We start from the raw sequence: 72,089 nt of genomic DNA, 5'->3' as shown, positions 1-72,089 counted from the left end.
TCAAAATGTTATTTTCATTTTTTTGTGTGTTTTCCCCTCTTTTAATTAAGTGTTTTTTTCATCATTTATTCTCTACAAAAAACCTTACATAAAAGGAAAAAAAAATGTTCGAAAGAATGACAAGAATATTTGTGAAGTATTTCTTTAAACTTATTATGATTAAAATTAAAAAAAAATATTCTGGCAAATTTAGAAAATTTGTAGAATCGAATTCAATCTTATTTCAAAGTCTTTTGAATTTCTTTAAAAAATTTTGTTCTGGAAAATCTAGAAGAAATAATGATTTGTCTTTGTTAGAAATATAGCTTGGTCCAATTTGTTATATATTCTAACAAACTGCAGATTGGATTTTAACCTATTTAAAACATGTCATCAAAATTCTAAAATTTATCTTAATCAGGAAAAACTACTAATGATGTTCCATACATTTTTTTTTTTTTTTTTTTTCAAAAAGATTCAAAATAGCTAGTTTTTCTATTAATTTTTTTCGGTTGAATTTTGAATTTTAAAGAGTCAAAATTGAAGATAAACTATGTTTCAAAATGTAATTTTCATTTTTTTTGTGTGTTTTCCCCTCTTTTAATTAAGTGTTTTTTTCATCATTTATTCTCTACAAAAAACCTTACGTAAAAGGAATTTTTTTTTTTTCGAAAGAATGACAAGAATATTTGTGAAATATTTCTTCAAATTTATTATGAATAAAATTCAAAAAAACTATTCTGGCAAATCTAGAAAATTTGTAGAATCGAATTCAAATCTTATTTCAAAGTCTTTTGAATTTCTTTTAAAATGTTTGTTCTGGAAAATCTAGAAGAAATAATGCTTTGTCTTTGTTAGAAATATAGCTTGGTCCAATTTGTTATATATTCTAACAAAGTGCAGATTGGATTTTAACCTATTTAAAACATGTCATCAAAATTCTAAAATTAATCTTAATCAAGAAAAATTACCAATGATGTTCCATAAATTATTTTTTTCAAAAAGATTCAAAATAGTTAGTTTTTCTATTAATTTTTTTCGGTTCGGTTGAATTTTGAATTTTAAAGAGTCGAAATTGAAGATAAACTATGTTTCAAAATGTAATTTTCATTTTTTTTGTGTGTTTTCCCCTCTTTTAATTAGGTGTTTTTTTCATCATTTATTCTCTACAAAAAACCTTACGTAAAAGGAAAAAAAATGTTCGAAAGAATGACAAGAATATTTGTGAAATATTTTTTCAAACTTATGATTAAAATTCAAAAAAAATATTCTGGCAAATCTAGAAAATTTGTAGAATCGAATTCAAATCTTATTTGAAAGTCTTTTGAATTTCTTTTAAAGTTTTTGTTCTGGAAAATCTAGAAGAAATAATGATTTGTCTTTGTTAGAAATATAGCTTGGTCCAATTTGTTATATATTCTAACAAAGTGCAGATTGGATTTTAACCTATTTAAAACATGTCATCAAAATTCTAAAATTGATCTTAATCAGGAAAAAGTACTAATGATGTTCCATAAATTATTTTTTTATTTTTTTCAAAAAGATTCAAAATAGTTAGTTTTTCTATTAATTTTTTTCGGTTGAATTTTGAATTTTAAAGAGTCAAAATTGAAGATAAACTATGTTTCAAAATGTAATTTTCATTTTTTTTGTGTTTTTCCCTCTTTTAATTAAGTGTTTTTTTCATCATTTATTCTCTACAAAAAACCTTACGTAAAAGGAAAACAATTTTTTCGAAAGAATGACAAGAATATTTGTGAAATATTTCTTCAAATTTATTATGAATAAAATTAAAAAAAAACTATTCTGGCAAATCTAGAAAATTTGTAGAATCAAATTCAAATCTTATTTCAAAGTCTTTTGAATTTCTTTTAAAATGTTTGTTCTGCAAAATCTAGAAGAAATAAAGATTTGTCTTTGTTAGAAATATAGTTTGGTCCAATTTGTTATATAATCTAACAAAGTGCAGATTGGATTTTAACCTATTTAAAACATGTCATCAAAATTATCAAATTAATCTTAATCAAGAAAAATGACCAATGATTTTCCATAAATTATTTTTTTCAAAAAGATTCAAAATAGCTAGTTTTTCTATTAATTTTTTTCGGTTCGGTTGAATTTTGAATTATAAAGAGTCGAAATTGAAGATAAACTATGTTTCAAAATGTAATTTTCATTTTTTTTGTGTTTTCCCCTCTTTTAATTAAGTGTTTTTTTCATCATTTATTCTCTACAAAAAACCTTCCGTAAAAGGAAAAAAAAATGTTTCAAAAGAATGACAAGAATATTTGTGAAATATTTTTTCAAACTTATGATTAAAATAAAAAAAAAAACTATTCTGGCAAATCTAGAAAATTTGTAGAATCAAATTCAAATCTTATTTCAAAGTATTTTGAATATTTTTTAAAATTTTTGTTCTGGAAAATCTAGAAGAAATAATGATTGGTCTTTGTTAGAAATATAGCTTGGTCCAATTTGTTATATATTCTAACAAAGTGCAGATTGGATTTTAACCTATTTAAAACATGTCATCAAAATTCTAAAATGTATCTTAACCAGGAAAAATTACTAATGATGTTCCATAAATTATTTTTTTAATTTCTTCAAAACGATTCGAATTAGCTAGTTTTTTTCTTCATTTTTTTTGGTTGCATTTTGAATTTTAAAGAGTCGAAATTGAAGATAAAATATGTTTCAAAATGTAATTTTAATTTTTTTTGTGTTTTCCCCTCTTTTAATTAAGTGTTTTTTTCATCATTTATTCTCTACAAAAAAACTTACGTAAAAGAAAAAAAAATGTACCAAAGAATGACAAGAATATTTGTGAAATATTTCTTCAAACTTATGATTAAAATAAAAAAAAACTATTCTGGCAAATCTAGAAAATTTGTAGAATCAAATTCAAATCTTATTTCAAAGTCTTTTGAATTCCTTTTAAAAATTTTGTTCTGGAAAATCTAGAAGAAATAAAGATTTGTCTTTGTTAGAAATATAGTTTGGTCCAATTTGTTATATATTCTAACAAAGTGCAGATTGGATTTTAACCTATTTAAAACATGTCATCAAAATTATCAAATGTATCTTAATCAAGAAAAACTACTAATGATGTTCCATAAATTATTGTTTAATTTTTTTCAAAAAGATTCAAAATAGGTAGTTTTTCTATTAATTTTTTTCGGTTGAATTTTGAATTTTAAAGAGTCAAAATTGAAGATAAACTATGTTTCAAAATGTAATTTAAATTTTTTCTGTGTTTTCCCCTCTTTTAATTAGGTGTTTTTTTCATCATTTATTCTCTACAAAAAAACTTACGTAAAAGAAAAAAAAATGTACCAAAGAATGACAAGAATATTTGTGAAATATTTCTTCAAACTTATGATTAAAATAAAAAAAAAATATTCTGGCAAATCTAGAAAATTTGTAGAATTGAATTCAAATCTTATTTCAAAGTCTTTTGAATTTCTTTTAAAATGTTTGTTCTGGAAAATCTAGAAGAAATAATGATTTGTCTTTGTTAGAAATATAGCTTGCTCCAATTTGTTATATATTCTAACAAAATGCAGATTCGATTTTAACCTATTTAAAACATGTCATCAAAATTATCAAATTAATCTTAACCAGGAAAAATTACTAATAATGTTCCATAAATTCTTTTTTTAATTTCTTCAAAACGATTCGAATTAGCTAGTTTTTTTCTTCATTTTTTTTGGTTGAATTTTGAATTTTAAAGAGTCAAAATTGAAGATAAACTATGTTTCAAAATGTAATTTTCATTTTTTTTGTGTTTTCCCCTCTTTTAATTAAGTGTTTTTTTCATCATTTATTCTCTACAAAAAAACCTTCCGTAAAAGGAAAAAAATTTATTTCAAAAGAATGACAAGAATATTTGTGAAATATTTTTTCAAACTTATGATTAAAATAAAAAAAAAACTATTCTGGCAAATCTAGAAAATTTGTAGAATCAAATTCAAATCTTATTTCAAAGTCTTTTGAATTTCTTTTAAAATGTTTGTTCTGCAAAATCTAGAAGAAATAAAGATTTGTCTTTGTTAGAAATATAGTTTGGTCCAATTTGTTATATATTCTAACAAAGTGCAGATTGGATTTTAACCTATTTAAAACATGTCATCAAAATTATCAAATTAATCTTAATCAAGAAAAATTACTAATGATGTTCCATAAATTATTTTTTTCAAAAAGATTCAAAATAGCTAGTTTTTCTATTAATTTTTTTCGGTTCGGTTGAATTTTGAATTATAAAGAGTCGAAATTGAAGATAAACTATGTTTCAAAATGTAATTTTCATTTTTTTTGTGTTTTCCCCTCTTTTAATTAAGTGTTTTTTTCATCATTTATTCTCTACAAAAAACCTTCCGTAAAAGGAAAAAAAAATGTTTCAAAAGAATGACAAGAATATTTGTGAAATATTTTTTCAAACTTATGATTAAAATTAAAAAAAAAACTATTCTGGCAAATCTAGAAAATTTGTAGAATCAAATTCAAATCTTATTTCAAAGTATTTTGAATATTTTTTAAAATTTTTGTTCTGGAAAATCTAGAAGAAATAATGATTGGTCTTTGTTAGAAATATAGCTTGGTCCAATTTGTTATATATTCTAACAAAGTGCAGATTGGATTTTAACCTATTTAAAACATGTCATCAAAATTCTAAAATTGATCTTAATCAGGAAAAATTACTAATGATGTTCCCTAAATTATTTTTTTATTTTTTTCAAAAAGATTCAAAATAACTAGTTTTTCTATTAATTTTTTTCGGTTGAATTTGGAATTTTAAAGAGTCAAAATTGAAGATAAACTATTTTTCAAAATGTAATTTTAATTTTTTGTGTGTTTTCCCCTCTTTTAATTAAGTGTTTTTTTCATCATTTATTCTCTACAAAAAAACTTACGTAAAAGAAAAAAAAAATGTACCAAAGAATGACAAGAATATTTGTGAAATATTTCTTCAAACTTATGATTAAAATAAAAAAAAAAATATTCTGGCAAATCTAGAAAATTTGTAGAATCGAATTCAAATCTTATTTCAAAGTCTTTTGAATTTCTTTTAAAATGTTTGTTCTGGAAAATCTAGAAGAAATAATGATTTGTCTTTGTTAGAAATATAGCTTGGTCCAATTTGTTATATATTCTAACAAAGTGCAGATTGGATTTTAACCTATTTAAAACATGTCATCAAAATTATCAAATTTATCTTAATCAGGAAAAACTACTAATGATGTTCCATAAATTATTTTTTTATTTTTTTCAAAAAGACTCAAAATAGGTAGTTTTTCTATTAATTTTTTTCGGTTGCATTTTGAATTTTAAAGAGTCAAAATTGAAGATAAACTATGTTTCAAAATGTAATTTTCATTTTTTTTGTGTTTTCCCCTCTTTTAATTAAGTGTTTTTTTCATCATTTATTCTCTACAAAAAACCTTACGTAAAAGGAAAAAAAAATGTTCGAAAGAATGACAAGAATATTTATGAAATATTTCTTCAAGCTTATGATTAAAATTCAAAAACATTTTTCTGGCAAATCTAGAAAATCTGTAGAATCAAATTCAAATCTTATTTCAAAGTCGTTTGAATTTCTTTTAACATTTTTGTTCTGGAAAATCTAGAAGAAATAATGATTTGTCTTTGTTAGAAATATAGTTTGGTCCAATTTGTTATATATTCTAACAAAGTGCAGATTGGATTTTAACCTATTTAAAACATGTCATCAAAATTCTAAAATGTATCTTAACCAGGAAAAATTACTAATGATGTTCCATAATTTCTTTTTTTAATTTCTTCAAAACGATTCGAATTAGCTAGTTTTTTTCTTCATTTTTTTTGGTTGAATTTTGAATTTTAAAGAGTCAAAATTGAAGATAAACTATGTTTCAAAATGTTATTTTAATTTTTTTGTGTTTTCCCCTCTTTTAATTAAGTGTTTTTTTCATCATTTATTCTCTACAAAAAAACTTACGTAAAAGGAAAAAAAATGTACGAAAGAATGACAAGAATATTTGTGAAATATCTCTTCAAACTTATGATTAAAATTAAAAAAAAATATTCTGGCAAATCTAGAAAATTTGTAGAATCAAATTCAAATCTTATTTCAAAGTCGTTTGAATTCCTTTTAAAATTTTTGTTCTGGAAAATCTAGAAGAAATAATGATTTGTCTTTGTTAGAAATATAGCTTGGTCCAATTTGTTATATATTCTAACAAAGTGCAGATTGGATTTTAACCTATTTAAAACATGTCATCAAAATTCTAAAATTAATCTTAATCAGGAAAAATTACTAATGATGTTCCATAAATTATTTTTTTCAAAAAGATTCAAAATAGCTAGTTTTTCTATTAATTTTTTTCGGTTGAATTTTGAATTTTAAAGAGTCGAAATTGAAGATTATTTTAATTTTTTTTGTGTTTTTTCCTCTTTTAAACCGTTCAATTAAGTGTTATTTTCATCATTTATTCTCTACAAAAAACCTTCTGTAAAAAGAAAAAAAAATGTAGGACGGAATGACAGACAGAAATAACATTTTTTTATATACATAGATTTATTTATTAAAGGTAAATTGAGCAAATTGGCTATTTCTGGCAATGTATTTAAGTGTGTATCAAACTGGTAGCCCTTGGCATTAATCAGTACCCAAGAAGTAGCTCTTAGTTTCAAAAAGGTTGGTGACCCCTGTTACGTTCCAGATGGCTCGAAGTCTAGGGATCATAGAGGAACACAACATAAAAGTGTAAATTAAAGACACTGAAGCCAAGAATTGAAAACCAAAACTAGTGTATTGAAAAGAGACCAGGTGGTGGGGCGGGTACAACAAGGACACAATGCTAGCCTAGCTCGGGACTACTGGTGCTGTCAAAGAAATGAACAAAACATACCAAAATACACCTCTAGAAAAGAAAGGTAAGCTGACTAACTAAAGCTATTTAATTAGCATAAACCAAAAACCTACCTAACTACTCTAACCAAAGAGGGGGTCCAAAACCTAGAAGGGTGACAGTCACCACTAAGCCTGGTGTCTCTATACACAAACATTTATCCTAGGTGTGTAATGTTTAGAGGCCTCTGTCTAACCTTTCCTAAGACTAGGCTGCAGATACTCACAAAGGTGGGGTCCGAGAAAAACTGAAGAGAAAAAAAGGGGTGGATGAGACCCGCCCGGAGTTCCTTAAGGCTCTGGATGCTGTGGGGCTGTCTTGGTTGACAAGACTCTGCAGCATCGCGTGGACATCGGGGGCGGTACCTCTGGATTGGCAGACCGGGGTGGTGGTTCCTCTCTTTAAGAAGGGGGACCGGAGGGTGTGTTCCAACTATCGTGGGATCACACTCCTCAGCCTTCCCGGTAAGGTCTATTCAGGTGTACTGGAGAGGAGGCTACGTCGGATAGTCGAACCTCGGATTCAGGAGGAACAGTGTGGTTTTCGTCCTGGTCGTGAAACTGTGGACCAGCTCTATACTCTCGGCAGGGTTCTTGAGGGTGCATGGGAGTTTGCCCAACCAGTCTACATGTGCTTTGTGGACTTGGAGAAGGCATTCGACCGTGTCCCTCGGGAAGTCCTGTGGGGAGTGCTCAGAGAGTATGGGGTATCGGACTGTCTTATTGTGGCGGTCCGTTCCCTGTATGATCAGTGCCAGAGCTTGGTCCGCATTGCCGGCAGTAAGTCGAACACATTTCCAGTGAGGGTTGGACTCCGCCAAGGCTGTCCTTTGTCACCGATTCTGTTCATAACTTTTATGGACAGAATTTCTAGGCGCAGTCAAGGCATTGAGGGGTTCCGGTTTGGTGGCCGCAGGATTAGGTCTCTGCTTTTTGCAGACGATGTGGTCCTGATGGCTTTATCTGGCCGGGATCTTCAGCTCTCACTGGATCGGTTTGCGGCCGGAATGAGAATCAGCACCTCCAAATCCGAGTCCATGGTTCTCGCCCGGAAAAGGGTGGAGTGCCATCTCCGGGTTGGGGAGGAGACCCTGCCCCAAGTGGAGGAGTTCAAGTACCTAGGAGTCTTGTTCACGAGTGAGGGAAGAGTGGATCGTGAGATCGACAGGCGGATCGGTGCGGCGTCTTCAGTAATGCAGACGTTGTATCGATCCGTTGTGGTGAAGAAGGAGCTGAGCCGGAAGGCAAAGCTCTCAATTTACCGGTCGATCTACGTTCCCATCCTCACCTATGGTCATGAGCTTTGGGTCATGACCGAAAGGATAAGATCACGGGTACAAGCGGCCCAAATGAGTTTCCTTCTCTCCCTTAGAGATAGGGTGAGAAGCTCTGCCATCCGGGAGGAACTCAAAGTAAAGCCGCTGCTCCTCCACATGGAGAGGAGCCAGATGAGGTGGTTCGGGCATCTGGTCAGGATGCCACCCGAATGCCTCCCTAGGGAGGTGTTTAGGGCACGTCCAACCGGTAGGAGGCCACGGGGAAGACCCAGGACACGTTGGGAAGACTATGTCTCCCGGCTGGCCTGGGAACGCCTCGGGATCCCCCGGGAAGAGCTAGACGAAGTGGCTGGGGAGAGGGAAGTCTGGGTTTCCCTGCTTAGGCTGCTGCCCCCGCGACCCGACCTCGGATAAGCGGAAGAAGATGGATGGATGGATGGATGGAGAAAAAAAGTGTCGCCAAAGACAAAGTAGGGTCTCTCAGAACTCCAGACAGCATGTCAGAAAAAGAATTCCCCTGTCCAGTGTTGAGCAGGTGATTTAAAGCAGGATGAATGGTGGACCGGGATTGGCTGCTTGATCACCAGGTGAAATGAGGAACAGCTGGGAACAGAAACCGGTTGATTGGCAGCAGAGGTCGTGGTTGAGTGTGACCTGTTCAAACTAACGAAGAAGAAACACCAACAACAAACCACCGCTACGTGGAACGGAACAACCCCTCATCTGTTGGTCTTGGTCCGCCTTTCTTATGGTTATTAGCCACCATTTTCCAGACTTCAAGCTCCAAAACAAAAGGTCATTATTTGTATCCCCTTTCAGTTCAAAATAAGTGACAAACATCTGTTTAAGTGGCCCTCACACGGTTTTTGTTAACCGCGCATCCTGTCGCCAGTATCCCCAACTCGGCGACTTTCTGTTATTACGGAATTGCCGCCTCGGTTTGGGCTTGATTCCATCAGTCATCGGTACAAGTGAGTAAGTAAGGAAACCCGCAGGCAATCAAAGAGTCCAGATTGAACGGGATGGAGCGGAGGCGAAAATGAGTCAGACAGATGGACCGAGAAGTAATTGAGTCCACACGGCATTTGTCTGTGACCCTCCTGTAACATTCATCCGTCTTTTCACTTCACGCCACTTTTGTCAGCTCCAGATAAATCTTCGCCGAATGCTCCTTTTTCCCCCACCCGCCCTTGCGTCTCACACCCGTGCTGGAACCCCTTCGGACGCCCTTAGGGTCGGCGTCACCTTGTCAGCGCTGACAAGGACCCCCAAAAGGCCTCCCGTGTAGTCGGCTCCCCCAGCGGATCGCCATTGTGTCGCCGACGCCGGTCAGTCCGGACCGACGAGTTCAAACAGGCAATTTATGTCTCGCGCGGCACGGACACAAGCTGCGGTGTTTGTGTTGCCCGTGGATAATTAAAGCTGCTGGCAGACGTTTCGCAGAAGCGCCCAAAAAAAATCGATCTGCTGCACAATACCTTTCTGTGGAGGACGACAAATATGAAATGGATTAAGCAGAGGGAAGAACAAAAACCATAGACTCCCTTCAAACTTTGTTGCGGATTGTTCATTTCCCGGCTAACCAGGTTCAAAGGTGCGGTCAATCTATCGACTGCAGCTCTCCCGTCCAAAGGCAAAACCCAGTAACTCCATTTTGGTCAAAAATGAGCACTTAAGATGTGACTTTAAGGTTTTACTACTTACGTATAAAATACTACACGGTCTAGCTCCGTCCTATCTTGCCGATTGTATTGTACCATATGTCCCGGCAAGAAATCTGCCTTCAAAAGACTCCGGCTTATTAGTGATTCCTAGAGCCCAAAAAAAGTCTGCGGGCTATAGAGCGTTTTCCGTTCGGGCTCCAGTACTCTGGAATGCCCTCCCGGTAACAGTTCGAGATGCCACCTCAGTAGAAGCATTTAAGTCTCACCTTAAAACTCATTTGTATACTCTAGCCTTTAAATAGACCCCCTTTTTAGACCAGTTGATCTGCCGTTTCTTTTCTTTTTCTTCTATGTCCCACTCTCCCTTGTGGAGGGGGTCCGGTCCGATCCGGTGGCCATGTACTGCTTGCCTGTGTATCGTCTGGGAACATCCGCCTCCGCTTGGGATGGTTTCCTGCTGGCTCCGCTGTGAACGGGCCTCTCGCTGCTGTGTCGGATCCGCTTTGGACTGGAGTCTCGCGGCTGTGTTGGATCCATTATGGACCTGTCTCCCATGGAAAATGTGTGGTGCATTATGAAGCGTAAAATACGACAGCGGAGAACCCGGACAGTTGAACGACTGAAGGCTTATTAGTGATTCCCAAAGCCCAAAAAAAGTCTGCGGGCTATAGAGCGTTTTCCGTTCGGGCTCCAGTACTCTGGAATGCCCTCCCGGTAACAGTTCGAGATGCCACCTCAGTAGAAGCATTTAAGTCTCACCTTAAAACTCATCTGTATACTCTAGCCTTTAAATAGATCCCCTTTTTAGACCAGTTGATCTGCCGTTTCTTTTCTTTTTCTCCTATGTCCCACTCTCCCTTGTGGAGGGGGTCCGGTCCGATCCGGTGGCCATGTACTGCTTGCCTGTGTATCGGCTGGGGACATCTCTGCGCTGCTGATCCGCCTCCGCTTGGGATGGTTTCCTGCTGGCTCCGCTGTGAACGGGACTCTCGCTGCTGTGTTGGATCCGCTTTAGACTGGACTCTCACGACTGTGTTGGATCCATTGTGGATTGAACTTTCACAGTATCATGTTAGACCCGCTCGACATCCATTGCTTTCCTCCTCTCCAAGGTTCTCATAGTCACCATTGTCACCGACGTCCCACTGGGTGTGAGTTTTCCTTGCCCTTATGTGGGCCTACCGAGGATGTCGTGGTGGTTTGTGCAGCCCTTTGAGACACTAGTGATTTAGGGCTATATAAGTAAACATTGATTGATTGATTGACTGATAATAATTTTGGAGTTCCTAGGTCAGGGGTCGGGAACCTTTTTGGCCGAGAGAGCCATGAAAGCCAAATATTTCAAAATGTATTTCCGTGAGAGCCATATCATATTTTTTTAACACCGAATACAACTAAATGCGTGCATTTTTAAGTAAGACCAACATTTTTAGAGTATAATAAGTCTCTTATTCTTTTTAATAACATTGCTATTCTGAAGCTAACCAATAATAAATCAAATGTCATGTCTGTTGATCATGTTTTTGTTTGGCCATGTGCTGTTTGTCCTTTGGACTCTTTAAGTTCCTGTTTTTTTCCACTCCCTTGTCTGGTTTCCTTGGTTACTCATTTTGTCCACCTGTCTCTGGTGGACAAAATGGCAGGTGAACAGGCATTTTTTAAGCTTGTCTTTGTTTTTTTTAAATATTGTTTTTAACATGGCTGTGCATCACTTTGGAAACCTTATTGTTGTTTAAATGTGCTATATAAATAAAGTGGTTTGGTTTGGATTGGATTGGGCTTCACGGTGGCAGAGGGGTTACTGCGTCCGCCTCACAATACGAAGCTCCTGCAGTCCTGGGTTCAAATCCAGGCTTGGGATCTTTCTGTGTGGAGTTTGCATGTTCTCCCCGTGAATGCGTGGGTTCCCTCCGGGTACTCCGGCTTCCTCCCACTTCCAAAGACATGCACCTGGGGATAGGTTGATTGGCAACACTAAATTGGCCCTAGTGTGTGAATGTTGTCTGTCTATCTGTGTTGGCCCTGCGATGAGGTGGCGACTTGTCCAAGGTGTACCCTGCCTTCCGCCCGATTGTAGCTGAGATAGGCGCCAGCGCCCCCCGCCACCCTGAAAGGGAATAAGCCGTAGAAAATGAATGGATGGAGGGATGGATTGGATTGGGTTATAAAGGGAAGGTGATTATATGTAGCAGGTGTGCGGGACCGTGAGTAGCAGGTGAACTAATGAGTGACCGTGGTGACAGAACAAACAGGAAATGAGAGGTAGAATGACGGAGTGATACAACAATGGAAACAATAATATGAGAATATCCGAGTACGGATCTTAACAGGCAAGGCTTTTTTATCAGCGACCTAAAGTTGCAAACTTTATCATGGATGTTCTCTACTAAATCCTTTCAGCAAAAATATGTCAATACCTCAAAATGATCAAGTATGACACATAGAATGGACCTGCTATCCCCGTTTGAATAAGAACATCTCATTTCAGTAGGCCAGGGGTCGGGAACCTTTTTGACTGAAAGAGCCAAGAAGCCAAATATTTAAAAATGTATTTACTTAAGAGCCATATAATATTTTTTTTAACACTGAACACAATTAATTAAACGCGTGCATTTTTAAGTAAGACCAACATTTGTAGAGTATAATAGGTCTCTTATTCTTTGTAATAACATTGTTATTCTGAAGCTAAATGTGGAGGGGGCGTGGCCTGCAGCGAAGCGGGGTGTTGCCAGGATCGGCCTTGAAATCAGCGACAGGTGCGTAGACGGCCCACCTGGGCCTTGTTATCTAATCACCTGTCGCTCTGTTATAAGCAGCAGCCAGGAGGAGAGACGGGGTTAGGGCTGGGGCTGGAGCCAGAGCGCGAGCGAGAACGAAAGAGAAAAAGACAATTGCAGGAAAGCAAGGGAGAGACTAATTGAAAAATAAAACAATAGTGTAATTCCGGAAAAGGGCTCTCATGTCAGTGCTTGGTGGTCTGAAGAACCCCCAGGAGGGCAAGCCCAACACTAACCAATAATAAATAAATAACTTCTTACCTTTAACGCAACTTCTTGAACAGGTGCAGTAGAAAACGGATGGATGGATTAAAAATGCATGAGAATGTTTTATATTTTGGGAATATACATTGTAGGAATTTTAAAGAATTTATTTGTAAATTATGGTGGAAAATAAGTATCTGGTCACTTCAAACAAGGAAGATCTCTGTAACTTCTTCTTTAAGAAGCTCTTCTGTCCTCCACTCGTTACTTGTATTAATGGCACCTGTTTGAACTGGTTATCTGTATAAAAGACACCTGTCCATATCCTCAAACAGTCAGACTCCAAACTCCACTATGGCCAAGGCCAGGGGTCGGGAACCTTTTTGGCCGAGAGAGCCAAATATTTTAAAATGTATTTCCCTAAGAGCCATATAATATTTTTTTTAACACTGAACACAACTAAACACGTGCGTTTTTAAGTAAGACCAACATTTCCAGAGTATAATTGGTCTCTTATTCTTTGTAATAACATTGTTATTCTGAAGCTAACTGTGGAGGGGGCGTGGCCTGCGGGCCTGCAGCTAAGCAGGATGTTGCCAGGACCGGCCTCGAAATCAGCGACAGGTGCGTAGAGGGCCCACCTGGGCCTTTTTATCTAATCACCTGTCGCTCTGTTATAAGCAGCAGCCAGGAGGAGAGACAGGGTTGGGGCTGGAGCCAGAGCGCGAGTGAGGACGAAAGAGAAAAAGACAATTGCTGGAAAGCAACTGAGAGAAAAATAAAATAAAACAATATTGTAACCCTAAAACAGCCTCTTGGTGGTCACACTAACCAATAATAAATAAATGACTTCTTACCATTAATGCAACTTCTTGAACATAAAAAAGCATTATATTTTGAAAGTTATTTTTTTGCCAGCACCGGCCTCGAAATCAGCGACAGGTGCGTAGAGGGCCCACCTGGGCCTTGTTATCTAATCACCCGTCGCTCTGTTATAAGCAGCAGCCAGGAGGAGAGACAGGGTTGGGGCTGGAGCCAGAGCGCGAGTGAGGACGAAAGAGAAAAAGACAATTGCTGGAAAGCCACTGAGAGAAAAATAAAATAAAACAATATTGTAACCCTAAAACAGCCTCTTGGTGGTCACACTAACCAATAATAAATAAATTACTTCTTACCATTAATGCAACTTCTTGAACATAAAAAAGCATTATATTTTGGAATTATTCATTACTTATCGTGTCAGCTCAGATTTATCCGAGAGCCAGATGCAGTCATCAAAAGAGCCACATCTGGCTCTAGAACCATAGGTTCCCTACCCCCTGCCGTAGCACAACAGAAACACAATAAAAGAAATACCCAGGACCCCTTGCAGCACTACCACCACCAAACCCCGCCCTCCCCAATTTTTATTTAAATTTCATTTGATATGCCTTTGATATTTTTTAATCATTATTATTATTATTTGAAACTGGATTTTGCATGTCACTATAAAGTTATATAAGCCTTGATTGTTCAATATTCAATGCAAAACTTGTTTGGGTCCCTATTAAAAGGTTAATTTGTTCAACCTTGGCCCGCGGCTTTGTTCAGTTTTAAATGTTGGCCCACTCTGTGTTTGTGTTTGACTCCCCTGCACTAGACAAAACAAACAGAAAGCGATAGTATGTAAATTAGGGACATAAACTAAATAGGAATGGCATGGAAGCTAACAAGTAACAAAAGTAGTCTTTACCACAATGCAGCGTGGGAGCAGACAAGAGTCCAAGAACGGATGTCAAACCAAGGCGGTCTTAAATAGACGACGTAATCAACAAATCAGGTGCGCGGCGACAAAACAAGAGACAGGTGACACTAACGAGTTACCATGACGACAGAAACAAAACAGGAAGTGCCAAAGGGAACCAAAGACGGCAAATATAACACAGGGTAATGACGAAACAGAACAAAACCCAGAATAGGTTCCCTACCCCTGCAGTAGGCCTTTAACAAAAAAAAGTAGTGTCCCGTTCCACTAAAACTGCAGCGTCTAGTAATGAATAAGAAGCGGACTCTGTAAGGTTACCAAAGTTGGCCATCAGGCACGCTACTCATTCCTCTTTTGGTGAGGTCTATTAAAATGCGAGCCGGGCCAGCACAGGTCATGCTTTAATACCGTTCCTCGCATTTGAATGCTGTGCAGCGTCGACGGCAAATGTGCACGATGATGATAAAGCCCTCCGACAATGCAGGAATGTCTCATTAAGGGGCCCTTTCGCTCTCTACCGATGTACCCCGCAGGACCAACTACTTCGCCGTTCCCTCCCAGCAGAAAGACAACGCCTGTTTCTGAGTAACTCTGGCGGTCAGTGACCTGCTCCTGAAAACGCTCCACATCATTATCATCATCATCATCATCATCATTGTGGGCTTTCTAACCCATGCTGTGTAGACCCAGCGCGTAATCATTCAGTGTGCAATCAAGCCATCCGTCTCGCCGCCGTACCTGTGGGCGCCGTAATAGGTACACCTGCACAATGCACTTTAATAAATAAGATTTGATTGACATCGCCGATTTCCACAGTCTTGATGATCACTGTGGAAGAATGCGTGGTAAAGCTCCGACGGGGACGTCGTGATGCAGGTTGGGAGAGTGCAACCTGAGGGTTCCTGGTTCAATCCCCAACCTCGTTCTGTCGTCGAGCAATATAATAAATAAATGTGTTGTACTTGTATAGCGCTTTTCTACCTTCAAGGTACTCAAAGCGCTTTGACACAACTTCCACATTTACCCATTCACACACACATTCACACACTGATGGAGGGAGCTGCCATGCAAGGAACCAACTAGCACCCATCAGGAGCAAGGGTGAAGTGTCTTGCTCAGGACACAACGGACGTGACGAGGTTGGTGCTAGGTGGGATTTGAACCAGGGACCCTCGGGTTGCGCACGGCCACTCTCCCACTGCGCCACACTTCACCCTTGCTCCTGATGGGTCGTGGTTAGCGCTTTGCACGGCAGCTCCCGCCATGAATGGGTGAATGTGGAAGTAGTGTCAAAAGTGCTTTGAGTACCTTGAAGGGAGAAAAGCGCTACACAAATGTGACCCATTTATTTATTTCTTCTATTAAATGCCCTCAGAATCACTTTGTATTCCTGCAGCAACGTGATTCAATTAAAAACTGAGTGGGACTTGTGCAGGTGTACCTAATTTTGTGTCTAACATATCATGTAAAGTTCACTTGAAATACATTTTTTAATATGAGGTGGCGACTTGTCCAGGGTGTACCCTGCCTTCCGCCCGATTGTAGCCGAGATAGGCGCCAGCGCCCCCCGCGACCCCGAAAGGGAATAAGCGGTAGAAAATGGATGGATGGATGGAACTAGGGGTTGTAACGGTACACAAAAATTTCGGTTCGGTTCATTTTCGGTACAGTAAGAAAAAAACAAAATATACATTTTTTGGATGATTTATTCAACAAATTTGCTAAATCATCCACCAAAAATATTTTTCTTAGTGGAATATTTTAATGTGAAGTAATGGGAAACTTGGATAGGTCAATAATTCTTAATAACATTGATTTTGATTCAATATTATGTTTTGAGCAATGACAGTTTGAAAGGAAAAAAAAACAGCTTTGTTTTATTAGTAAACCTTGCAACTTTTTCCATATTAAATTTAGCCTTTAAGCTTTTTTATTACACTTTTGTTTATGTTTTTGTTTATCTTTTTTAGAATGTGTCCTGTGGGCCTTTAAAACATTAGCTGTGGGCCACAAATGGCACCCCTGCTATATATTAGTGAATTATATTTATATAGCGCTTTTCTCTAGTGACTCAAAGCGCTTTACATAGTGAAACCCAATATCTAAGTTACATATTTAAAGCAGTGTGGGTGGCACTGGGAGCAGGTGGGTAAAGTGTCTTGCCCAAGGACACAACGGCAGTGACTAGGATGGCGGAAGCGGGAATCGAACCTGCAACCCTCAAGTTGCTGGCACGGCCACTCTACCAACCGAGCTATATATAATAAAAAATTAAATCTGATTAATGCGCGTTTATCATAACTCTCTCGCTCTCTCTGCCTCTGCCCCGCCCTCACGAATGTTAACACTGCGTGCACCACTTTTTTTTTTTTTTTTTCTAACCCCTTCTTAACCTTGAAGGTACATTGAAAATACACGCAACCCTAACTCAAAATGCCGGACATTCGAGGCATTTAAGAAACTCCACCCGGACAGCCCTGCAAAAGAGGACATTTTCGGTGAAAATAGGAGGTATGGTCAGTCTTGTCAACCTTGATCATAGCCCGGTTGGTAGAGCAGCCGTGCCAGCAACTTGAGGGTTGAAGGTTCGATTCCCGCTTCCGTCATCCTAGTCACTGCCGTTGTGTCCTTGGGCAAGACACTTTACCCACCTGCTCCCAGTGCCACCCACACTGCTTTAAATGTAACTTAGATATTGGGTTTCACTATGCAAAGCGCTTTGATTCACTAGAGAAAAAGCGCTATATAAATATAATTCACTTCACTTCATATCGTTGCTAGTATGACTTGTGTTGTTGTTTTTTTGATTGATTGATACTTTTATTAGTAGATTGCACAGTACAGTACATATTCCGTACAATTGACCACTAAATGGTAACACCCCAATAAGTTTTTCAACTTGTTTAAGTCGTGGTCCACGTAAATCCATTCAACGTGCAGTGCGCTACTTAAAATGTCCGTGTGGAACCGAACCGAAACCCCCGTACCGAAACGGTTTGATACAAATACACGTACCGTTACACCCTTATAAATAACACATATTACAGGAAAAAGAGTAAAGAGTAGTTAGAAAATTATGGCAAAAAAGATGAGAACCCAAAATCCCTATTGACTCAGAATTGTTAAAAAATACGAGAATAAAGTAACAATTTTAATGGGTGAATGGTGAAATACTACATTACCGATTTAATCTTATAAATGTACGATTTTAATTCTGAAAATATTATATTTCATAAAATTTATAGAATTTTAAAAAAGTATTTAAAGTATTAAAAATTATGGGTAAAATGTGAGAGGACTCCCTGATCCCTGTATGTGTGCCCTGGATCAGGGTCGCTGTGGTGGTGGCGATGATCAGCCACATGTGCTTTTACATGACTTTTATTGTGTGTGTGGGTTTCACGGTGGGAGAGGGGTTAGTGCGTCTGCCTCACAATACGAAGGTCCTGAGTAGTCAGGGTTCAATCCCGGGCTCGGGATCTTCCTGTGTGGAGTTTGCATGTTCTCCCCGTGACTGCGTGGGTTCCCTCCGGGTACTCCGGCTTCCTTTCACTTCCAAAGACATGCACCTGGGGATAGGTTGATTGGCAACACTAAATGGTCCCTAGTGTGTGAATGTTGTCTGTCTATCTGTGTTGGCCCTGCGATGAGGTGGCGACTTGTCCAGGGTGTACCCCGCCCTCCGCCTGATTGTAGCTGAGATAGGCACCAGCGCCCCCCGCGACCTCAAAGGGAATAACCGGTAGGAAATGGATGGATGGATAAAATTAATACATCCATCCATCCATTTTCTACCGCTTATTCACTTTCGGGGTCGCGGGGGGGGGGGCTGGCTCCTATCTCAGCTACAATCGGGCGGAAGGCGGGGTACACCCTGGATAAGTCGGCCCGATTGTAGCTGAGATAGGCACCAGCCCCCCCCGCGACCTCAAAGGGAATAACCGGTAGAAAATGGATGGATGGATAAAATTAATACATCCATCCATCCATTTTCTACCGCTTATTCCCTTTCAGGGTCGCGGGGGGGGGCTGGCGCCTATCTCAGCTACAATCGGGCGGAAGGCGGCGTACACCCTGGACAAGTCTGAAAATTAATACAATTAAAAAAATATATTTTAAAGTATTAAAAATTATGGATAAATGTGAGAGGACTCCCTGATCCCTGTATGTGTGCCCTGGATCTGGGTCTCTGTGGGGGTGGCGATGCTCAGCCACATGTGTTTTTTTACATGACTTTTATTATGTGTGCGTGGTAGAGAGAAAAGGGGGTTTGACTTTTTATGTATTGAGGGTGAGAGTCATTGATTTTTTTGTTTGTTTGTTTTTTAAAGGTAAAGCAGTTTTTTTTTACGTTTTATGTGTGAAAAGTGCTAAACAAATAAAGCTTGATTTGATCGATGCAGCTGAGATAGGCGCCAGCGACCCTAAAAGGGACAAGCGGTAGTAAATGGATGGATGGAAATACATTTTTTTTATTTTATTACCGATTTTAAATTAGTTCATCATTTTCAAAATGTGATTAAAAAGAAAAAAAAACATTTTTACAATTAAAAAAAAAAGAAATACAGTTTTTATTTGTGCTTACTCGCTACGTACGTCATTCATCAGCAGACAGGTGAAGCTTTTGTAAACTGTAACCTGTTTTAAAACATGTTTTATTGATATGTCAATAATATACTGTGGGAAAGCCTTTACTGGATCTGGAGTGTGAAGCGACCGGAATGAGAATCAGCACCTCCAAGTCCGAGTCCATGGTTCTCGCCCGGAAAAGGGTGGAGTGCCATCTTCGGGTTGGGGAGGAGACCCTGCCCCAAGTGGAGGAGTTCAAGTACCTAGGAGTCTTGTTCACGAGTGAGGGAAGAGTGGATCGTGAGATCGACAGGCGGATCGGTGCGGCGTCTACAGTAATGCGGACGCTGTATCGATCCGTTGTGGTGAAGAAGGAGCTGAGCCGGAAGGCAAAGCTCTCAATTTACCGGTCGATCTACGTTCCCATCCTCACCTATGGTCATGAGCTTTGGGTCATGATCGAAAGGACAAGATCACAGGTACAAGCGGCCCAAATGAGTTTGGGTCTCTCCCTTAGAGATAGGGTGAGAAGCTCTGCCATCCGGGAGGAACTCAAAGTAAAGCCGCTGCTCCTCCACATCGAGAGGAGCCAGATTAAGTGGTTCGGGCATCTGGTCAGGATGCCACCTGAACGCCTCCCTAGGGAGGTGTTTAGGGCACGTCCAGCTGGTAGGAGGCCACGGGGAAGACCCAGGACACGTTGGGAAGACTATGTCTCCCGCCTGGCCTGGGAAGGCCTCGGGATCCCCCGGGAAGAGCTGGACGGAGTGGCTGGGGAGAGGGAAGTCTGGGTTTCCCTGCTTAGGCTGCTGCCCCCGCGACCCAACCTCGGATAAGCGGAAGAAGATGGATGGATGGATGGGAGAGCCTTTAAAAATCAAGAATTGTGTTGAATCAAGAAATCAATTTTGACAGGAATCGTCACCTCAAGAAATTAAATAAAATTCAGTTGTGAGTTGTAGGATTTAAAAATAAAATAAAACATTTACTCATTTTTTCTAACTTTTACAAAAATGATGAAAGCGCATTTTTAGCATTTGTAAGAGACATAGTGATTGATGTCTTTTATCATTACCATCCTTATTAGTGTAAATACAGTGTGTATTTGTACTGCCATGCACATAAGCAGCTGTTATGATATCATTGAATAAAATGATCATGTGTTCTGCTTTGGCCAGATACTGAAGCGTCCTGGTGGGACTTCTGCACCACTTCTGCCAGAGTCTTGCCGACAGAACCTCCCCCGTGACTATTCTCCCATGAAGAGCCAAAAATGTCAGTTTATTACCTTGTTATTGTGTGTGCGTGTGTGCTAAGCTAAAGTGCCCTCTACAATAATACATCAACTGTCGGATGAACAACCCGGCAGCACTTTTTAACGTCTATTTGTACCATGTAGTGCCTCTGTGATAAATACAATCCGTTAACTGCTGTCAAAGATATCCAGCTTTTATTGGCTGTAGTTTTTTGTATAATAATATTTCATATAAAAACTAGAGACATTTTATTATAATTGGTAAATAGCTTTGTAAGATTTTTTTTTTTTTTAAATATGGTTATGCATTGCTCGTACAAATGGAAATATATATACAGTGGTGCAAAAAAGTATTTAGTCAGCCACCGATTGTGCAAGTTATCCTGCTTAAAATGATGACAGAGGTCTGTAATGTTCATCATAGGTACACTTCAACTGTGAGAGATAGAATGTGGGGGAAAAAATCCGGGAATATACATAGTAGGAATTTTAAAGAATTTCTTTGTAAATTATGGTGGAAAATAAGTATCTGGTCGCTTCAAACAAGGAAGATCTCTGTAACTTCTTCTTTAAGAAGCTCTTCTGTCCTCCACTCGTTACCTGTATTAATGGCACCTGTTTGAACTGGTTATCTGTATAAAAGACACCTGTCCATATCCTCAAACAGTCAGACTCCAAACTCCATTATGGCCAAGACCAGGGGTCGGGAACCTTTTTGCCCGAGAGAGCCAAATATTTTAAAATGTATTTCCCTAAGAGCCATATCATATTTTTTTTAACACTGAACACAACTAAACACGTGCGTTTTTAAGTAAGACCAACATTTCCAGAGTATAATTGGTCTCTTATTCTTTGTAATAACATTGTTATTCTGAAGCTAACTGTGGAGGGGGCGTGGCCTGCGAGCCTGCAGCTAAGCAGGATGTTGCCAGGACCGGCCTCGAAATCAGCGACAGGTGCGTAGAGGGCCCACCTGGGCCTTGTTATCTAATCACCCGTCGCTCTGTTATAAGTAGCAGCCAGGAGGAGAGACAGGGTTGGGGCTGGAGCCAGAGAGCGAGTGAGGCCGAAAGAGAAAAAGACAATTGCTGGAAAGCAACTGAGAAAAATAAAATAAAACAATATTGTAACCCTAAAACAGGCTCTTGGTGGTCTGAAGAACCCCCAGGAGGGCAAGCCCCACACTAACCAATAATATATAAATTACTTCTTACCATTAACGCAACTTCTTGAACATAAAAAAGCTTGAGAATGTTTTATATTTTGAACGTTATTTTTAACACTGTGATTACAAGTGGAATTATTCATTACTTATCGTGTTAAACAATGTCAGCTCAGATTTATCCGAGAGCCAGATGCAGTCATCAAAAGAGCCACATCTGGCTCTAGAGCCATAGGTTCCCTACCCCTGGCCAAGACCAAATAGCTGTCGACGGACACCAGGAAAACAAATTGTAGATCTGCACCAGACTGGGAAGAGTGAATCTACAATAGGCAAGCAGCTTGGTTTGAAAAAAATCCACTGTGGGAGCAATTATCAGAAAATGGAAGACATTGATAATCTCCCTCGATCTGGGGCTCCACGCAAGATCTCATCCCGTGGGGTCAAAATGATCATGAGAACGGTGAGCAAAAATCCCAGAACCACACGGAGGGACCTGGTGAATGACCTGCAGAGAGCTGGGACCAAAGTAACAAAGGTTACCATCAGTAACACACTACGCCGACGGGGAATCAAATCCTGCATTGCCAGACGTGTCCCCCTGCTTAAGCCAGCGCATGTCCATGCCCGGCTGAAGTTTACCAGAGAGCACATGGGAGAATATCATGTGGTCAGATGGAACCAAAATGGAACTTTTTGGTATAAACTCAACTCGTCGTGTTTGGATGAAGAAGAATACTGAGTTGCATCCCAAGAACACCATACCTACTGTGAAGCATGAGGGTGGAAACATCATGCTTTGGGGCTGTTTTTCTGCCAAGGGGACAGGACGATTGATCCGTGTTAAGGAAAGAATGAATGGGGCCATGTATCGTGAGATTTTCAGCCAAAACCTCCTTCCATCAGTGAGAGCTTTGAATGGTTGACCCACCATCATTTACAAATAAATTCGTTAAAATTCCTACAATGTGAATTCCTGGATATTTTTTCCACATTCTGTCTCTCACAGTTGAAGTGTACCTATGATGAACATTACAGACCTCTGTCATCATTTTAAGTGGGAGAACTTGCACAATCGCTGGCTGACTAAATACTTTTTTTGCCCCACTGTGTATACAGTGTATGACTTTCATTGTGCATCCCATACTTTTTGAACTCCATTCTCTCTGTGTATAAATCTTTAATCCATATTTTGCTGCGAGGTCAAAGTTCCCAAAGCTTAGCCCGGTTGTTGCTGGCGCTTTACAGTACAGTACATGCGGCGACATCATTATCATCGTGCAGCCGAAGCGTATGCATATTTTCATCACTATTTTGCAAATGTACACATGAATGTGATTCAGTAATGTGACACTGCTGCTCCCACTGTGATGATTCACCACTTCGTTGAATGCATTCCACTCCTGTTGCCCCTTTTAAAAATTGCACATTAAAACATGAAATCCGTCAGACGTTGTGTGTGGATGCTGAGTCAAAATGCAGATTAGACTTGATGAGTACAACCTACAGAAATATAAACATCCAAGTTACAATGCAAAACAAACTATTGCTGTCAAATTATTATTATTTTTTCAAGTCAGATTTAATCACACTTGAATTTAAAAGAATCATGATTAATTACAAGTTATTAATCGCTTGCTTAATTTAAATTGGTTTAAAAAAGAATGTCATACAGGAACATTTTTTACATGTTTTCCCTGAATGCTCACCATTTATATGCTCAAACTTGGTAAATGTTCACGCCTAAAAAAAACAATTCAACAAGGTTGTTTTTAATTTTTACTGTGAACATTATTTCTCAAAGGATTTATGTAATTTTTATAAGTGGAATTATTATTTTACATACAAATAAGTCAAGCTGTGGCCAAGTTAAACTTATATATTGACAGTACAGGCAAGTCTGAAGTAACACTATAACTTTATGAACTGTCATACAGGTGTTTAAATAAACTAGCCATGGCTAAAGGTAATACGGGTGACGACTGACAGTCTCATCCCCCAAACTAATTTCAATTTCTGGTGTTTTTTTTATTGAAAAATGTATTAATGATGAAAAAAAAATGCACACACATATGACATATGTAGTACATTTGTATGTGTATATATTATATATATGTATGTATATATGTATTACAACGACCCCAAAAGGGAATACGTGGTAGAGAATGTATGTATGTATGTATGTGTATATGTATATATGTGTGTGTGTATATATATATATATATACATATATATATCTTTATATATATATATATATATATATATATATATATATATATATATATATATATATATATATATATATATAAATGTATGTATGTACTGTATGTATGTGTATATGTGAGTGTATATATGTATATATATATACATATGTATATATGTATACTTATGTGTATATATATATGTATATATGTATATACATATATATATATGTGTGTATATGTATATATATATATGTATGTATATATACTGTATATGTATATATATCTGTGTATATATATATATATATATATATATGTATGTATGTATGTATATATACACACATTTAATTGATCGCTACTGGCCTTTTTCGCTCAGAGACTTCGATTGTTTGAATCTAGTCTTAAACTTTGATTGGGTTTCTATGCGCATAAACTAATGAAACCTACTTGGATGAGAGGCTAAATGTCTTTTGGGACAAGCTGAACAGTCCAAATGCAATCAATTGAATGACCTGAGCTGGATGAATGAGAACATCCATCCACACTAATCAAGTCAATTCTGATGATGTTGACCAAGTTCAGTCGGTCCACTTGCAGATTTCCTCACCATTTTTACCCTTGGAAAGGTGTAGTTCATGGCTCCTAAGATTATACTGCCACCGGCAAATTTTGTATTAGTTCTGTTTGAGAGTTAGGTCGCCATTCCTTTGGAAGTGAACTCCTTTCCTTGAGCGCCACTGTGAACGACAGCCGGGCCAAAAACACAAATTAGTGTCACAAGGAAAAATCCACAATGTCAAAAAGAAATACGAATCCATTTGGCAACACATTCCGTGGTCTGTAAAATTCGGCCTTCAAAATAATAAGCACTGGTGTATGAGTGTGAATGTTGTCTGTCTATCTGTGTTGGCCCTGCGATGAGGTGGCGACTTGTCCAGGGTGTACCCCACCTTCCGCCCGATTGTAGCTGAGATAGGCGCCAGCGCCCCCCGTGACCCCAAAAAAGGGAATAAGCGGTAGAAAATGGATGGTATGAGTGTGAATACAAAGTTGGTGGTGGATACAACCCATGTGGCTTACCACTATCCAGGTGTGAATATGGTTCTTTACTACTTTTAATTCGGAATGTGTTATTATTTCTTCTTCTGGCTCTCAACGAAGGCAGATGCTTCCCCTCCCTCTCCTCTTTAAAAACCTCTCCTTTGCAATGTTCTCCAATATCCAAAATATGGAATTAGAGAGGTCTGATAATGTCTTCTTTACTGATATTCCGATATTGTCCAACTTTTAATTCCGATATCAACCGATGCCGATATATACAGTCGTGGAATTAACACATTGTTATGCCTATTTTGTTGTGATGCCCCGCTGGATGCATTAAACAATGTAACGAGGTTTTCCAAAATAAATAAACTCAATTTATGGAAAAAAAAAATGCCAACATGGCACTGCCATATATATTATTGAAGTCACAAAGTGCATTATTTTTTTTAACATGCCTCAAAACAGCAGCTTGGAATTTGGGACACACTCTCCCTGAGAGAGCATGAGGAGGTTAAGGTGGGCGGGGTTGAGGAGTTGAAGAGTTAGTGCTGCAAGGGGTTCTGGGTATGCGTTCTGTTGTGTTTATGTTGTGTTACGGTGCGGATGTTCTCCCGAAATGTGTTCGTCATTCTTGTTTGGTGTAGGTTCACAGTGTGGCGCAGATTTGTAACAGTGTTAAAGTTGTTTATACGGCCACCCTCAGTATGACCTGTATGGCTGTTGACCAAGTATGCATTGTATTCACTTGTGTGTGTAAAAAGCCGTCGATATTATGTGATTGGGCCGGCACTCCCCCAATATTGTTTTCTGGGGGGAAATTGGGAGAAATTCGGGGAAATGGTTTCCCCGGGAGACTTTGCAGCATCGCGTGGACATCGGGGGCGGTACCTCTGGATTGGCAGACCGGGGTGGTGGTTCCTCTCTTTAAGAAGGGGGACCGGAGGGTGTGTTCCAACTATCGTGGGATCACATTCCTCAGCCTTCCCGGTAAGGTCTATTCAGGTGTACTGGAGAGGAGGCTGCGCCGGATAGTCGAACCTCGGATTCAGGAGGAACAGTGTGGTTTTCGTCCTGGTCGTGGAACTGTGGACCAGCTCTATACTCTCGGCAGGGTTCTTGAGGGTGGGGTCCAACCGGTAAGAGGCCACGGGGAAGACCCAGGACACGTTGGGAAGACTATGTCTCCCAGCTGGCCTGGGAACGCCTCGGGATCCCCTAGGAAGAGCTAGACGAAGTGGCTGGGGAGAGGGAAGTCTGGGTTTCCCTGCTTAGGCTGTTGCCCCCGCGACCCGACCTCAATAAGCGGAAGATGATGGATGGATGGATGGACGGTTTCCCCGGGAGATTTTTGGGAGCGGCACTGAAATTTAGGATTCTCGCAGGAAAATCGGGAGGTTTGGCAAGTATGCCTGGGAGACGCAACTGCTCCGTACTTCCTCCTACGTCTGTGTACCTCTCCGTACAGCAGCGTTTGAATAAGTCATATATTTTGAAACCGATACCGATATTCCCAATATTACATTTTAAAGCATTTATCGGCCGATAATATCGGCAGCCTGATATTATCGGACATCTCTATATGGAATTGAAGCACAGTTTCGGTGGAGACTGCCTGTCCTGGCGGGGAATGTTTGATGCTAGATACATGAGGGAATCTGGGTAGAAGTGGAGAGTTGTGTGTATGGCAATTCTTTTCACCGTTGAAGAAGATCCATGTATTTGAAACTGTGATAACATGTCTGTGCTGATTGAATAGTGTGGCTCTGATCTATCGACAAATTCGGAAGACAATGGGAACCGCTCAAGGAGCCCAAAAGCTCCCCTCTGTGATGGATGGGCTGGTCTGGGCTGTAGGAACTCAGACTTTGCCTATTTTTGGATAACATATGGGAGAAACCTTCCGCTCTGCAAGGCGAAAGTATGAATTTGAGAGCGGGAACGGACAACTAGCTCAGACAAACCATTGGAAGGTGTTTGCTTGCTTTAACAAACTATTTGCATCTACAATTCGACTCTCTCGGCCTTGGCCTTAGTATACACAGTATAGGCGTAACATCATCAAGCTTTCTTCTTCTTGTCAAGTCTAACAAATGCATTTTGTACCAACTGTAATCTTTTAATGCTAGACATAGGGAGACCCCAAATAACACATGAATAATGATCTCAGCGTCGCTAGTGGACAAAATGGAACACATTTTAGCGATATTACGGAGATGAAAGAAGGCCGTTTTAGTAACACTTTTAATGTGTGACTCAAAGGAGAGAGTTGGGTCGGAGATAATACTTTACCGTGTCGCCTTGTTTAATTGTTTGGTTGTCAAATGTTAGATTTGTATTATTAAATAGAGTTCGGTGTCTAGCAGGACCGATAATCAGCATTTCCGTTTTTTTTGGCGTCGAGTTGCAAAAAATTAGCGGACATCCATTGTTTAATTTCATTAAGACACGCCTCCAGCTGACTACAATCCGGCGTGTTGGTCAGCTTTAGGGGCATGTAGAGTTGGGTGTCATCAGCATAACAGTGAAAGCTAATACCGTATTTGCGTATGATGTCACCCAGCGGCAGCATGTAGATGCTGAAGAGTGCAGGGCCAAGGACCGAACCCTGGGGAACTCCACACGTTACCTTAACATAGTCCGAGGTCACATTGTTATGGGAGACACACTGCATCCTGTCTGTAAGATAAGAGTTAAACCAAGACAGGGCTAAGTCTGATATACCAATTCGTGTTTTGATACGTTCTAATAAAATATTATGATCGACGATATCGAAAGCAGGGCTAAGATCGAGGAGCAGCAACATAGATGACGCATCAGAGTCCATCGTTAGCAATAAATGATTTCTTACGTTATTAGATAATATAAAGTTGAATATATATGCCAGGGGTGTCCAAACTTTTTCCACGGAAAAATTTAAGCATGCGGGGGCCATTTTGATAGTTTTCATTTTCAAACTATAACAAAATATATGGATTTTCTTTTTTTTTTAAACCTTAGGGCTCCTGAGGAGCATAGATGGTCTCAGTCACTAAAATGTTAAAAATAAGTCAAATTATTGTTATTATTTTTTATTTAATGCTTACAGTAAATCTCTATATCAACTTGAGGTTGATATAAAGTAAAACAAAAAAGGTTTTATGCCTTTTCTGTCAAAGACAACTTTGTTTTTTTATAGTAAAACTGAAATATGCAGTATTTTGATAGATAGATAGTACTTTATTGATTCCTTCAGGAGAGTTCCTTTATTTAGCAATTAAAGCCCTCAAAGATCAATAATGCAGGACACCATTGATTTTAATTATTTAATATTTTTGAATAATCACAGTGAAAAGTAAAAAAAAATCCCACTAAATATATTTGAGATCCGAAAGGTTCCCCACTCATAAAGTGATGCATTTGTATTTGTTTTTTTTTTTTACTTTTAACATTTAAATTTCATGATCAACTTCCGATATATCTGTTGATTTTAGTTTTGAACTATTATTGTGTTTGTTTTATGCTCTTTGGTCAAAACTTTGATGTTGTTATATGGCAACCACACAACATATGTAATATTTTTTTCCACATAAAACATTTTAAAGTGATAATTTTTAAGTAATAATTCTTTATAACATAGATTTTTTGTCCCTTTTTTGAGCATTGGAAAAAAAGAAAATATAGACAAGAGGGGGGAAAAACTGCCTGCATGGCAGCTTTGTGTCAACATTGCCACTTTTTCTCATTAAATTTCACCTCATTCCACTTTTTTTAAATGTTTTTTTTTTTTTTTTTCCAATTTTGCAATTTTTGCTGAATTAATTTTCCTGCTGTACATTTAAACGATAGACAAAACTATCCAGTCCACAGTGGATCTAATGTAATAGTGAGAGTCCAGTCCATAGTGGATCTAACATAATAATGGGAGTCCAGTCCATAGTGGATCTAACATAATAGTGAGAGTCCAGTCCATAGTGGATCTAACATAATAGTGTGAGTCCAGTCCATAGTGGATCTAACATAATAGTGTGAGTCCAGTCCATAGTGGATCTAACATAATAGTGTGAGTCCAGTCCATAGTGGATCTAACATAATAGTGAGAGTCCAGTCCATAGTGGATCTAACTTAATAGTGTGAGAGTCCAGTCCATAGTGGATCCAACATAATAGTGAGAGTCCAGTCCATAGTGGATCTAACATAATAGTGTGAGTCCAGTTCATAGTGGATCTAACATAATAGTGAGAGTCCAGTCCACAGTGGATCTAACATAATAGTGAGAGTCCAGTCCATAGTGGATCTAACATAATAGTGAGAGTCCAGTCCATAGTGGATCTAACATTATAGTGTGACAGTCCAGTCCATAGTGGATCTAACATAATAGTGAGAGTCCAGTCCATAGTGGATCTAACATAATAGTGAGAGTCCAGTCCATAGTGGATCTAACATTATAGTGTGACAGTCCAGTCCATAGTGGATCTAACATAATAGTGAGAGTCCAGTCCATAGTGGATCTAACATGATAGTTTGAGAGTCCAGTCCATAGTGGATCTAACATAATATTGTGAAAGTCCAGTCTATAGTGGATCTAACATGATAGTTTGAGAGTCCAGTCCATAGTGGATCTAACATAATAGTGAGAGTCCAGTCCATAGTGGATCTAACATAATAGTGAGAGTCCAGTCCATGGTGGATCTAACATAATAGTGTGAGTCCAGTCCATAGTGGATCTAACATAATAGTGAGAGTCCAGTCCACAGTGGATCTAACATAATAGTGAGAGTCCAGTCCATAGTGGATCTAACATAATATTGTGAAAGTCCTGTCCATAGTGGATCTAACATGATAGTTTGAGAGTCCAGTCCATAGTGGATCTAACATGATAGTTTGAGAGTCCAGTCCACAGTGGATCTAACATAATAGTGAGAGTCCAGTCCATAGTGGATCTAACATAATAGTGAGAGTCCAGTCCATAGTGGATCTAACATAATAGTGAGAGTCCAGTCCATAGTGGATCTACCTTAATAGTAAGAGTCCAGTCCATAGTGGATCTAACATAATAGTTTGAGGGTCCAGTCCATAGTGGATCTAACATAATAGTGAGAGTCCAGTCCATAGTGGATCTAACATAATAGTGAGAGTCCAGTCCATAGTGGATCTAACATAATAGTGAGAGTCCAGTCCATAGTGGATCTAACATAATATTGTGCGAGTCCAGTCCATAATGGATCTAACATAATAGTGAGAGTCCAGTCCGTGGTGGATCTAACATAATATTGTGAGAGTCCAGTCAGTAGTGGATCTAACATAATAGTGAGAGTCCAGTCCATAGTGGATCTAACATAATATTGGGCGAGTCCAGTCCATAATGGATCTAACATAATAGTGAGAGTCCAGTCCATAGTGCATTTTTTGCAGAATGAACATTTAGTTAAGAAAATAAGATAAAATACAATATTGTACTTGACTTTCGTGGGCCACATCAATTGAGGCGACGGGCCAGATCAGGCCCCCGGCCCTTGAGTTGGACATATGTGGTATACATGTTCGAAATACGCTTCAACCGACCAAAATTACCAGTGCCACCAAAATGCCATTTTGGTGGCACTGGTGGGGTGGGGGGGGGGTTGAATAAATAGACTTTCACTCCAAAACTCCAGTCAGTCAAGGTCAGCTCTCCACAGTTGGAGTGGCGCTTCCTTTTATCCGTCCATCAAGTTCACATAAATTGGTTATTGACCGGGCAGCGCGTCACATAAACCGTTCACCGGCTCCCCCATTATGGCTTTTGCCATACGTCGCTACAGTCTACTCTTCCCTTTCCCGCCAACATGCTCCCGTTACCGCTCGCCTCCCCGAGGATACAACCCAGTAACATTCGAGGAAACCATACAAAAAAAAAAAAATTCAATTAAAGCAGCAGGCTGGGGCAAGTATTTGAAGTCACATCTCATCATCCACTCAGACAGGATGTGACTATAAACACCTTCATTTAGACTCTTTTTTTTGGGGGGGGGGGGGTCTCACTACATGTCGCCAGATCAATATCGCACAGTCCTTTTGCAAAAACAAATTTACAAACCCCATTTCCATATGAGTTGGGAAATTGTGTTAGATGTAAATATAAACAGAATACAATGATTTGCAAATCATTTTCAACCCATATTCAGTTGAATATGCTACAAAGACAACATATTTGATGTTCAAACTGATAAACATATACATTTTTTTTCAAATAATCATTAAAAAAGTTGGGAAATTTGGCAATAAATACTGATAAAGTTGAGGAATGCTCATCAAACACTTATATGGAACATCCCACAGGTGTGCAGGCTAATTGGGAACAGGTGGGTGCCATGATTGGGTATAAAAGCAGCTTCCCAAAAAATGCTCAGTCTTTCACAAGAAAGGATGGGGCGAGGTACACCCCTTTGTCCACAACTGTGTGAGCAAATAGTCAAACAGTTTAAGAACAACCTTTCTCAAAGTGCAATTGCAAAAAATTTAGGGATTTCAACATCTACGCTCCATAATATCATCAAAAGGTTCAGAGAATCTGGAGAAATCACTCCACGTAAGCGTCATGGCCGGAAACCAACATTGAATGACCGTGACCTTCCATCCCTCAGACGGCACCGTATCAAAAACCGACATCAATCTCTAAAGGATATCACCACATGGGCTCAGGAACACTTCATAAAACCACTGTCACTAAATACAGTTTGTCGCTACATCTGTAAGTGCAAGTTAAAGCTCTACTATGCAAAGCGAAAGCCATTTATCAACAACATCCAGAAACGCCGCCGGCTTCTCTGGGCCTGAGATCAACTAAGATGGACTGATGCAAAGTGGAAAAGTGTTCTGTGGTCTGACGAGTCCACATTTCAAATTTTTGGGGGATATATTCTACATCGTGTTATCCCGACCAAAGGGGAAGCCAACCATCCAGACTGTTATCGACGCAAATTTCAAAAGTCAGCATCTGTGAGGGTATGGGGGTGCATTAGTGCCCAAGGCATGGGTAACTTACACATCTGTGAAGGCACCATTAATGCTGAAAGGTACATACAGGTTTTGGAACAACATATGCCGTCTTTTTCATGGACGCCCCTGCTTATTTCAGCAAGACAATGTCAAGCCACATTCAGCACGTGTTATAACAGCGTGGCTTCGTAAAAAAAAAACGAGCTGGTACTTTCCTGGCCCGCCTGCAGTCCAAACCTGTCTCCCTTCGAAATTGTGTGGCGCATTATGAAGCGTAAAATACGACAGCAGAGACCCCGGACTGTTGAAGGACTGAAGCTCTACATAAAACAAGAATGGGAAAGAATTCCACTTTCAAAGCTTCAACAATTAGTTTCCTCAGTTCCCAAACGTTTATTGAGTCTTGTTAAAAGAAAAGGTGATGTAACACAGTGGTGAACATGCCCTTTCCCAACTACTTTGGCACGTGTTGCAGCCATGAAATTCTAAATTAATTATTTGCAACAAAAAAAAATAAAGTTTGAGTTTGAACATCAAATATGTTGTCTTTGTAGTGCATTCAACTGAATATGGCTTGAAAAAGATTTGTTGTATTCTGTTTATATTTACATCTAACACAATTTCCCAACTCATATGGAAACGGGGTTTGTAGATTATAAATTCCCATTCAAATCCCATCTTTATGAATCCAAAAACGAGGGTCTTTGTCTCCCTCTAGTGTAAGAAGTTCCCTGCCATCAAAACATTGTCACCCGGCATTTACATCTTTCATTTGTTCATGGCATGGATTTATTGACTCTGATCCAGTTTGGAACGAGCACTTTTTTTTCCATGCCGGAGCTTTAATGATGTGGAAGACTGTATGCCGCCTGACCAGCCAGTGAACCAGAACCACACCTTATTGATTGTGGATCAATACCCACTTTCCCTCAGAGCAGAGCTCCATCTCTTTGTTGGATTTTTTTTTTTTTTTTTGTATCCGTCCGTCTTATGTGTTATGATGGACGGGGGATATGTCGATGAAATGCAAAGTGTCTGATTATTATGCTTCAAATCTGTCCTTTGCTTTGTTACTCTTGTCTTCCGGTCAGTGTGAAAGGCGGGAATGACCCCATTTGACCCACTTAGGGATTTAACCACCATGCCGCTTCTTCCCGTCCTTTATTTACTTTCCGTCTTCACAACCTTGATAGAGAAGACGGACATAGACTTTATTGCCAAAAGTGTTTGGCTTCCTGCCGTGACTCACATTTGAACTTGAAGTGCCATCCCATTCCTAACCCATAGGGGTCAATATGATTTCGGTCCACCTTTCAAGCTATTACAGCTTCAACTCTCCTGGGAAGGCTGTCCACAAGGTTGCGGATTGTGTTCATAGGAATTTTCCACCATTCTTCCAAAAACCCTTTGGTGAGGTCACACACTGATGTTGGCTTTCAGTCTCCGTTCCAATTCATCCCAAAGGTGTTCTATCGGAGTTCAGGTCAGGACTCTGTGCAGGCCAGTCAAGTTCATCCACACCAGACACTGTCATCCATGTCTTGAGATTTATTGGTCCCCGTTGGGGAAATTCATTTTCCTGCTGCACATTTAAACGATTGACAAAACTATCCAGTCCATAGTGGATCTAACATAATAGTGTGAGTCCAGTCCATAGTGGATCTAACATAATAGTGAGAGTCCAGTCCATAGTGGATCTAACATAATAGTGAGAGTCCAGTCCATAGTGGATCTAACATAATAGTGAGAGTCCAGTCCATAGTGGATCTAACATAATAGTGAGAGTCCAATCCATAGTGCATCTAACTTAATAGTGAAAGTCCAGTCCATAGTGGATCTAACTTGATAGTAAGAGTCCAGTCCATAGTGGATCTAACATAATAGTGACAGTCCAGTCCATAGTGGATCTAACATAATAGTCAGAGCCCAGTCCATAGTGAACCTAACATAATAGTGTGAGAGTCCAGTCCATGGCGGGTCTAACATAATAGTGAGAATCCAGTCCATAGTGGATCTAACATAATAGTGAGAGTCCAGTCCATAGTGGATCTAACATAATAGTGAGAGTCCAGTCCATAGTGGATCTAACATAATAGTGAGAGTCCTGTACATAGTGGATCTAACATAATAGTGTGAGAGTCCAGTCCACAGCGGGTCTAACATAATAGTGAGAGTCCAGTCCATAGTGGATCTAACATAATAGTGAGAGTCCAGTCCATAGTGGATCCAAGGTAATAGTGAGATTCCAGTCCATAGTGGATCTAACATAATAGTGAGAGTCCAGTCCATAGTGGATCTAACATAATAGTGAGAGTCCAGTCCATAGTGGATCTAACATAATAGTGAGAGTCCAATCCATAGTGCATCTAACTTAATAGTGAAAGTCCAGTCCATAGTGGATCTAACTTGATAGTAAGAGTCCAGTCCATAGTGGATCTAACATAATAGTGACAGTCCAGTCCATAGTGGATCTAACATAATAGTCAGAGCCCAGTCCATAGTGAACCTAACATAATAGTGTGAGAGTCCAGTCCATGGCGGGTCTAACATAATAGTGAGAATCCAGTCCATAGTGGATCTAACATAATAGTGAGAGTCCAGTCCATAGTGGATCTAACATAATAGTGAGAGTCCAGTCCATAGTGGATCTAACATAATAGTGAGAGTCCTGTACATAGTGGATCTAACATAATAGTGTGAGAGTCCAGTCCACAGCGGGTCTAACATAATAGTGAGAGTCCAGTCCATAGTGGATCTAACATAATAGTGAGAGTCCAGTCCATAGTGGATCCAAGGTAATAGTGAGATTCCAGTCCATAGTGGATCTAACATAATAGTGAGAGTCCAGTCCATAGTTGATCTAACATAATAGTGAGAGTCCAGTCCATAGTGGATCTAACATAATAGTGACAGTCCTGTACATAGTGGATCTAACATAATAGTGAGAGTCCAGTCCATAGTGGATCTAACATAATAGTGTGAGTCCAGTCCATAGTGGATCAAACATAATAGTGAGAGTCCAGTCCATAGTGGATCTAACATAATAGTGAGAGTCCAGTCCATAGTGGATCTAACATAATAGTATCAGAGTCCAGTCCATAGTGGATCTAACATAATAGTGGGATCCATAGTGGATCTAACATAATAGTATGACAGTCCAGTCCATAGTGGATCCAACATAATAGTGAGAGTCCAGTCCATAGTGGATCCAACTTAATAGTGAGAGTCCAGTCTATAGTGGATCTAACATAATAATGGGAGTCCAGTCCATAGTGGATCTAACATAATAGTGAGAGTCCAGTCCATAGTGGATCTAACATAATAATGGGAGTCCAGTCCATAGTGGATCTAACATAATAGTGAGAGTCCAGTCCATAGTGGATCTAACATAATAGTATGAGAGTCCAGTCCATAGTGGATCTAACATAATAATGGGAGTCCAGTCCATAGTGGATCTAACATAGTAGTGAGAGTCCAGTCCATAGTGGATCTAACATAATAGTGTGAGAGTCCAGTCCATAGTGGAGTCAACATAATAGTGTGAGAGTCCAGTCCATAGTGGATCTAACATAATAGTGAGAGTCCAGTCCATAGTGGATCTAACATAATAATGGGAGTCCAGTCCATAGTGGATCTAACATAATAGTGAGAGTCCAGTCCATAGTGGATCTAACATAATAGTATGAGAGTCCAGTCCATAGTGGATCTAACATGATAGTGAGAGTCCAGTCCATAGTGGATCTCACATAATAGTGCGAGTCCAGTCCAAAAACTGACACACATTCAATTTGAAAAATCCCTCCTTTTTGGGACCGCCCTCATTTTAATAGATGAGACATTCTCTATTAGATGCAATGGTTTTCCTTATTGGGACCATGATGTATGTCCTAACTTGTTCACACCTCCTCATATGGAAGCTACTTTTCCTTGTTGGTGTCTCAAAACGGGTAGAAATTCAAGAACACACTCATATATATATGTATATGTATATATATATATGTATATGTATATATATATATATATATATATATATATATATATATATATATATATATATATATATATATATATATATATATATATATATATATATATCCATATATAAACACTTGCATGCTTTGATGAGCAAACAAGCTCAACAGAGTTGTGATTCATCTTTTAAAAATATCAAATACGAGGAGCAAGTTCCCACCTAACTGGCATTTCTAGGAACAGAACATAATTTCCAGCGTGGCAAATGTCTTAAAACAAGCTGAATAAACCAGCGAGAGTTTTCACGCTACTTAAAAAAAAGCCGACACACTCCCTTGTCAGAATAGTGACAGTAATTGGCTGCATTAGCACACTTTAATTATTGGCTCAGAATGTGTCTGTTTGTCTTTGCTTTTTCCTATGAGTCGTTGTAATGACATTATTACACAATAACACATCACTCAGGAGTTGTTTTTAATGTACACCTGCATATACTGTACATAACAAACAATGGTCAACATTTGCATTTGTAAATAAGAGGAAACGGGGGGAATTATTATTATTATTATTGTTATTAGCTGGACAAGTGAAAAGACCCAACTGATGACATCTATTAAACAGACAAGAAGCAAGGAATTAAACAGAGACAGAACTCAATTTAGCTCATGGAGGAGAAACGTCTGGGCTGTACTCTGTAGTGAGAGTCCAGTCCATAGTGGATCTAACATAATAGTTTGAGAGTCCAGTCAGAGTGGATCTAACATAATAGTGAGAGTCCAGTCCATAGTGGATCTAACATAATAGTGAGAGTCCAGCCAGAGTGGATCTAACATAATAGTGAGAGTCCAGTCCATAGTGGATCTAACATAATAGTGTGAGAGTCAATCAATCAATCAATCAATGTTTACTTATATAGCCCTAAATCACTAGTGTCTCAAAGGGCTGCACAAACCACCACGACATCCTCGGTAGGCCCACATAAGGGCAAGGAAAAAACTCACACCCAGTGGGACGTCGGTGACAATGATGACTATGAGAACCTTAGAGAGGAGGAAAGCAATGGATGTGGAGCGGGTCTAACATGATACTGTGAAAGTTCAATCCACAATGGATCCAACACAGTCGCGAGAGTCCAGTCCAAAGAGGATCCAAGACACAGCAGCGAGAGTCCCGTTCACAGCGGAGCCAGCAGGAAACCATCCCAAGCGTAGGCGGACCAGCAGCGCAGAGATGTCCCCAGCCGATACACAGGCGAGCAGTACATGGCCACCGGATCGGACCGGACCCCCTCCACACGGGAGAGTGGGACATAGAAGAAAAAGAAAAGAAACGGCAGATCAACTGGTCTAAAAAGGGAGCCTATTTAAAGGCTAGAGTATACAAATGAGTTTTAAGGTGAGACTTAAATGCTTCTACTGAGGTGGCATCTCGAACTGTTACCGGGAGGGCATTCCAGAGTACTGGAGCCCGAACGGAAAACGCTCTATAGCCCGCAGACTTTTTTTGGGCTTTGGGAATCACTAATAAGCCGGAGTCCTTTGAACGCAGATTTCTTGCCGGGACATATGGTACAATACAATCGGCAAGATAGGATGGAGCTAGACCGTGTAGTATTTTATACGTAAGTAGTAAAACCTTAAAGTCACATCTTAAGTGCACAGGAAGCCAGTGCAGGTGAGCCAGTATAGGTATATATGTATGTATATATGTATATAAAGGTATATACAGTACAGGCGTAATGTGATCAAACTTTCTTGTTCTTGTCAAAAGTCTAGCAGCCGCATTTTGTACCAACTGTAATCTTTTAATGCTAGACATGGGGAGACCCGAAAATAATACGTTACAGTAGTCGAGGCGAGACGTAACAAACGCATGGATAATGATCTCAGCGTCTTTAGTGGACAGAATGGAGCGAATTTTAGCGATATTACGGAGATGAAAGAAAGCTGTTTTAGTAACGCTTTTAATGTGTGCCTCAAAGGAGAGAGTTGGGTCGAAGATAATACCCAGATTCTTTACCGTGTCGCCTTGTTTAATTGTTTGGTTGTCAAATGTTAGAGTTGTATTATTAAATAGAGTTCGGTGTCTAGCAGGACCGATAATCAGCATTTCCGTTTTTTTGGCGTTGAGTTGCAAAAAGTTAGCGTCCAGAGTCCAGTCCATAATGGATCTAACATAATAGTGAGAGAGTCCAGTCCATAGTCGATCTAACATGATAGTGGGAGTCCAGTCCATAGTGGATCTAACATGATAGTGAGAGTCCAGTCCATAGTGGATCTAACATGATAGTGAGAGTCCAGTCCATAGTGGATCTCACATAATAGTGAGAGTCCAGTCCATAGTGGATCTAACATAATAGTGAGAGTCCAGTCCATAGTGGATCTAACATAATAGTGAGAGTCCAGTCCATAGTGGATCTAACATGATAGTGGGAGTCCAGTCCATAGTGGATCTAACATGATAGTGGGAGTCCAGTCCATAGTGGATCTAACATAATAGTGGGAGTCCAGTCCATAGTCGATCTAACATAATAGTGAGAGTCCAGTCCATAGTGGATCTAACATAATAGTGAGAGTCCAGTCCATAGTGGATCTAACATAATAGTGAGAGTCCAGTCCATAGTGGATCTAACATAATAGTGAGAGTCCAGTCCATAGTGGATCTAACATAATGGTGAGAGTCCAGTCCATAGTGGATCCAACATAATAGTGACATTCCTACACAGCCATACTGTCTTTTTGCCTGATAACATTTGCGATTTAAAATGTAATCATTCAATTATTTCGAACATTTGAGGTATTGGAATGAACAATACTGCCCCTGTGCCTTTGTAGCGCCGCCCAAAATTTAATTTTAAAGTGTCATATTCTGGTGACTGTTTTGGAATTTTGTGTTGTTTTTTTTTCCTGTGTGTGTTGTTTCCGTTCCTAATGTGTAGTTTGACTTCCCCCTATTTGGCACTGAGTGCAGGTTCCCACACCTGCCCCTGATTGGCAACCATGACACACCTGTTTCCGGTTGCCAATCAAGCTCCTTTATATGCCTGTCTGTCGGTGTCGGATCATTGTTACCCGTACACCGTCGTCTTAATTTCATTATTTAAATCGTTTTCCTGTCCTGTGCACTTCCTGACTCCTCTCACATTCTTTATTTTCATGAAATATTCTTGTACTTGTGTTCAACCTTCCAGCTGTCGCTCTCCAATCATTACAGCAGAGGTATCTGCAAATAATCATGAACTTTAGAATTGGATGCCAGCAACACGTGACAAAGAAGTTGGGAAAGGTGGCAATAAATACTGATAAAGTTGAGGAATGCTCATCAAACACTTATATGGCACGTCCCACAGGTGTGCAGGCTAATTGGGAACAGGTGGGTGCCATGATTGGGTATAAAAGCAGCTTCCGTGAAATGCTAAGTAATTCACAAACAAGGATGGGGCGAGGGTCGCCGATTTGTAAGCAAATTGTCAAACAGTTTTAGAACAACATTTCTCAACGAGCTATTGCAAGGAATTTAGGGATTTTACCATCTACGGATTCGTAAAATCATCAAAAAGTTCAGAGAATCTGGAGAAATCACTGCAGGTAAGCGATGATATTACGTACTTTTGATCCCTCAGGCGGTACTGCGCGAAAAACTGACATCAGTGTGTAAAGGATATCACCACATGGGCTCAGGAACACTTCATAAAACCACTGTCAATAACTACAGTTGGTCGCTACATCTGTAAGTGCAAGTTAAAACTCTACTATGCAAAGCAAAACCCATTTATCAGCAATATCCTGAACCGCCGCCGGCTTCTCTGGGCCCGAACTCACCTAAGATGGACTGATGCAAAGTGGAAAGGTATTCTGTGGTCTGACGAGTCCACATTTCAAATTATATTTGGAAACTGTGGACGTGGTGTCCTCCGGATCAAAGAGGAAAATGACCATCCGGATAGTTATAGGCGCAAAGTTGAAAAGCCAGCATCTGTGATGGTATGGGGGTGTATTAGTGCCCAAGGCATGGGTAACTTACACATCTGTGAAGGCACCATTAATGCTGAATGGTCCGTACAGGTTTTGGAACAACCTATGTTGTCATCCAAGCAACGTTATCATGGACGCCCCTGCTTATTTCAGCAAAACAATGCTGAGCCGCGCGTTAAAACAGCGTGGCTTCGTATTAAAAGAGTACAGGTACTTTCCTGTCCCGCCTGCAGTCCAGACCTGTCTCCCATCAAAAATGTGGAGCACATTATGAAGCGTAAAATAGGACAGCGGAGACCCCGGACTGTTGAACGACTGAAGCTCTACATAAAACAAGAATGTGAAAGAATTCCACTTTCAAAGCTTCAACAATTAGTTTCCTCAGTTCCCAGTGTTGTTAAAAGAAAAGGTGATGTAACACAGTGGTGAACATGCCCTTTCCCAACTACTTTGGCACGTGTTGCAGCCATGAAATTCTAAGTTAATCATTATTTGCAAAAAAAAATTACATTTGTGAGTTTGAACATCAAATATCTTGTCTTTGTAGCATATTCAACTGAATATGGGTTGAAAAGGATTTGCAAATCATTGTATTCTGTTTATATTTACATCTAACACAATTTTGCAACTCATATGGAAACAGGGTTTTGTGTTTGTTGGGTCTGTTGCTGCACAGACGTGGCCGAGTGTTGCCAAATATCTGCCAATGTCTTTTAAAGGGGAACATTATCACAATTTCAAAAGGGCTAAAAACAATAAAAATCAGTTCCCAGTGGCCAGTCGTATTTTTTGAAGTTTTTTTCAAAATTTTACCGGTCTCGGAATATCCCTAAATAAAGCTTTAAAGTGCCTTATTTTTGCTCTCTGCGAAGACACTGGCCATTTCCCTGTGACGTCATACAGTGCTGCCAATGTAAACAAACAATGGGAATACCACAGCAAGATATAATGACATTAGCTCGGATTCAAACTCGGATTTCAGCGACTTAAGCGATTCAACAGATTACGCATGTATTGAAACAGATGGTTGGAGTATGAAAGTATTGAAGAAGAAACTGAAGCTATTGAGTGAATAGCTATTGACGCTATTCATAGCCATAGCATGGCCGAATAGCTGCGTTAGCATCGCCGGTAAAATGTGCGGACCAAACGATCAGGACTTTCGCATCTTTTGACACTGGAGCAACTTAAATCCCTCGATTGGTAAGTGTTTGTTTCGCATTAAATGTGGGTGGAAGGAAACGTAATATAGTTGCAAATGCATCTGCAGGTTATCCATACATCTCTGTGCCATGTCTGCTTTAGCACCGCCGGTAAATAGCATGTTAGAGTCGATTAGCGTAGCATGTTAGCATCGATTAGCTGGCAGTCAACATCAACAAAACTCATTTTTGTGATTTCGTTGACTATCGTTGCAAATGCATCTGCAGGTTATCCATACATCTCTGTGCCATGTCTGTCTTAGCATCGCCGGTCAAATGTGAAGACACTGGTACATTCAATGGGGGTCTGGCGGCAGATTTCTTGCCAGTGGTGCAACTTGAATCCCTCCCTGTTAGTGTTGTTACACCCTCCGACAACACACCGTCGAGGCATGATGTCTCCAAGATTCCAAAAAATAGTCAAAAAAATGGAAAATAACAGAGCTGAGACCCGGTGTTTGTAATGTGTTGAAAATGAAAATGGCGGCTGTGTTACCTCGGCGACGTCACATTCTGACGTCATCGCCTCCAGACCGATAAACAGAAAGGCGTTTAATTCGCCAAAATTCACCCATTTAGAGTTCAGAAATCGGTTAAAAAAATATATGGTCTTTTTTCTGCACCATCAAGGTATATATTGATGCTTACATAGGTTTGCTGATAATGTTCCCCTTTAAAGAAAAAAAAAAAAGCCTCCCTTCCCCACCCTTCAACACAACATAATTAGCAATCCACCCCCGACATCCCCCTCTCAGTGATGCTTCATTGTCTCTCCCGCAGGAAAGACAATTGTTATGATAAATGTTTCTCTAATCAACAGGATCCTTGCTGATGTAAAAGACGACACGCAGTGTGTGCGATGTAATGTTGTGCATTGTGTCATGTTGTTGTGTGTCAGCTGGGGTTTGTGGGAGAAAAACACACACACACACACACACACACACACACACACACACACACACACACGCACGGAGGTGATTTAGCACATCCCTGGCAGCCAGGTGTTCATTTCACTGACAATAGGGCCAGCGCGTCATTGTACATCCCGCACTCACATCACAAATAAGAGCTTCGACTTGTAAATGCTCTTTTTATTTAAGGCATCCCCTTTTGTCTCGCTGATAAAAGATGGCTCTTGTTTGAAATGCGAAAGCGTGGAGGAGAGGGAATGGTCCACATGGAAGGAGGGGAAGGGTGTGTGTGTGTGTGTGTGTGTGTGTGTGTGGTTCAGAGGTTATGACACCCAGTTGAAAGTGTCCTCTCATGTCAATTCATAAATTCAGTTATAGGATGGCTTTGTATTTTTAGGAAGCGATAACCGTATTTCCTTGAATTGCCGCCAAGGCGCTAATTAATTTAAAACATCTTCTCACTCCTGCGCTTACCAAAGGCATGCGGTAAAAGTAAGCATGCGCTAATTAATTTAAAACCTCACTCCTGCGCTTACCAAAGGCATGCGGTAAAAGTAAGCATGCGCTAATTAATCTAAAACCTCTTCTCCCCCCTGCGCTTACCAAAGGCATGCGGTAAAAGTAAGCATGCGCTAATTCATTTAAAACCTCTTCTCAGTCCTGCGCTTACCAAAGGCATGCGGTAAAAGTAAGCATGCGCTAATTAATTTAAAACCTCTTCTCACTCCTGCGCTTACCAAAGGCATGCGGTAAAAGTAACTATGCGCTAATTAATTTAAAACCTCTTCTCCCCCCTGCGCTTACCAAAGGCATGCGGTAAAAGTAAGCATGCGCTAATTAATTTAAAACCTCACTCCTGCGCTCACCAAAGGCATGCGGTAAAAGTAAGCATGCGCAAATTAATTTAAAACCTCTTCTAACTCCTGCGCTTACCAAAGGCATGCGGTAAAAGTAAGCATGCGCTAATTAATTTAAAACCTCTTCTCAGTCCTGCGCTTACCAAAGGCATGCGGTAAAAGTAAGCATGCGCTAATTAATTTAAAACCTCTTCTCAGTCCTGCGCTTACCAAAGGCATGCGGTAAAAGTAAGCATGCGCGAATTAATTTAAAACCTCTTCTCACTCCTGCGCTTACCAAAGGCATGCGGTAAAAGTAAGCATGCGCGAATTAATTTAAAACCTCTTCTCACTCCTGCACTTACCAAAGGCATGCGGTAAAAGTAAGCATGCGCTAATTAATTTAAAACCTCACTCCTGCGCTTACCAAAGGCATGCGGTAAAAGTAAGCATGCGCTAATTAATTTAAAACCTCACTCCTGCGCTTACCAAAGGCATGCGGTAAAAGTAAGCATGCGCTAATTAATTTAAAACCTCACTCCTGCGCTTACCAAAGGCATGCGGTAAAAGTAAGCATGCGCGAATTAATTTAAAACCTCTTCTCACTCCTGCGCTTACAAGAGGCATGCGGTAAAAGTAAGCATGCGCTAATTAATTTAAAACCTCACTCCTGCGCTTACCAAAGGCATGCGGTAAAAGTAAGCATGCACTAATTAATTTAAAACCTCTTCTCTCTCCTGCACTTACCAAAGGCATGCGGTAAAAGTAAGCATGCACTAATTAATTTAAAACCTCTTCTCACTCCTGCGCTTACCAAAGGCATGCGGTAAAAGTAAGCACGCGCTAAATAATTTAAAACCTCTTCTCACTCCGGCACTTACCAAAAGCATGCGGTAAAAGTAAGCATGCGCTAATTAATTTAAAACCTCTTCTCAGTCCTGCGCTTACCAAAGGCATGCGGTAAAAGTAAGCATGCGCTAATTAATTTAAAACCTCTTCTCAGTCCTGCACTTACCAAAGGCATGCGGTAAAAGTAAGCATGCGCTAATTAATTTAAAACCTCACTCCTGCGCTTACCAAAGGCATGCGGTAAAAGTAAGCATGCGCTAATTAATTTAAAACCTCTTCTCACTCCTGCGCTTACCAAAGGCATGCGGTAAAAGTAAGCATGCACCAATTAATTTAAAACCTCTTCTCACTCCTGCACTTACCAAAGGCATGCGGTAAAAGTAAGCATGCGCTAATTAATTTAAAACCTCACTCCTGCGCTTACCAAAGGCATGCGGTAAAAGTAAGCATGCGCTAATTAATTTAAAACCTCACTCCTGCGCTTACCAAAGGCATGCGGTAAAAGTAAGCATGCGCTAATTAATTTAAAACCTCACTCCTGCGCTTACCAAAGGCATGCGGTAAAAGTAAGCATGCGCAAATTAATTTAAAACCTCTTCTCACTCCTGCGCTTAACAAAGGCATGCGGTAAAAGTAAGCATGCGCGAATTAATTTAAAACCTCTTCTCACTCCTGCGCTTACTAAAGGCATGCGGTAAAAGTAAGCATGCACTAATTAATTTAAAACCTATTCTCACTCCTGCACTTACCAAAGGCATGCGGCAAAAGTAAGCATGCGCTAATTAATTTAAAACCTCACTCCTGCGCTTACCAAAGGCATGCGGTAAAAGTAAGCATGCGCTAATTAATTTAAAACCTCTTCTCACTCCGGCACTTACCAAAAGCATGCGGTAAAAGTAAGCATGCGCTAATTAATTCAAAACCTCTTCTCAGTCCTGCGCTTACCAAAGGCATGCGGTAAAAGTAAGCATGCGCTAATTAATTTAAAACCTCTTCTCAGTCCTGCGCTTACCAAAGGCATGCGGTAAAAGTAAGCATGCGCTAATTCATTTAAAACCTCACTCCTGCGCTTACCAAAGGCATGCGGTAAAAGTAAGCATGCGCGAATTAATTTAAAACCTCTTCTCACTCCTGCGCTTACCAAAGGCATGCGGTAAAAGTAAGCATGCGCTAATTAATTTAAAACCTCACTCCTGCGCTTACCAAAGGCATGCGGTAAAAGTAAGCATGCACTAATTAATTTAAAACCTCTTCTCTCTCCTGCACTTACCAAAGGCATGCGGTAAAAGTAAGCATGCGCTTATTAATTTAAAACCTCTTCTCAGTCCTGCACTTACCAAAGGCATGCGGTAAAAGTAAGCATGCGCAAATTAATTTAAAACCTCTTCTCACTCCTGCGCTTACCAAAGGCATGCGGTAAAAGTAAGCATGCGCTAATTAATTTAAAACCTCTTCTCAGTCCTGCGCTTACCAAAGGCATGCGGTAAAAGTAAGCATGCGCTAATTAATTTAAAACCTCTTCTCAGTCCTGCGCTTACCAAAGGCATGCGGTAAAAGTAAGCATGCGCTAATTAATTTAAAACCTCTTCTCAGTCCTGCGCTTACCAAAGGCATGCGGTAAAAGTAAGCATGCGCTAATTAATTTAAAACCTCACTCCTGCGCTTACCAAAGGCATGCGGTAAAAGTAAGCATGCGCTAATTAATTTAAAACCTCTTCTCACTCCTGCGCTTACCAAAGGCATGCGGTAAAAGTAAGCATGCGCTAATTAATGTAAAACCTCTTCTCCCCCCTGCGCTTACCAAAGGCATGCGGCAAAAGTAAGCATGCGCTAATTAATTTAAAACCTCACTCCTGCGCTTACCAAAGGCATGCGGTAAAAGTAAGCATGCGCTAATTAATTTAAAACCTCTTCTCACTCCGGCACTTACCAAAAGCATGCGGTAAAAGTAAGCATGCGCTAATTAATTCAAAACCTCTTCTCAGTCCTGCGCTTACCAAAGGCATGCGGTAAAAGTAAGCATGCGCTAATTAATTTAAAACCTCTTCCCAGTCCTGCGCTTACCAAAGGCATGCGGTAAAAGTAAGCATGCGCTAATTCATTTAAAACCTCACTCCTGCGCTTACCAAAGGCATGCGGTAAAAGTAAGCATGCGCGAATTAATTTAAAACCTCTTCTCACTCCTGCGCTTACCAAAGGCATGCGGTAAAAGTAAGCATGCGCTAATTAATTTAAAACCTCACTCCTGCGCTTACCAAAGGCATGCGGTAAAAGTAAGCATGCACTAATTAATTTAAAACCTCTTCTCTCTCCTGCACTTACCAAAGGCATGCGGTAAAAGTAAGCATGCGCTTATTAATTTAAAACCTCTTCTCAGTCCTGCACTTACCAAAGGCATGCGGTAAAAGTAAGCATGCGCAAATTAATTTAAAACCTCTTCTCACTCCTGCGCTTACCAAAGGCATGCGGTAAAAGTAAGCATGCGCTAATTAATTTAAAACCTCTTCTCAGTCCTGCGCTTACCAAAGGCATGCGGTAAAAGTAAGCATGCGCTAATTAATTTAAAACCTCTTCTCAGTCCTGCGCTTACCAAAGGCATGCGGTAAAAGTAAGCATGCGCTAATTAATTTAAAACCTCTTCTCAGTCCTGCGCTTACCAAAGGCATGCGGTAAAAGTAAGCATGCGCTAATTAATTTAAAACCTCACTCCTGCGCTTACCAAAGGCATGCGGTAAAAGTAAGCATGCGCTAAATCATTTAAAACCTCACTCCTGCGCTTACCAAAAGCATGCGGTAAAAGTAAGCATGCGCTAATTAATTTAAAACCTCTTCTCACTCCTGCGCTTACCAAAGGCATGCGGTAAAAGTAAGCATGCGCTAATTAATTTAAAACCTCTTCTCACTCCTGCGCTTACCAAAGGCATGCGGTAAAAGTAAGCATGCGCTAATTAATGTAAAACCTCTTCTCCCCCCTGCGCTTACCAAAGGCATGCGGTAGAAGTAAGCATGCGCTAATTAATTTAAAACCTCACTCCTGCGCTTACCAAAGGCATGCGGTAAAAGTAAGCATGCGCAAATTAATTTAAAACCTCTTCTCACTCCTGCGCTTACCAAAGGCATGCGGTAAAAGTAAGCATGCGCTAATTAATTTAAAACCTCTTCTCAGTCCTGCGCTTACCAAAGGCATGCGGTAAAAGTAAGCATGCGCTAATTAATTTAAAACCTCTTCTCACTCCTGCGCTTACCAAAGGCATGCGGTAAAAGTAAGCATGCGCTAATTAATTTAAAACCTCTTCTCAGTCCTGCGCTTACCAAAGGCATGCGGTAAAAGTAAGCATGCGCTAATTAATTTAAAACCTCTTCTCACTCCTGCGCTTACCAAAGGCATGCGGTAAAAGTAACTATGCGCGAATTAATTTAAAACCTCTTCTCCCCCCTGCGCTTACCAAAGGCATGCGGTAAAAGTAAGCATGCGCTAATTAATTTAAAACCTCACTCCTGCGCTCACCAAAGGCATGCGGTAAAAGTAAGCATGCGCAAATTAATTTAAAACCTCTTCTAACTCCTGCGCTTACCAAAGGCATGCGGTAAAAGTAAGCATGCGCTAATTAATTTAAAACCTCTTCTCAGTCCTGCGCTTACCAAAGGCATGCGGTAAAAGTAAGCATGCGCTAATTAATTTAAAACCTCTTCTCAGTCCTGCGCTTACCAAAGGCATGCGGTAAAAGTAAGCATGCGCGAATTAATTTAAAACCTCTTCTCACTCCTGCGCTTACCAAAGGCATGCGGTAAAAGTAAGCATGCGCGAATTAATTTAAAACCTCTTCTCACTCCTGCACTTACCAAAGGCATGCGGTAAAAGTAAGCATGCGCTAATTAATTTAAAACCTCACTCCTGCGCTTACCAAAGGCATGCGGTAAAAGTAAGCATGCGCTAATTAATTTAAAACCTCACTCCTGCGCTTACCAAAGGCATGCGGTAAAAGTAAGCATGCGCTAATTAATTTAAAACCTCACTCCTGCGCTTACCAAAGGCATGCGGTAAAAGTAAGCATGCGCGAATTAATTTAAAACCTCTTCTCACTCCTGCGCTTACAAGAGGCATGCGGTAAAAGTAAGCATGCGCTAATTAATTTAAAACCTCACTCCTGCGCTTACCAAAGGCATGCGGTAAAAGTAAGCATGCACTAATTAATTTAAAACCTCTTCTCTCTCCTGCACTTACCAAAGGCATGCGGTAAAAGTAAGCATGCACTAATTAATTTAAAACCTCTTCTCACTCCTGCGCTTACCAAAGGCATGCGGTAAAAGTAAGCACGCGCTAAATAATTTAAAACCTCTTCTCACTCCGGCACTTACCAAAAGCATGCGGTAAAAGTAAGCATGCGCTAATTAATTTAAAACCTCTTCTCAGTCCTGCGCTTACCAAAGGCATGCGGTAAAAGTAAGCATGCGCTAATTAATTTAAAACCTCTTCTCAGTCCTGCACTTACCAAAGGCATGCGGTAAAAGTAAGCATGCGCTAATTAATTTAAAACCTCACTCCTGCGCTTACCAAAGGCATGCGGTAAAAGTAAGCATGCGCTAATTAATTTAAAACCTCTTCTCACTCCTGCGCTTACCAAAGGCATGCGGTAAAAGTAAGCATGCACCAATTAATTTAAAACCTCTTCTCACTCCTGCACTTACCAAAGGCATGCGGTAAAAGTAAGCATGCGCTAATTAATTTAAAACCTCACTCCTGCGCTTACCAAAGGCATGCGGTAAAAGTAAGCATGCGCTAATTAATTTAAAACCTCACTCCTGCGCTTACCAAAGGCATGCGGTAAAAGTAAGCATGCGCTAATTAATTTAAAACCTCACTCCTGCGCTTACCAAAGGCATGCGGTAAAAGTAAGCATGCGCAAATTAATTTAAAACCTCTTCTCACTCCTGCGCTTAACAAAGGCATGCGGTAAAAGTAAGCATGCGCGAATTAATTTAAAACCTCTTCTCACTCCTGCGCTTACTAAAGGCATGCGGTAAAAGTAAGCATGCACTAATTAATTTAAAACCTATTCTCACTCCTGCACTTACCAAAGGCATGCGGCAAAAGTAAGCATGCGCTAATTAATTTAAAACCTCACTCCTGCGCTTACCAAAGGCATGCGGTAAAAGTAAGCATGCGCTAATTAATTTAAAACCTCTTCTCACTCCGGCACTTACCAAAAGCATGCGGTAAAAGTAAGCATGCGCTAATTAATTCAAAACCTCTTCTCAGTCCTGCGCTTACCAAAGGCATGCGGTAAAAGTAAGCATGCGCTAATTAATTTAAAACCTCTTCTCAGTCCTGCGCTTACCAAAGGCATGCGGTAAAAGTAAGCATGCGCTAATTCATTTAAAACCTCACTCCTGCGCTTACCAAAGGCATGCGGTAAAAGTAAGCATGCGCGAATTAATTTAAAACCTCTTCTCACTCCTGCGCTTACCAAAGGCATGCGGTAAAAGTAAGCATGCGCTAATTAATTTAAAACCTCACTCCTGCGCTTACCAAAGGCATGCGGTAAAAGTAAGCATGCACTAATTAATTTAAAACCTCTTCTCTCTCCTGCACTTACCAAAGGCATGCGGTAAAAGTAAGCATGCGCTTATTAATTTAAAACCTCTTCTCAGTCCTGCACTTACCAAAGGCATGCGGTAAAAGTAAGCATGCGCAAATTAATTTAAAACCTCTTCTCACTCCTGCGCTTACCAAAGGCATGCGGTAAAAGTAAGCATGCGCTAATTAATTTAAAACCTCTTCTCAGTCCTGCGCTTACCAAAGGCATGCGGTAAAAGTAAGCATGCGCTAATTAATTTAAAACCTCTTCTCAGTCCTGCGCTTACCAAAGGCATGCGGTAAAAGTAAGCATGCGCTAATTAATTTAAAACCTCTTCTCAGTCCTGCGCTTACCAAAGGCATGCGGTAAAAGTAAGCATGCGCTAATTAATTTAAAACCTCACTCCTGCGCTTACCAAAGGCATGCGGTAAAAGTAAGCATGCGCTAATTAATTTAAAACCTCTTCTCACTCCTGCGCTTACCAAAGGCATGCGGTAAAAGTAAGCATGCGCTAATTAATGTAAAACCTCTTCTCCCCCCTGCGCTTACCAAAGGCATGCGGCAAAAGTAAGCATGCGCTAATTAATTTAAAACCTCACTCCTGCGCTTACCAAAGGCATGCGGTAAAAGTAAGCATGCGCTAATTAATTTAAAACCTCTTCTCACTCCGGCACTTACCAAAAGCATGCGGTAAAAGTAAGCATGCGCTAATTAATTCAAAACCTCTTCTCAGTCCTGCGCTTACCAAAGGCATGCGGTAAAAGTAAGCATGCGCTAATTAATTTAAAACCTCTTCCCAGTCCTGCGCTTACCAAAGGCATGCGGTAAAAGTAAGCATGCGCTAATTCATTTAAAACCTCACTCCTGCGCTTACCAAAGGCATGCGGTAAAAGTAAGCATGCGCGAATTAATTTAAAACCTCTTCTCACTCCTGCGCTTACCAAAGGCATGCGGTAAAAGTAAGCATGCGCTAATTAATTTAAAACCTCACTCCTGCGCTTACCAAAGGCATGCGGTAAAAGTAAGCATGCACTAATTAATTTAAAACCTCTTCTCTCTCCTGCACTTACCAAAGGCATGCGGTAAAAGTAAGCATGCGCTTATTAATTTAAAACCTCTTCTCAGTCCTGCACTTACCAAAGGCATGCGGTAAAAGTAAGCATGCGCAAATTAATTTAAAACCTCTTCTCACTCCTGCGCTTACCAAAGGCATGCGGTAAAAGTAAGCATGCGCTAATTAATTTAAAACCTCTTCTCAGTCCTGCGCTTACCAAAGGCATGCGGTAAAAGTAAGCATGCGCTAATTAATTTAAAACCTCTTCTCAGTCCTGCGCTTACCAAAGGCATGCGGTAAAAGTAAGCATGCGCTAATTAATTTAAAACCTCTTCTCAGTCCTGCGCTTACCAAAGGCATGCGGTAAAAGTAAGCATGCGCTAATTAATTTAAAACCTCACTCCTGCGCTTACCAAAGGCATGCGGTAAAAGTAAGCATGCGCTAAATCATTTAAAACCTCACTCCTGCGCTTACCAAAAGCATGCGGTAAAAGTAAGCATGCGCTAATTAATTTAAAACCTCTTCTCACTCCTGCGCTTACCAAAGGCATGCGGTAAAAGTAAGCATGCGCTAATTAATTTAAAACCTCTTCTCACTCCTGCGCTTACCAAAGGCATGCGGTAAAAGTAAGCATGCGCTAATTAATGTAAAACCTCTTCTCCCCCCTGCGCTTACCAAAGGCATGCGGTAGAAGTAAGCATGCGCTAATTAATTTAAAACCTCACTCCTGCGCTTACCAAAGGCATGCGGTAAAAGTAAGCATGCGCAAATTAATTTAAAACCTCTTCTCACTCCTGCGCTTACCAAAGGCATGCGGTAAAAGTAAGCATGCGCTAATTAATTTAAAACCTCTTCTCAGTCCTGCGCTTACCAAAGGCATGCGGTAAAAGTAAGCATGCGCTAATTAATTTAAAACCTCTTCTCACTCCTGCGCTTACCAAAGGCATGCGGTAAAAGTAAGCATGCGCTAATTAATTTAAAACCTCTTCTCAGTCCTGCGCTTACCAAAGGCATGCGGTAAAAGTAAGCATGCGCTAATTAATTTAAAACCTCTTCTCACTCCTGCGCTTACCAAAGGCATGCAGTAAAAGTAAGCATGCGCGAATTAATTTAAAACCTCTTCTCCCCCCTGCGCTTACCAAAGGCATGCGGTAAAAGTAAGCATGCGCTAATTAATTTAAAACCTCACTCCTGCGCTCACCAAAGGCATGCGGTAAAAGTAAGCATGCGCAAATTAATTTAAAACCTCTTCTAACTCCTGCGCTTACCAAAGGCATGCGGTAAAAGTAAGCATGCGCTAATTAATTTAAAACCTCTTCTCAGTCCTGCGCTTACCAAAGGCATGCGGTAAAAGTAAGCATGCGCTAATTAATTTAAAACCTCTTCTCAGTCCTGCGCTTACCAAAGGCATGCGGTAAAAGTAAGCATGCGCGAATTAATTTAAAACCTCTTCTCACTCCTGCGCTTACCAAAGGCATGCGGTAAAAGTAAGCATGCGCGAATTAATTTAAAACCTCTTCTCACTCCTGCACTTACCAAAGGCATGCGGTAAAAGTAAGCATGCGCTAATTAATTTAAAACCTCACTCCTGCGCTTACCAAAGGCATGCGGTAAAAGTAAGCATGCGCTAATTAATTTAAAACCTCACTCCTGCGCTTACCAAAGGCATGCGGTAAAAGTAAGCATGCGCTAATTAATTTAAAACCTCACTCCTGCGCTTACCAAAGGCATGCGGTAAAAGTAAGCATGCGCGAATTAATTTAAAACCTCTTCTCACTCCTGCGCTTACAAGAGGCATGCGGTAAAAGTAAGCATGCGCTAATTAATTTAAAACCTCACTCCTGCGCTTACCAAAGGCATGCGGTAAAAGTAAGCATGCACTAATTAATTTAAAACCTCTTCTCTCTCCTGCACTTACCAAAGGCATGCGGTAAAAGTAAGCATGCACTAATTAATTTAAAACCTCTTCTCACTCCTGCGCTTACCAAAGGCATGCGGTAAAAGTAAGCACGCGCTAAATAATTTAAAACCTCTTCTCACTCCGGCACTTACCAAAAGCATGCGGTAAAAGTAAGCATGCGCTAATTAATTTAAAACCTCTTCTCAGTCCTGCGCTTACCAAAGGCATGCGGTAAAAGTAAGCATGCGCTAATTAATTTAAAACCTCTTCTCAGTCCTGCACTTACCAAAGGCATGCGGTAAAAGTAAGCATGCGCTAATTAATTTAAAACCTCACTCCTGCGCTTACCAAAGGCATGCGGTAAAAGTAAGCATGCGCTAATTAATTTAAAACCTCTTCTCACTCCTGCGCTTACCAAAGGCATGCGGTAAAAGTAAGCATGCACCAATTAATTTAAAACCTCTTCTCACTCCTGCACTTACCAAAGGCATGCGGTAAAAGTAAGCATGCGCTAATTAATTTAAAACCTCACTCCTGCGCTTACCAAAGGCATGCGGTAAAAGTAAGCATGCGCTAATTAATTTAAAACCTCACTCCTGCGCTTACCAAAGGCATGCGGTAAAAGTAAGCATGCGCTAATTAATTTAAAACCTCACTCCTGCGCTTACCAAAGGCATGCGGTAAAAGTAAGCATGCGCAAATTAATTTAAAACCTCTTCTCACTCCTGCGCTTAACAAAGGCATGCGGTAAAAGTAAGCATGCGCGAATTAATTTAAAACCTCTTCTCACTCCTGCGCTTACTAAAGGCATGCGGTAAAAGTAAGCATGCACTAATTAATTTAAAACCTATTCTCACTCCTGCACTTACCAAAGGCATGCGGCAAAAGTAAGCATGCGCTAATTAATTTAAAACCTCACTCCTGCGCTTACCAAAGGCATGCGGTAAAAGTAAGCATGCGCTAATTAATTTAAAACCTCTTCTCACTCCGGCACTTACCAAAAGCATGCGGTAAAAGTAAGCATGCGCTAATTAATTCAAAACCTCTTCTCAGTCCTGCGCTTACCAAAGGCATGCGGTAAAAGTAAGCATGCGCTAATTAATTTAAAACCTCTTCTCAGTCCTGCGCTTACCAAAGGCATGCGGTAAAAGTAAGCATGCGCTAATTCATTTAAAACCTCACTCCTGCGCTTACCAAAGGCATGCGGTAAAAGTAAGCATGCGCGAATTAATTTAAAACCTCTTCTCACTCCTGCGCTTACCAAAGGCATGCGGTAAAAGTAAGCATGCGCTAATTAATTTAAAACCTCACTCCTGCGCTTACCAAAGGCATGCGGTAAAAGTAAGCATGCACTAATTAATTTAAAACCTCTTCTCTCTCCTGCACTTACCAAAGGCATGCGGTAAAAGTAAGCATGCGCTTATTAATTTAAAACCTCTTCTCAGTCCTGCACTTACCAAAGGCATGCGGTAAAAGTAAGCATGCGCTAATTAATTTAAAACCTCTTCTCAGTCCTGCGCTTACCAAAGGCATGCGGTAAAAGTAAGCATGCGCTAATTAATTTAAAACCTCTTCTCAGTCCTGCGCTTACCAAAGGCATGCGGTAAAAGTAAGCATGCGCTAATTAATTTAAAACCTCACTCCTGCGCTTACCAAAGGCATGCGGTAAAAGTAAGCATGCGCTAATTAATTTAAAACCTCTTCTCACTCCTGCGCTTACCAAAGGCATGCGGTAAAAGTAAGCATGCGCTAATTAATGTAAAACCTCTTCTCCCCCCTGCGCTTACCAAAGGCATGCGGCAAAAGTAAGCATGCGCTAATTAATTTAAAACCTCACTCCTGCGCTTACCAAAGGCATGCGGTAAAAGTAAGCATGCGCTAATTAATTTAAAACCTCTTCTCACTCCGGCACTTACCAAAAGCATGCGGTAAAAGTAAGCATGCGCTAATTAATTCAAAACCTCTTCTCAGTCCTGCGCTTACCAAAGGCATGCGGTAAAAGTAAGCATGCGCTAATTAATTTAAAACCTCTTCCCAGTCCTGCGCTTACCAAAGGCATGCGGTAAAAGTAAGCATGCGCTAATTCATTTAAAACCTCACTCCTGCGCTTACCAAAGGCATGCGGTAAAAGTAAGCATGCGCGAATTAATTTAAAACCTCTTCTCACTCCTGCGCTTACCAAAGGCATGCGGTAAAAGTAAGCATGCGCTAATTAATTTAAAACCTCACTCCTGCGCTTACCAAAGGCATGCGGTAAAAGTAAGCATGCACTAATTAATTTAAAACCTCTTCTCTCTCCTGCACTTACCAAAGGCATGCGGTAAAAGTAAGCATGCGCTTATTAATTTAAAACCTCTTCTCAGTCCTGCACTTACCAAAGGCATGCGGTAAAAGTAAGCATGCGCAAATTAATTTAAAACCTCTTCTCACTCCTGCGCTTACCAAAGGCATGCGGTAAAAGTAAGCATGCGCTAATTAATTTAAAACCTCTTCTCAGTCCTGCGCTTACCAAAGGCATGCGGTAAAAGTAAGCATGCGCTAATTAATTTAAAACCTCTTCTCAGTCCTGCGCTTACCAAAGGCATGCGGTAAAAGTAAGCATGCGCTAATTAATTTAAAACCTCTTCTCAGTCCTGCGCTTACCAAAGGCATGCGGTAAAAGTAAGCATGCGCTAATTAATTTAAAACCTCACTCCTGCGCTTACCAAAGGCATGCGGTAAAAGTAAGCATGCGCTAATTCATTTAAAACCTCACTCCTGCGCTTACCAAAAGCATGCGGTAAAAGTAAGCATGCGCTAATTAATTTAAAACCTCTTCTCACTCCTGCGCTTACCAAAGGCATGCGGTAAAAGTAAGCATGCGCTAATTAATTTAAAACCTCTTCTCACTCCTGCGCTTACCAAAGGCATGCGGTAAAAGTAAGCATGCGCTAATTAATGTAAAACCTCTTCTCCCCCCTGCGCTTACCAAAGGCATGCGGTAGAAGTAAGCATGCGCTAATTAATTTAAAACCTCACTCCTGCGCTTACCAAAGGCATGCGGTAAAAGTAAGCATGCGCAAATTAATTTAAAACCTCTTCTCACTCCTGCGCTTACCAAAGGCATGCGGTAAAAGTAAGCATGCGCTAATTAATTTAAAACCTCTTCTCAGTCCTGCGCTTACCAAAGGCATGCGGTAAAAGTAAGCATGCGCTAATTAATTTAAAACCTCTTCTCACTCCTGCGCTTACCAAAGGCATGCGGTAAAAGTAAGCATGCGCTAATTAATTTAAAACCTCTTCTCAGTCCTGCGCTTACCAAAGGCATGCGGTAAAAGTAAGCATGCGCTAATTAATTTAAAACCTCTTCTCACTCCTGCGCTTACCAAAGGCATGCAGTAAAAGTAAGCATGCGCGAATTAATTTAAAACCTCTTCTCACTCCTGCACTTACCAAAGGCATGCGGTAAAAGTAAGCATGCGCTAATTAATTTAAAACCTCACTCCTGCGCTTACCAAAGGCATGCGGTAAAAGTAAGCATGCGCTAATTAATTTAAAACCTCACTCCTGCGCTTACCAAAGGCATGCGGTAAAAGTAAGCATGCGCTAATTAATTTAAAACCTCACTCCTGCGCTTACCAAAGGCATGCGGTAAAAGTAAGCATGCGCTAATTAATTTAAAACCTCACTCCTGCGCTTACCAAAGGCATGCGGTAAAAGTAAGCATGCGCGAATTAATTTAAAACCTCTTCTCACTCCTGCGCTTACCAAAGGCATGCGGTAAAAGTAAGCATGCGCTAATTAATTTAAAACCTCACTCCTGCGCTTACCAAAGGCATGCGGTAAAAGTAAGCCTGCACTAATTAATTTAAAACCTCTTCTCTCTCCTGCACTTACCAAAGGCATGCGGTAAAAGTAAGCATGCGCTAATTAATTTAAAACCTCACTCCTGCGCTTACCAAAGGCATGCGGTAAAAGTAAGCATGCGCTAATTAATTTAAAACCTCTTCTCACTCCGGCACTTACCAAAAGCATGCGGTAAAAGTAAGCATGCGCTAATTAATTTAAAACCTCTTCTCAGTCCTGCACTTACCAAAGGCATGCGGTAAAAGTAAGCATGCGCTAATTAATTTAAAACCTCACTCCTGCGCTTACCAAAGGCATGCGGTAAAAGTAAGCATGCGCAAATTCATTTAAAACCTCACTCCTGCGCTTACCAAAGGCATGCGGTAAAAGTAAGCATGCGCTAATTAATTTAAAACCTCTTCTCACTCCTGCGCTTACCAAAGGCATGCGGTAAAAGTAAGCATGCGCTAATTAATTTAAAACCTCTTCTCCCCCCTGCGCTTACCAAAGGCATGCGGTAAAAGTAAGCATGCGCTAATTAATTCAAAACCTCACTCCTGCGCTTACCAAAGGCATGCGGTAAAAGTAAGCATGCGCTAATTCATTTAAAACCTCACTGCTGCGCTTACCAAAAGCATGCGGTAAAAGTAAGCATGCGCTAATTAATTTAAAACCTCTTCTCAGTCCTGCGCTTACCAAAGGCATGCGGTAAAAGTAAGCATGCGCTAATTAATTTAAAACCTCACTCCTGCGCTTACCAAAGGCATGCGGTAAAAGTAAGCATGCGCGAATTAATTTAAAACCTCTTCTCACTCCTGCGCTTACCAAAGGCATGCGGTAAAAGTAAGCATGCGCTAATTAATTTAAAACCTCTTCTCACTCCTGCGCTTACTAAAGGCATGCGGTAAAAGTAAGCATGCACTAATTAATTTAAAACCTCTTCTCACTCCTGCACTTACCAAAGGCATGCGGTAAAAGTAAGCACGCGCTAATTATTTTGGGAAGTGAGTTCGACCCGGCAGTAATTCAAGGCAGGCGCATACTAAATGCCCTGCGGCATGTCTGTGTGATCATGTTTTGTTTTTTTGGACACTCAGTTCCTGTTTTGCCACTCTCTTGTGTGTTTTCTTACCATGACTACCCATTAGTTTTCACCTGTTCTCATGTCACGCACCTGTCTCACGTTTTGCACTCGCACACCTGTTTTCACTGGTCATGTCAATGCTATTTAAGCCTGTCGGTTTCTGTTGTTCGTCCTGGCAACATCACCATCCATCAACCTCCATACATCTACCTGTACTCCATGTTACTTCCACTCTGCTTCATGTCATGTTTCACAGTTTCATGCCAAGTAAGTTTTTGTTTATTGTTCATAGTTTCTGCCTTTGTGAAAGTCTTTGTTTTCATTGGTCAAGTTTGTTCTCCGCCATTGTGCGCGCCTTTTTTTTTTTTTTTTGTAGGTCAAAACAAAAGATGTCTTTACCTTCACGCCGTGTCCTCTCCAATCGCTTTGCACCTCGGGAAAACTATCCTTGTCTTGACATAGTGGAACGTTTAAAGTTTTGGTGTTGTTTACTGGCGTCATACTGCAGTCTACACATATCTCTTATGTGTGACTGCCATCTACTAGTCACACTTATCATTAAAACATGTACCAAGGAAATACGGTACGTGAATTCCTGAGTTGTATTTATATAGCTTTTTTTCTCGACACTGCAAAAAGTCAGTGTTCAAAAACAAGAAAATACAAAAACGAGGGGTATTTTATTGGAACGAAGCAAAACGATCTGCCAATAGGAGAAGAAAATTTGGCTTGCCAAGACTTTCCAAAGCAAGTAAAATTAGCTAACTTTAATGAACTCGTAAATTGTAACGTTGGAAACACAATTTGGATGCGGGTTTAATACAAAAAATAAAATAACACTGGTGCAAAACAGGCAAAAGAAGAGCCGTGCCGAATGCTAAGCTAAAACTTAGCAAGGAGTCCAAAGTAACGTGCCGAATGCACGAGAAGCTAAGACGTGACTTAGCACAAAGTAGAGATACCAACGCAAGTCACAGTTATCCAGTTTTGTTTCATGTTCATAGTTTCTGCCTTTGTGCAAGTTTTTGTTTCATTAGCCAAGTTTTTGTACTTCCGCCTTGTGCTCGCCTTTTGTTCCTTTTTAAAGTTAAAGTACAAATGATTGTCCCGCACACACTAGGTTTGATGAAATGTGTCGTCTCCATTCAACCCATCCCCTTAATCACCCTCTGGGAAGTGAGGGGAGCAGTGAGCAGCAGTGGTGCCACGCCCAGGAATCATTTATGGGGATTTAACCCCCAATTACAAAGTAGAGATACCAACACAAGACACAGTTATCCAGTTTTGTTTCATGTTCATAGTTTCTGCCTTTGTGCAAGTTTTTGTTTCATTAGCCACGTTTTTGTACTTCCGCCTTGTGCTCGCCTTTTGTTCCTTTTTAAAGTTAAAGTACAAATGATTGTCCCGCACACACTAGGTGTGGTGAAATGTGTCCTCTGCATTTGACCCATCCCCTTGATCACCCCCTGGGAAGTGAGGTGAGCAGTGAGCAGCAGCTGTGGCCACGCCCAGGAATCATTTATGGGGATTTAACCCCCAATTCCAACCCTTGATGCTGAGTGCCAAGCATAGAAGCAATGGGTCCCATTTTTTTTTATAGTCTTTGGTATGACTCGGCCGGGGTTTGAACTCCCAACCTACCAATCTCTAACCACGAGGCCACTGAGTGTTTTTTTTTTATAGTAATTAATAAATATGTCCTTAACTTCACGCCTTGCCCGCTCCAACTTTCCTTTGCATTCCGGGAAAACCAACCCCCAAGTCCACGTATTGACAGTACTAGTGAAGTGAATTATATTTATATAGCGCTTTTCTCTAGTGACTCAAAGCGCTTTACATAGAGAAACCAAATATCTAAGTTATATTTAAAGCAGTGTGGGTGGCACTGGGAGCAGGTGGGTAAAGTGTCTTGCCCAAGGACACAACGGCAGTGACTAGGATGGCGGAAGCGGGAATCGAACCTGCAACCCTCAAGTTGCTGGCACGGCCACTCTACCAACCGAGCTATGCCGCCCACTACTATATGAGTCCGTATTTTCTATTGTTTCATTGAAAATAAAACAGCAAAGTCCATTGGCTGCCATCTGTTTTAATTATGAGACACAATTGTGTCAAAGTTATGATTTAGTTTTGTTCATGCTTAAAATAAGAAGTTATTACCTAAAAAAAAAAAAGAAGCAGTTTCATACTTGTGAGTGTTGATGACACAGCTTTACAATAGTTGATATTCTGGTTTTGGACCGGACATGGCGTGAAGGTACTGACATCTTTTAATTAATCGCTCAAAAAGTACCAAACAAAAGGGCGCGCACAAGGGTGGGGAACAAACTCAACGCAGGAACTAACGAAAGGCGCTCTCAGCGGAGGTACAAAACTTGGCTATGAAAACAAATACTTTTACTGTAACGTAAACTATGGACATAAAAAAAACTTGCGAATTGTGGCATGAATAAGGAAAACTTACATTGAACGAGAAAAGACCATGGATCATCAGTATGGGTAACAAAGGTGTGTAGAGTATGATGTCGCCAGGCTGACTGCCTGGCAACTACAGGCTTAAAATGTGGTGCAGTGATTGACAGGTGCGTGAGTCGTGAACACATAACAGGTGAAACTAATGAGTTGTCATAGTGACAAAACAAACAGGAGTGCACAATGAGTCCAAAACCAAACAGAACGTAACCACAAAACATGACAATTTTCAAGCAACTAGCTGTAATATCTTACTGAGATCATTTAAGAGCAAAACAAGTAAAACACTCTAACATAAAATCTGCTCAGTGAGAATAATTATCTTATCAGACAGAAAATAAGCAAATATCACCCTTATTTGAGATATTTTATCTCACTTAGATTTCAGTTTTTGCAGTGCAGCACTTTGGCTACCCCTGTGGTAAATTTTAAATGTGCTTTATAAATAAAGTTGATTTGCTTAGTTCAAATAAATTACCCCCAATTTTTTTTATTTTTAGGGACTGAATGTCCCTTTAGGACAGAGGACTCTAATGAAATTCTAGCGTTTTATTCTTTCTTTATTATTATTCACCAAATTAGACACTCACATCAGGACTGACGAACATTGCGATTGAATCAAAAAACCTAACCCCATAACTAAAAATTGCACTTTAGCGCCCCCTAGGAAGTTAACACAGACAAAACTGCCTGTAACTTGCAGTGCTAATGTCGTAGATACATGGAACAAAAACCTATATGTAGGTCTCAGTTAGACCTATATTTCATACACTGACATCCTTCGGCAAAAATCAACAGGAAGTTTGCAATTCCCCCTTAAAAAAAGTTTTGTAAAAACACTCACCTTTGCCTCTTTGAGCTGTAATTTGAACCCATTAACATGCTTCAAAACTCACCAAACTGGACACACACATCAGGACTGCCGAAAATTGCGATCTAATCAAAAAAACCGAACCACAAAACTCAAAATTGCGCTCTAGCGCCCCCTAGGAAGTTAACACGGACAAAACTGCCTGTAACTTCCAGTAGGAATGTCGTAGAGACGTGAAACAAAAACCTCTATGTAGGTCTCAGTTAGACCTATATTTCATACACTGACATCCTTCGGCAAAAATCAACAGGAAGTTTGCAATTCCCCCTTAAAACAAAGTTTTGTAAAAACAGTCACCTTTGCCTCTTTGAGCTGAAATTTGAACCCATTAACATGTTTGAAAACTCACCAAACTGGACACACACATCAGGACTGGCGAAAATTGCGATCTAATAAAAAAAAACGAACCACAAAACTAAAAATTGCGCTCTAGCGCCCCCTAGGAATAAAACACACACAAAACTGCTCCTAGGAAGAAAACACAGACGAAACTGCCTGTAACTTCCAGTAGGAATGTCATAGAGACATAAAACAAAAACCTCTTTGTAGGTCTCACTTAAACCTACATTTCATATATGGACAACCCCCAGCAAAAATCAACAGCAGGTTTCCATTTCCCCCTTCAAAACAAAGTTTTGAGCGCGTGTCGGCTTCAAACTACCACAAGAGAGAGATTGAACCCTTCTGATTAAAAGTTGATGAAAGAGATTTAATTACTGCCACGGTTTTGATTTTATCAGCCTTCAAAGAACCGCTGCGCTGAAAACCATTCCAAAGATGTTTGCCGTGCAAAGTCACAGTGAGGGAGACGTTTTTTTTTCGTACCGTCTGCTGCTGGTGCGCACGCACCAACATTCGTGAGGGAGGGGCTGTGATCGTCTGTACCAAGATGGCTGCCAGGTGCCGTAGCTAAGTCGGTATGTTTTAAAGTTGTCGTTTGCCTGCATGTCGTAAAAACAACCGTCCAACATTTTACAACGAATTGTAAACTTATAAGTGCCGACCATCAGTTGTGACGAGAGAGTGTGTCGATGTTTAGATATTACGCAGAGTTGGTAGGTCTATCTGTTTGCTAATAGTAGTTACTAGCCGTACCCATGTATTTTAAATAGGCGGTTAGCATCGGGTTTTAATCCTATTTCCTCCTATGTTTCTGCTCTGATTGAACTTATTTGTCGAGTCTTTATTTTGGGTACTTACATATGGTGCCTGACTGTTGTGGCGTTTTAAGGTCATCTGTACTTTTTATGCGCCGAGTTGGTAGGTCTATCTGTTTGCTAAAAGTAGCTGCTAGCCGTACCCATGTATTTTCAATGGGCGGGTAGCATCGGGTTTTTCTAACTTATATCTGTCAGTAGACACGTTATGGAAGGTAAAAACTACATTTATAATTAAAAGTAGTGTATAGTTCTAACTTATATCTGTCAGTAGACACGTTATGGAAGGTAAAAACTACAATATAATACAAAGTAGTGTGTTGTTCTAACTCATATCTGGGAAGCCCAGACTTCCCTCTCCTCAGCCACTTCCATTTATACTCGGGCCCGTCCATCGCTGCTTGCAGCTTTATTTAGGGACCGAATGTCCCTTTGGCACAGAGGACCCTATTGTATTTCTCTGGTTTTATTATTATTATACCGCCGCCTTTTTGAGCTGTAATTTGATACCCTTAACATGCTTCAAAACTCACCAAATTTTACACACACATCAGAACTGAAGAAAATTGCTATCTATTAAAAAACCAGACCCCAAAACTCAAAATTGCGCTCTAGTACCCCCTAGGAAAAAACACAGACAAAACTGCTTGTAACTTCCGTTAAAAATGTCGTAGAGACATTAAAAAAAACCTCTATGTAGGTCTGACTTAGACTTAGATTTCATAAAATAACATCCTTCAGCAAAAATCGACAGGAAGTTGGCAATTACCCCTTCAAAACAAAAGTTTCCTAAAAAATGTAATTTTTGCCTCTTTGAGCTGTAATGTGACCCCCTTAGAACGCTTCAAAACTCACCAAATTGGACACACACATCAGGACTGGTGAAAATTGCGATCTAATAAAAAACCAAACCCCAAAACTCAAAATAGTGCTCCTTAGGAATAAAACACAGACATAACTGCTCCTAGGAAGAAAACACAAACAAAACTGCTTGTAACTTCTGGTAGGAATGTCGTGGAGACATGAAACAAAAACCTTAGACCTACATTTCATTCATTGACATCCTTCAGAAAAAAACAACAGGAAGTTGGCAATTACCCCTTCAAAACAAAAGTTTTGTAAAAACCGTCACCTTTTTTCAAACATTATCTCCTCTGAGCGCGTTAGTTGTGTCGGCTTCAAACTCGCACAGGAGAGAGAGTGAACCTTTGTGATTAAAAGTTGCGAAAATAGTTTTTCTAACTGCTCCGGTTTTGATTTTACGAGTCTTCAAAGAACTGCTACGCTGCTGCCGTCTCAAGATGGCCGCCTAAAAGCAGGAAGCACCAGCGTGACCACACAATGCAGAGAAGGTAGGTAGTGTGCGGGTAAAGATATGTTGACTGGGTGAAAAAAGGAGGCACCAGTTTGACTCCAGGATACAGAGAAGGTAGGTAATGTGCAGGTAAAGATATGTTGTCTGGGTGATGACAGGAAGCACCACTGTGTATGGGTGAAAGAAAGAAGCACCAGTGTGAACCCAGGATGCAGGGAAGGTAGGTAATGTGCAGGTAAAGATATGTTGAATGGGTAAAGGCAGGAAACACTAGCAAAAGTCGGTCCCGTCCATCGCTGCTTGCAGTTTAATTTATTCTTGTTTTCGAACACTGACTTTTTGCAGTCAATCAATCAATCAATGTTTATTTATATAGCCCCAAATCACAAATGTCTCAAAGGACTGCACAAATCATTACGACTACGACATCCTCGGAAGAACCCACAAAAGGGCAAGGAAAACTCACACCCAGTGGGCAGGGAGAATTCACATCCAGTGGGACGCCAGTGACAATGCTGACTATGAGAAACCTTGGAGAGGACCTCAGATGTGGGCAACCCCCCCCCCTCTAGGGGACCGAAAGCAATGGACGTCGAGCGGGTCTAACATGATACTGTGAAAGTTCAATCCATAGTGGCTCCAACACAGCCGCGAGAGTTCAGTTCAAAGCGGATCCAAGACAGCAGCGAGAGTCCCGTCCACAGGAAACCATCCCAAGCGGAGTCGGATCACATTCGTAGAGATGTCCCCAACCGATACACAGGCGAGCGGTCCATCCTGGGTCCCGACGAGCGGTCCATCCTGGGTCTCGACTCTGGACAGCCAGTACTTCATCCATGGTCATCGGACCGGACCCCCTCCACAAGGGAGGGGGGGACATAGGAGAAAGAAAAGAAGCGGCAGATCAACTGGTCTAAAAAGGGAGTCTATTTAAAGGCTAGAGTATACAAATGAGTTTTAAGGTGAGACTTAAATGCTTCTACTGAGGTAGCATCTCGAACTGTTACCGGGAGGGCATTCCAGAGTACTGGAGCCCGAACGGAAAACGCTCTATAGCCCGCAGACTTTTTTTGGGCTCTAGGAATCACTAATAAGCCGGAGTCTTTTGAAGGCAGATTTCTTGCCGGGACATATGGTACAATACAATCGGCAAGATAGGATGGAGCTAGACCGTGTAGTATTTTATACGTAAGTAGTAAAACCTTAAAGTCACATCTTAAGTGCACAGGAAGCCAGTGCAGGTGAGCCAGTACAGGTATATATGTATGTATATATGTATATAAAGGTATATACAGTATAGGTATATATGTATGTATATATGTATATAAAGGTATATACAATACAGGTATATATGTATGTATATATGTATATAAAGGTATATACAGTATAGGTATATATGTATGCATATATGTATATAAAGGTATATACAGTATAGGTATGTATGTATGTATATATGTATATAAAGGTATATACAGTATAGGTATATATGTATGTATATATGTATATAAAGGTATATACAGTACAGGTATATATGTATGTATATATGTATATAAAGGTATATACAGTATAGGTATGTATGTATGTATATATGTATATAAAGGTATATACAGTATAGGTATATATGTATGTATATATGTATATAAAGGTATATACAGTACAGGTATATATGTATGTATATATGTATATAAAGGTATATACAGTACAGGCGTAATGTGATCAAACTTTCTTGTTCTTGTCAAAAGTCTAGCAGCCGCATTTTGTACCAACTGTAATCTTTTAATGCTAGACATGGGGAGACCCGAAAATAATACGTTACAGTAATCGATAATGGATAATGATCTCGGCGTCTTTAGTGGACAAAATGGAGCGAATTTTAGCGATATTACGGAGATGAAAGAAGGCTGTTTTAGTAACGCTTTTAATGTGTGACTCAAAGGAGAGAGTTGGGTCGAATATAATACCCAGATTCTTTACCGTGTCGCCTTGTTTAATTGTTTGGTTGTCAAATGTTAGAGTTGTATTATTAAATAGAGTTCGGTGTCTAGCAGGACCGATAATCAGCATTTCCGTTTTTTTGGCGTTGAGTTGCAAAAAGTTAGCGGACATCCATTGTTTAATTTCATTAAGACACGCCTCCAGACAAACCACATTACTGTTTTTTTATTTTTATTTGGAAGGGTCAGTGCAAAAATAATGAGCGTACACATCGCAATACTGCAGTGCCTTTCCACATGATTGTACAAACTTTCAAAGGCTATTCCCATTAATTAAAACGGATATGTTGTAGAGTTACAAAATACGGGCTGAGCAAAGTAGAGCCTAATTTCAGCAATAAATCTCAAGTCTATAAAGAAGGCACACAAGAAACAACAACACGTCCTTTACTGGGAATCCTCCGGGATCAATTATGTCGGCGAAAGGAGTCTCAAGCCCAGTGAAATTATCCTCTGGTGCAATTATTTTGACTCGGGGGGCCAAGTTTTGAGAAAAAAATTAGCCTGGAAGCCGGTATGTCTATTTTTAGGAAAACTAATACAAAACCTCACAATAAAGTCTGATTGAATGCTAAAAATGTTAAGACAGACCGCCTTAAAAACGGAATTGTATTTTTTCTATGAACGATAAAACCCTGAATATTGAGAACAAATAAACGTCACACCCGCTTTCAATCCACATATTTTACAATCAAGCCAAATGCAACAAACAAAGCGAAATATGAACGTGAAGGGTAAAACAAACAAAAACATCAACAATCTGATATATCTAACAATCAATCAATGTTTACTTATATAGCCCTAAATCACTAGTGTCTCAAAGGGCTGCACAAACCACAACACAAACCACTACGACGTCCTCGGTAGGCCCACATAAGGGCACCAGTGGGACGTCGGTGACAATGATGACTATGAGAACCTTGGAGAGGAGGAAAGCAATGGATGTCGAGCGGGTCTAACATGATACTGTGAAAAGTCCCATCCATAATGGATCCAACACAGCCGCGAGAGTCCAGTCCAAAGCGGATCCGACACAGCAGCGAGAGTCCCGTTCACATTGGAGCCAGCAGGAAACCATCCCAAGCGGAGGCGGATGTTCCCAGCCGATACACAGGCAAGCAGTACATGGCCACCGGATCGGACCGGACCCGCTCCACAAGGGAGGGGGGGACATAGGAGAAAAAGAAAAGAAACGGCAGATCAACTGGTCTAAAAAGGGAGTCTATTTAAAGGCTAGAGTATACAAATGAGTTTTAAGGTGAGACTTAAATGCTTCTACTGAAGTGGCATCTCGAACTTTTACCGGGAGGGCATTCCAGAGTACTGGAGCCTGAAACGAAAACACTCTATAGCCCGCAGACTTTTTTTGGGCTTTCGGAATCACTAATAAGCCGGAGTCCTTTGAAGGCAGATTTCTTGCCGGGACATATGGTACATCACTAAGATTTAGAATGTTCTTGTACAAATCTACTTCCACGTCTGTCCCTTAAAACTGCATTTAAGGTTCTGGAAACACTCTGTGGAAACGCTCCCAACCCACACTACTTGGTGCCTCGTCTGACCTGCTGTGACGTGGATTACCATAGTAACTAGTAGGCTTGTACGGTATACCGGTATTAGTATAGTGTTACCACACCGCCTTTGAAAAGAACCGGTCCGCCACACCCTAAGATTTTTTGTTAAAATAAAGCCAATAATGCAATTGTTTTCTGGTTTCCTTTATTTAGAAAAGTACCGAAAAGTATCAAAATAATATTAGTATCAGGACAACACTCGTCACTAAAATATCATGCAAAAGCGCAAATTCCAACCATTGAAATATGTTGTATAGTTCAAGACTTATGGTAATTTCAAACATCACTGCAGATCATAATGGCAGCTACTTTCCATCTTAAAGATCTAAAAAAAAATATTTGGGAATGTCTGGGCGGCCATGTCCTAAGAGGTAGCTTATCCAGCCGAGGATCAGACCGCCAAGTGCCATTCCTTCGGCTGCCGCCCAGCTCGCAACGCACCCAACCTCTATGGCCCCTCCCATGAGAGGGGGGACCAACTTATCTCTTGGGGACAGTTCCGGCCACCAGGCGCTCGCCATCGTGCCCCAACTCCGGGACTGGCTCCAGAGGAAATCTGAGTCTCGGTTGGTTTATTTCCATAGAAGTCTTCGACCTGCTCTTTGTCTGATCCCTCACCTAGGGATCAGACAAAGATCCCTAGGTGAGGGATCTTTGTCTGAAAGACCTTAAAGCCCCTGGACAACATAGCTCCTAGGATCATTAGGATACGCAAACTCCTCTACCACGTTAAGGTGGTAACTCGGAGAGGAGTTTCCAGTGAGGGTTGGACTCCGCCAAGGCTGCCCTTTGTCACCCATGCTGTTCATAACTTTTATGGACAGAATTTCTAGGCGCAGTCAGGGCGTTGAAGGGATCCGGTTTGGTAGCTGCAGGATTAGGTCTCTGCTTTTTGCAGATGATGAGGTCCTGATGGCTTCATCTGGCCAGAATCTTCAGCTATCACTGGATCGGTTCGCAGCCGAATGTGAAGCGACTGGGATGAGAATCAGCACATCCATGGTTCTCGCCCATCTCCGGGTTGGGGAGGAGATCTCGACCCAAGTAAAGGTGTTCAAGTACCTAGGAGTCATGTTCACGAATGAGGGAAGAGTGGATGGTGAGATCGACAGGCGAATCAGTGCGGCGTCTTCAGTAATGCGGACGCTGAATCGATCCGTTGTGGTGAAGAAGGAGCTGAGCCGGAAGGCAAAGCTCTCAATTTACCGGTCGATCTACGTTCCCATCCTCACCTATGGTCGTGAGCTTTGGGTCATGACCGAAAGGATAAGATCACGGGTACAAGCGGCCGAAATGAGTTTGGGTCTCTCCCTTAGAGATAGGGTGAGAAGCTCTGCCATCCGGGAGGAGCTCAAAGTAAAGCCGCTGCTTCTCCACATGGAGAGGAGCCAGATGAGGTGGTTCAGGCATGTGGTCAGGATGCCACCTGAACGCCTCCCTAAGGAGGTGTTTCGGGCAGGTCCGACCGGTAGGAGGCCACAGGGAAGACCCAGGACACGTTGGGAAGACTATGTCTCCCGGCTGGCCTGGGAACGCCTCGGGATCCCCCGGGAAGAGCTGGACGAAGTGGCTGGGGAGAGGGAAGTCTGGGCTTCCCTGCTTAGGCTGCTGCCCCCGTGACCCGACCTCAGATGGATGGATGGTCCGGTGGGCCAGATTGAACATCTTAACGGGCCGCACGTGGCCCCCGGGCCTTAATTTGCCCAGGTCTGCTCTGGTGATTGCATCATTTGCATACATCACAGCATGGCCCTCTTGACTTTGATTGAGCCCACCCGGCTTGTCCGCCAGAGATAAACGCAAGTGTCGTCCGTAACTGGACGGATCATTGGGAGCGGCACGTCAAGAACACGATGGATCAATACGGCAAAACAACACAGCGTTGGGACCGTTGACAGCAATGTTTGCTTTCGCACGGCGACCACGCCTGACGACCGGCGGGGGAACAGATGACCTCATATGTTTGAGCCCAGGTCAAGGAATGAGCTGTAAGTAATATTAGAGCGGTGTAATAAATAAAAGTCAGCCTGTGTGACCAGTCAAAATACAAATAGTGATATAAAAATCAGTATATTGGAACACAAGTCAGTGTCATCCCTCCTCTGGAGACCATGACCTCTTTGCATTGCAATCAATCTAACAGACACAAGTGGTGGACCACTTGACACTGCAGTATTTTTTATTATTATTATATATATATATAAAGTACCGTATTTTTCAGACTATGAGGCGGACTTAAAATCCTTTCATTTTCTTAAAAAATCAACAATGCGCCCTATAACCCGGTTTGCCCAGTGTACGGAATAATCCTGGTTGTGCTTACTGACCTCGAAGCTATTTAATTTGGTACATGGTGTAATGATGAGTGTCAGGTTCAAACACTGATGACATCTATTAAAAAAACACCCCTGACCGCGCCCCCCGCCTCCCGAAATCGGAGGTCTTAAAGGGGAACATTATCACAATTTCAAAAGGGTTAAAAACAATAAAAATCAGTTCCCAGTGGCTTGTTGTATTTTTTGATGTTTTTTTTCAAAATTTTACCGGTCTCGAAATATCCCTAAATAAAGCTTTAAAGTGCCTTATTTTTGCTATCTTCGAAACCACTATCCATTTCCCTGTGACGTCACACAGTGCTGCCAATGTAAACAAACAATGGGAATACCACAGCAAGATATAGCGACATTAGCTCGGATTTAGACTCGGATTTCAGCGACTTAAGCGATTCAACAGATTACGCATGTATTGAAACAGATGGTTGGAGTATGAAAGTATTGAAGAAGAAACTGAAGCTATTGAGCGAATAGCTATTGACGCTATTCATAGCCATAGCATGGCCGAATAGCTGCGGTAAAATGTGCGGACCAATCGATCAAGACTTTCGCATCTTGTGACACTGGAGCAACTTAAATCCGTCGATTGGTAAGTGTTTGTTTTGCATTAAATGTGGGTGAAAGGAAATGTAATATAGTTGCAAATGCATCTACAGGTTATCCATACATCTCTGTGCCATGTCTGCTTTAGCACCGCCGGTAATTAGCATGTTAGCATCAATTAGCGTAGCATGTTAGCATCGATTAGTTGGCAGTCAACATCAACAAAACTCACCTTCGTGATTTCGTTGACTATCGTTGCAAATGCATCTGCAGGTTATCCATACATCTCTGTGCCATGTCTGCCTTAGCATCGCCGGTAAATAGCATGTTAGCATCGATTATCGTAGCATGTTTGCATCGATTAGCTGGCAGTCACGCCGCGACCAAATATATCTGATTAGCACATAAGTCAACATCAACAAACTAAACTTTGTGATTTCGTTGACTATCGTTGCAAATGCATCTGCAGGTTATCCATACATCTCTGTGCCATGTCTGCCTTAGCATCGCCGGTAAATAGCATGTTAGCATCGATTATCGTAGCATGTTTGCATCGATTAGCTGGCAGTCACGCCGCGACCAAATATATTTGATTAGCACATAAGTCAACATCAACAAACTAAACTTTGTGATTTCGTTGACTATCGTTGCAAATGCATCTGCAGGTTATCCATACATCTCTGTGCCATGTCTGTCAGCGCCGGTCAAATGTGGAGACACTCTGGCACATTCAATGTGGGTCTGGCGGCAGACACTTTGGCATCTTCGGGCCAGTGGTGCAACTTGAATCCCTCCCTGTTAGTGTTGTTACACCCTCCGACAACACACCCACCAGGCATGATGTCTCCAAGGTTCCAAAAAATGGTCAAAAAAACGGAAAATAACAGAGCTGAGACCCGGTGTTTGTAATGTGAAAATGAAAATGGCGGGTGTGTTACCTCGGCGACGTCACATTCTGACGTCATCGCTTCCAGCGCGATAAACAGAAAGGCGTTTAATTCGCCCAAATTCAACCATTTAGAGTTCGGAAATCGGTTTAAAAAATAGATGGTCTTTTTTCTGCACCATCAAGGTACATATTTGTAATGACTGATTGGCATAGTAATGTCCCTCCGTGGATGCGTCGACAAGAACACAGCAATAGTAAGTTTAAATGATTTATTAAGCTTAACAAAATCAGGCTACGAACAAAAACACTGGAGCTAACAGACAAAATAAACCAAGGGCGCTAGCATAAAAGGAATAGAAAACATCAAAACTAAGACTGGCACAAAGGCACACAAAAAAAGGAAAAACAATTCATCAGCGTGAGAGCTGGAATAAAACAAAGGTTTAGCGTGAAAAGCTAGCGAGAATATACTATAGTGGGGTGGTATAGCTCGGTTGGTAGAGTGGCCGTGCCAGCAACTTGAGGGTTGCAGGTTCGATTCCCGCTTCCGCCATCCTAGTCACTGCCGTTGTGTCCTTGGGCAAGACACTTTACCCACCTGCTCCCAGTGCCACCCACACTGCTTTAAATGTAACTTAGATATTGGGTTTCACTATGTAAAGCGCTTTGAGTCACTAGAGAAAAGCGCTATATAAATATAATTCACTAATATATATACAATTCACTTACATGAAGTCAGTCAATACTGTTGCTAGAAGGCAAATTTATGGACCCAGACTGAACAAAGAAAAGAGGAAAATTTATATAGGGAGAAATCAAGGAGAACCAGGTGTGCGTAGAAAACGAGGAGCAGGTGAAATCAATGTGTAACCATGGTAACGGACTAGACGGGAAGTAAGTGGGTCTGGAATTCCCTCCCGGTAACAGTTGGAGATGCTACCTCAGTAGAAGCATTTAAGTCTCACCTTAAAACTCATCTGTATACTCTAGCCTTTAAATAGACCTCCTTTTTAGACCAGTTGATCTGCCGCTTCTTTTCTTTTTTCTCCTATGTCCCCCCCTCCCTTGTGGAGGGGGTCCGGTCCGATGACCATGGATGAAGTACTGGCTGTCCAGAGTCGAGACCCAGGATGGACCGCTCGCCTGTGTATCGGTTGGGGACATCTCTACGAATGTGATCCGACTCCGCTTGGGATGGTTTCCTGTGGACGGGACTCTCGCTGCTGTCTTGGATCCGCTTTGAACTGAACTCTCGCGGCTGTGTTGGAGCCACTATGGATTGAACTTTCACAGTATCATGTTAGACCCGCTCGACATCCATTGCTTTCGGTCCCCTAGAGGGGGGGGGGGGGGGTTGCCCACATCTGAGGTCCTCTCCAAGGTTTCTCATAGTCAGCATTGTCACTGGCGTCCCACTGGATGTGAATTCTCCCTGCCCACTGGGTGTGAGTTTTCCTTGCCCTTTTGTGGGTTCTTCCGAGGATGTTGTAGTCGTAATGATTTGTGCAGTCCTTTGAGACATTTGTGATTTGGGGCTATATAAATAAACATTGATTGATTGATCGAAGAGAATGAAACAAAGATGGAAAAATAAACACGTGAAGATCTGAGTCACGGATGGCAACAATATTGACGCTCACATAGGTCTGCTGATGATGTTCCCCTTTAAGGTTGGCAAGTATAATGTGGTGGATTCATTAGTTCATTTGTTTAATATTTAAAATTGCACTGACGAACTCACACAGAAATATTTTTTAAAAATCTTGTAAAAATACAACTCTGTTGCAAATATATTTTTTTAATACTCCTGTCATGGTCCACGTCCTATTCTGGGTTTTGTTCTGTTTCGTCATTTTGTTCTGTTTCGTCATTACCCTGTGTTGTATTTGACGTCTTTGGTTCCCTTTGGCACTTCCTGTTTTGTTTCTGTCGTCATGGTAACTCGTTAGTGTCACCTGTCTCTTGTTTGTCGCCGCGCACCTGATTTGTTGATTACGTCTTCTATTTAAGACCGCCTTGGTTTGACATCCGTTCT

This window comes from Nerophis ophidion, linkage group LG18 (genome assembly GCF_033978795.1).
Source record: "Nerophis ophidion isolate RoL-2023_Sa linkage group LG18, RoL_Noph_v1.0, whole genome shotgun sequence".
Classification (NCBI taxonomy): domain Eukaryota; kingdom Metazoa; phylum Chordata; class Actinopteri; order Syngnathiformes; family Syngnathidae; genus Nerophis; species Nerophis ophidion.
The sequence above is the reverse complement of the archived record's forward strand: the minus strand, read 5'-3'. Positions refer to the sequence as shown.